This window comes from Schistocerca piceifrons, chromosome 6 (genome assembly GCF_021461385.2).
Source record: "Schistocerca piceifrons isolate TAMUIC-IGC-003096 chromosome 6, iqSchPice1.1, whole genome shotgun sequence".
Classification (NCBI taxonomy): domain Eukaryota; kingdom Metazoa; phylum Arthropoda; class Insecta; order Orthoptera; family Acrididae; genus Schistocerca; species Schistocerca piceifrons.
The window spans coordinates 352295803-352367891 of NC_060143.1; the positions used below are offsets into that span (position 1 = coordinate 352295803).

The following is a 72089-nucleotide window of genomic DNA, read 5'->3' on the forward strand; positions in this document are numbered from 1 at the left end:
GGACACTGAATAGTGCACGGTACATCCAAACCGTCATCGAACCCATCGTTCTACCATTCCTAGACCGGCAAGGGAACTTGCTGCTCCAACAGGACAATGCACGTCCGCATGTATCCCGTGCCACCCAACGTGCTCTAGAAGGTGTAAGTCAACTACCCTGGCCAGCAAGATCTCCGGATCTGTCCCCCATTGAGCATGTTTGGGACTGGATGAAGCGTCGTCTCACGCGGTCTGCACGTCCAGCACGAACGCTGGTCCAACTGAGGCGCCAGGTGGAAATGGCATGGCAGGCCGTTCCACAGGACTACATCCAGCATCTCTATGATCGTCTCCATGGGAGAATAGCAGCCTGCATTGCTGCGAAAGGTGGATATACACTGTACTAGTGCCGACATTGTGCATGCTCTGTTGCCTGTGTCTATGTGCATGTGGTTCTGTCAGTGTGATCATGTGATGTATCTGACCCCAGGAATGTGTCAATAAAGTTTCCCCTTCCTAGGACAATGAATTCACGGTGTTCTTATTTCAATTTCCAGGAGTGTATATTCTTCATTACCATGAACGTGAAAACCTCTTACTACTCCGTGTTTTACAGTTTTCCATTAAAGTAGAATTCGAGTATGATCTCCATGCTGGCGACGTTGTATCTCATAAATACATTTACTGCAGTATATTTCTAAATAAAGAGTTACTCTACTATTACGACTCTAAAAGGAATCCTAGTATACGAGGCCATGTCTGTACAATTTGTAACAGCAAAATAGTTTAATTTCAGTTCAAGGAATTTGAGGAGGCAGTTTATGATAATTCGAATGAGGCATGTGCAATATGAAATACACAGTAGACAGGATGAATTACAAAATAAATATAATACAGGACCAGAATTGAACAGAAGGTGGAAAGAAAAAAACGTCAGTCAACAGATCACACACAACAGAACACACACACACACACAGAAAATATGTTATGTTGATGCCATTCATAGATATGACAAGGAATGCAACATATGCATGAAATACATGAATGGCATGAATGCTAGATTGCTTAAGCAGAAACGTTTCAGTAACGAAAAACAGACTTTCATTAATAACTTCTTCGATCGTAAGCTCTACTTAAATAATCTGTCCTCCAAGGCGACTAGTACCAAATACTTCTGCACAGTTTGAATCTCCTTCCTAAATCGAGACCTGGTAGGGAAACAGTCTAAACATGTGCATTCCCAAAATTTCTTATCTCATGTAAAATGCCTACTCATCAAGTTCCCACCAGTTTCTATTACTGTTGTGACTGGTAAAAAATGTTACAGGTCCTCTTCCTGGCACGATATGGAACTAGGATAATCTCCCTCTTTCTCAACAATCATGGCAATGATTGCTCAGCTTTGTGCTGTATGTATTGTATTCAAAGACAATTATTCTAAATTCACAGTGCAACAACTTGAGAGGTCTGTGTCACGCCTGGCAGAAGGATATCTGACAAAATAGTTACTACCCGCCTTCCTCATGGAACACGCCTATCTCACTGCTGACTACTAGTGTTAGACACATACGGTTACTATCAACAAGCATAGGCCTGAAGATGAGGTTGTAACAACATCGAAACTAGTTGCAAATAAAATCAACAACTTAATACAGCTGGAGGAATTACGTATTTTTTTACACATATTATACCAGCTGACGTCCCAAGTCGTCAGTTTTAATTATGGATATACGAATAGTGGAAGGTATAGCACGAGTATTTCACATAAATCCTTCAAAAACTATTCAAAATTTTGGCTTACAGAATTCAGCTCTTCTGTCCAAACTTTAATTAGAATATCATGTAAAAGTCTCAAAAAAATCGGTCAACATCTTATACCAGATTTTTTTGGTTACAACGTTAAACAACTACTTGTTTTTAGGCAGTGGTATGGAAGGTTACTTAGTGTCAAAGCTGGTAATGATGAACTTCAGTCTCCTGGGAGACTTCGGTCTTCTTCTTCTTTTCTGCTGCTCGACAGGGGCAACTAGGTTGGAAGCGCTTGCAGGTTCTCTCCTGCTTGTTCAATTGATACTACACGACAGCTGGTTGCAGATTGTCTGTTACTTAATCAGAGGCACTAGACCACATGTGCCTGCAGATTGTCTGTTTCTCTGTCGAGTACTAGGCAATGGCAGCCGCTTGCATTTTGTGTAATACTGAGTGAAAAACAGGACTGAGATACATAAAATAGGTTTATTTGAAAGGGTTCATATATATGACAAGTAATGTAACATGCTCAAGAAGCTCAAGAATGCTATACTGCGTGAGCAGAAACGCTTCACTAAGGAAAGGAAGATTTAAATCAATAACTTCATCGATTGGATGCCCTGTACAAATAACCTGTACTCAAAGCCAAATCGTTACGAATTCTTTTATACAGTTCGAACCTTTCTCCTAAATCAAAATGTAGATGGTGGGAAACAATCTGCAGTTATCAAAGTTACTTATTTTCTCCAATGTGCAAACAAGTGCCTGCTAACACAGTTTTTCACGAACAGCTGCTGCTCAGTAGGACATTTGCAGCCATCGGTTGCTGCCTCCAGGCCCATCACATCTGACAGGATAGTATTGCGCATCACGTTTCAGTGAGAAGAGGGTTAAAGCACATATGTTCTGGACTACAGACCAATATTAGCGATATGCGTTTCGTGCAGGATAATAGAGTACATTATACACTGAAAGAAGAAAAATCGTTAACACGAAAAATTAATAACTGTAAAGTAGCAAAATTTGAGGAATACATTTATCTAGATAACATATTTAAGTGATTAACATTGCAAGACCACAGGTTACAGTAAGTGCGAGATAAGCAATTGCAGATGTGAAATGTCGTACATTAATAACCGGTGTAACCGTCAGAATGTTGAATGCAAACATGCAACTGTGAATGCATTCTGTTGGACAGATGCCGAATGTCATACAGTTGCTCAATACAAGGATGATTAATGCTGTTTGTGGGTGACACTGGGGCTGTTGTCCGATGATGTCCATTATGTGCTCAACTGGAGACAGACCTACTGATCGAGCATGCCAAGGCCATGTTGACACTCTGCAGAGCTCGTTGGGTTCCAAAAGAAGTTTGTGGGTAAGCATTATCCTATTGGAAAACACCCTCTGAATGCACTTCATGAATGGTAGCACAACATGTTAAAAAGTCAGAGTGACGTGCAGACGTGCAGTCAGGGTGCATGGGATAATGACGAGAGTGCTTCCGCTGTCATTTCAAATCGCACGTGAGACCATACCTCCGGGTGTAGGTCCAGTGTGTCTGTCACTGAGACAGGTTGGTACCAGGCCCTCAACTGTCGTCCTTTTGAAGAACACACGGCCATCAATGACACCAGGGCAGAAAAATCATTTATTAGCCAATACAAGAGGCCTCCATCGTACCTTCCAATCATCTCTCGCTTGTCCTCACAGATATCAAGGCCGTGGTTTGGGTTCTATGAAATGCACGCCACACGGCGTCTGTCGTGGAGCGGTCCTTGATGTAACCGACTAACATTTCGTTGTCTCACTGTGGTGGCAACTGCTGCTCAAATTGCTGATCAGGTGCGGTACGATACACCAGAGTCATACTCCAAACATTAAAGCCTTCCCTCTCGATAGTGCCACGAGGCCGACCGAAACCCTGTCTTCTTGCGACCGTACTGAATCGTGACCACCACTGCCAGTAGTTATATGCAGTGGCTGCATTCCTGCAGGTCTTTCAGAAGTTTCGCACAAGTAACATCCAGTTTCTCGTGGCCCTATTACACGACCTCCTTCAAACTCAGTGAGGAGTTCATAAAGGTGTCTTTGTCGCCTTAAAGACTTCCTTGGCAGCATCAGCTCACCACGTCCAATCTCAAAAGTAACTAACCATCAGGACGGTTACAGAGTGTGGGCCAGTTTCAAGCAAACCTGACCTACATCTTCATAGTGGCGCTACCCAGCGTCACTGTTATGCGACTGGCGCGCAATCTGAAGTGACCTCACCTGTCAGAGGTAGAAACAAGCCTAACGACTTAGTTTACGTCGCACAACTCAATTTTTTCCGTCAATATTGATCCAAAGTTACGACCTTCCTGGAGGACATCAATGAAAAATCACAGCCTATGTTGTACAGCGTGTTTTTTGAGTATCTTGAAAATAGACTACTGGCCATTACAATTGCTACACTACGAAGATGACGTGCTACAGACGCGAAATTTAACCGTCGGGATGAACATGCTATGATATACAAATGATTAGCTTTTCAGAGCATTCACACAAGGTTGGCGCCGGTGGCGACGTCTACAATGTGCTGACATGAGGAAAGTTTCCAACCGATTTCTCATACACAAACAGCAGTTGACCGGCGTTGCCTGGTGAAACGTTGTTGTGATGCCTCGTGTAAGGAGGAGAAGTGCGTACCATCACGTTTCCGACATTGATAAAGGTCGGATTGTAGCCTATCGCGATTGTCATTATCGTATCGCGACATTGCCGCTCGCGTTGATCGAGGTCCAATGACTGTTAGCAGAATATGGAATCTATGGGTTCTGGAGGGTAATACGGAACGCCGTGCTGGATCCCAACGGCCTCGTATCACTAGCAGCCGAGATGACAGGCATGTTATCGGCGAGGCTGTAACGGATCGTGCAGCCACGTTTCGATCCCTGAGTCAACAGATGGGGACGCTTGCAAGACAAAAACCATCTGCATTATCAGTTCGACGATGTTTGCAGCAGCATGGACTATCAACTCGGAGACCATGGCTGCGGTTATCCTTGACGCTGCATCACAGACAGGAGCGCCTGCGATGGTGTACTCAACGACGAACCTGGGTGCACGAATGGCAAAACGTCATTTTTTCGGATGAATCCAGGTTCTGTTTACTGCATCATTAAGGTCACATCCATGTTTGGCGACATCGCGGTGAACGCACATTGGAAGCGTGTATTAGCGATCGCCATACTGGCGTATCACCTAGCGTGGTGGTATGGGGTGCCATTGGTTACACGTATCGGTCACTTCTTGTTCGCATTGACGGCACTTTGAACAGTGGACGCTACATTTCAGATGTGTTACGACCCATGACCAGGCGTATCAAGGCCTGATTTCTCAGGATCTATGCACCCAAATTGCCTGAAAATGTAATCACATGTCAGTTCCAGTACAATATATTTGTCCAATGAATGCCCGTTTATCATCTGCATTTCTTCTTGGTGTAGCAGTTTTAATGGGCAGTAGTGTATGTTGAAAGAGGCATTACCAGCATAATTCCTCTCTCAGGCAGGATGACTCTGAGCACACAGCAGGAGAACACAAAACTTGTGCGTAAGAACCAATTGCTTGTCTTCCTAAACGCGAAACAGTAGCAGCGAGAGATCAACTTCCCCGGTTCCAGTGACACAGTTCGCTGAAGGTTGAGGGAAGATGGACAGTGTGGACGAGGATCCAGCGAAAAATTGGAACTCGGGAGAAAATGTGTAATACTGTCAGACATTCGCAGAGCTCCATCTGAATGCTGCGTGGAAAACGTAATTTTCAGAGATCGGAAGGTGTTTCCCATGAGCAGCGACAGCCCAATAATGATTTACGGGCCACGAGGGACAAGACATCGGGAAGAATGTACAGCGGAGTCAAGAAGAATTGGTCGGTGAATTTCTGTGAGAGGAGCAGAATGCTCCATAGAAATGAGCGAACCCTTGATACCAAACAGTACGCCCATACACTGAAGAACATGAAGCTGTCTTCGCTGCGAATGCTATATAGTGAAGGAGAATTCACTGTACAGGAAGACTATTCATCCGTGCAGAAGCAGCAGCTGTCCAGCATAGACATTAACGTCATGGACTGGCCGCCAGGGGCTGCTGATACCAACCCAATGGAAAATACGTGGGCGGAGGTAGAATGAACACTGTCAGACTGGCCACGAAACCAACCGGCTACAGCTGACGACCTTTGGGGCTGCGTTCTTGAAGCTTGGAAGGAAGTGCCTCTTTTGGCAATTACGTCTAGCGGTATGACGCAAAACTGAAGTCAGTAACAATGGGGGGGGGGGGGGGGGTCCTTTTACTCAATTTTCAGCCAGTGGAATTACTTGCAGACGTAAAAGTATCGGACAAGAGATAAGAAAATATGAGTTAGTTTTCCGTTACTTTACCCATTTAACAGAAACAAATTTCTTCTATTTTGACATACTGAATATTATGTTATCTGTACTTGATCTCTGCCTTCATAAGTAAAGAGGAAGAAATTAAGAGAACGTTTTTAGGCTATTTTTCGTCGTTTCAAATTCATCTCTGTCTTCCCCTCTTCTGGTACTCGCTGGATCTTCCAAAAAATACGGAAAACATTTCTTCTAATATTTATTCATCTCAGTCTCCCTGCCACCCCCCACCCACCGGTCTCTCTCTCTCTCTCTCTCCCTCTCTCTCTCTCTCTCTCTCTCTCTCTCTCTCTCTCTCTCTCTCTCTCTCTCTGTTTCACTCTTGACTGAATTGCCTTTTACTCCATCCCTCCAACTATTATAAACAGGTCAAGCAGTTTTCACTGAAATAATATTTTTTCTTTTAATGTCTCCAACAAGCTCACCACTTTCTTGCTTCCTCTTCTATTATTACTCCACTTAAATACCCTATTTCATTACCCACCGTACGAACTGAAAATATCCCTCAATTATAGATTTTCCCTCCCCACGACAATTTAAGGAACTGTGAAATACTTTTCTATATGGACATCTTATCTTTCCTTCTACCCACCTACATGTTATATGCTCCCATCCCCCTTCCTACAACCTCTCTCTCTCTCTTTGTCTCTCTTTCCCTCCCTCTGTCGCATTCACACGTTTCGCTTACGCACTGACACACACACACAAACACACACACACACACACACACACACACACACACACACACAGAGAGAGAGAGAGAGAGAGAGAGAGAGAGAGAGAGAGAGAGAGAGAAAGAGAGAGAGAGGTCTTAATATCCAGAGTGCCACAGGACACTGCGACTAACTTCAGCAGCAAAGCATTTTCTCGAACCGGCTATTTCGAATCTGCGCAAATTGGACAAGCTACATGTGGGGTGCGGAAGGACTGAATTGAGTCTCATGTCCCTGTGCCCAATCACAAAAGATCATCAGCTCTCTCCGACTTCTGATGGCTTGTTTTGATTAAGTTGAGAGGTACGAGACACTAATGCAGTAGCTGTCAATAGTGACGGCTAGTTGGTAGTTTTTTAATTCAAAGACGTAGAAAGTAGAGACGTAGAAGAAACTTGTGTTATTAATCGAAGCTGGTGTTGTTAATCGAAGACTTCGCTGTATTCCAGTTCAGAATTAAGTTGGAGACCGGCAGCTATGCGTGTTTCCAGTTTAGTGGCAGGAATTTAGAACGTAACGTAACGTGATCAGGCTACTACAGAGCTCAAATTCGTATATTGGTGCTAACGTTTTCATCCTCGTCTCCTGGGTAAAGGAAAGGCTCTTGACGCTTGTCTGAACTGTTTTGGTAAAAATCAAATAGTGAAGTTTATCTGTGTCCTTTGATAAATTTTCCTAGTAACGGTATAATTGCCTCCAGGAGTGACTGCACAACTTACCGGACCAGGACGCTGGCCACCATGGCCGCAAGCTGCGAAAACAAAGCATTTTCGACGCGTGCCAGGGAGAAATAGACATCGAAAATATAACAGAAGCAGTGATGTTCTTTTGGTTCCTAAATGTTTACTCTGTTCCACTCTCATAGCTGTTGTTTTAGCGGCTTTTTATGCCTTAATGATTTTGTCAATTTCTTCCATGTCGATTCCCACTGCGGGCTTTCTATCCATCTGCCATTTCCTTATGTTATATTAATGCGATCCATGTGAAAGATTCCGGATTTAAAACTTCCCCTTCATTCGGACCTCCGTGGGGGGGGAGGGGGGACCACATTGAGAATAGACATATTTGAAAGGAAGGAAGGACAGTGAAGAAAGGAGAGATAAGGATTGGAACATGGAATGTGAGGAAACTGCTGCAAGCAGAAAAGCAAGAGAATGGAAAACAGGGAATGAAAACAAACAGATTAGATGCCTTTGGTTTGTGTGAAATGAGATGGGGACGGAATGGGGAGATAGAAAGTGTAGCTTATATGCTCTTTTACTCAGGGGAAATGAAGAGTGGTGAAAACGGAGTAGGAATATTGAAAGGACAAAAGCTGAAAAATAAGGTAATGAAAGTACATTATGTTGAGAGAAGACTGATGATGATATGACTGAAGGGTAGTTCAAAAGATTTGGTGTTGATGCATGTATATATGCCAACCAGCCAGCATAGAGATGAGGAAGTGGAAGAATATTATGAGAAAATACAAGAATTCACCGAGAAAGGAAATAGAAATGCCTGCATTATCATCATGGTACTGAAATGCAGTGGTGGGTGAAGGAAGAGATGAAGATAGAAAAAAATGGTTCAAATGGCTCTGAGCACTATGGGACTCAACTGCTGAGGTCATTAGTCCCCTAGAACTTAGAACTAGTTAAATCTAACTAACCTAAGGACATCACAAACATCCATGCCCGAGGCAGGATTCGAACCTGCGACCGTAGCGGTTTTGCGGTTCCAGACTGAAGCGCCTTTAACCGCACGGCCACTTCGGCCGGCCGATGAAGATAGAGTAGGAACATTTTGATTAGGGATAAGAAATGAGAGAGGTGAACGACTGATTAGCTTTTGTTAAGAAAATTCATTAGGTGTGGGTAACACATTATTTGAACACAACAAAAAGAGACGTTACACGTGGATATCAAAATTGAAAGGGAAAGATATCAGTTGGACTATATCCTCATACAAAAAAGGTTTAGAAACTGCTTGAAGAATGCCAAAGCTCATCCAAGAGCGGATATAAATTCAGACCACGACCTAGTAGTGGGAGAAATACAACTGAAGTTGAAAAAAGTCTGTAGAGGTAAAGCAAAAAAAGACTAAACATAGAAAGACTGCAAGAGGTAGGAAAGGCATCAGATTTGGAAAACAGATTTATGGAAAAATGTGAAAGAGGTAGTGTCAATGAAAGTGTTAATAAAAAATGGATAAAAATGAGGGAAGGACTCATGGACTCTGCCAAAGAAGTAGTAGGAGTTAGAGTATCCCAAAGTACCAGGAAAGAATGTATAACAGAAAACAAGCTGCAAAAGATGGAAGAGCGGAGAAAGTGGAAGAATGTAGAAAATGAAGAAGGCAAAAAGAGGTACAGCAAACTGAATAATGAATTAAGAAGAGAAACTGAAGAAGCAAAGGAAAAATGGATGAAACAGAAATGCGACGAAATAGAGAAAATGGAGAAGGAGGCAAAGTATGAAATGATACATAAACTGGCTAATGAGATAGTTTTTGAAAGTAAAACAAAGAGGAATAACATGCAAATAGAAAGAGCGGATAGTACTCTACCAGAAGAACAACAGGAGGTTTTGAATAGATGACAAGAATATATTGAATATCTGTATAAGTCTGATGAAATACAAAGCGAAATCAAGGTTGAAGCGGAGCAATATGTGCCGGAAGATGGAAAGGGATTCAGCACCTTAGAAGAAGATGTAGAAGAGGCGCTGAAGGAGATGAAGAATAGGAAGACATGTGGAATTGATGAGTTGCCTTCAGAACTGTTGAAGAGTCTGGGAAACAAGACAAGAAAAAAATAGTGTACCTCTGTAACGAGATATATGACAAAGGTTTATGGCCCGAGGACTTACTTGCAACAGTTATGATACCAATAGAGAAAAAGAGACACACTAAAAAATGTGAAGAGCATAGGATCATCAGTCTAATTTCTCATGCAGCTTAAGTTTGGCTAATCTGTTAAATACAAGGCTATACGATAAGCTAGATAGAGGGATTGCAGAGAGGATACCCTTTATGTGGAATATTAGATAAAGGTTGAGGAAAAGGCATGGCAAATATTTGTCTGGAGTGTGGGTTTATACGGGGAAGAAACATGGACACTGAGACGAGATGATGAAAAAACGTTAGGAGCATTTGAGACGTGGATGTGGAGGAGAATGGAGACAATAAGCTGGATGAAAGAGTGAGTAATGAAAGAGTATTGGAAACGGTTGGTGAGAGAAGGAATCAGCTGAAGGTTGTAAAAGAAAGGAAGAAGGACTGGTTGGGACATTCGTTGAGAAGGGAGTGCTTGCTAGCAGATGCTTTGGAAGGATTGGTTTGTGGGAGAATACTGAGAGGAAGAAGGAGATACAAGATGACAGACGACATAAAGGGAAGACGAAATTCTGCAGTCTTGAAGAGGATGGCAGAAGACCGGACAGTTCGAAGAACTACTATGTGAAAACCTACCTTTTGGCGGAACACTGATGATGATGAGGGGAAGGAGTGACTGCACATCTTACTGGACCAGGACGCTCGCCACCATGGCCGCGAGCTGCGAAAACAAAGCACGACTCGCATTAGGGAGAAATAGACATTGAAAATGTAACAGAAGTAGTGATGTTCCTTTGGTGCCTAAATGTTTGCTCTGTTCCACTCTCATATCACTTAAAGCTGTTGATTTAGCGGCTTTCTATGTCTGAATGATTTTGTCAATTTCTTCCATATCGATTCCCACTGTTGGGTTTCTGTCCTCGATATCTGCCATTTCCTTATATTATATTATTGCGATCCACAATTTTATCTAAGCAATAGCTGACGGGCAACAGTATGAAACAGGCTGATGCTCCCAGAGTCCATCTCGATGGCATTGATCAACATTTACATTGGCCTCGAAGCGTTTTGACTGGTTTAAGGCACACCGTGCACAAAGTGGGTTCATATAGGTTCAAATGAATCCATTTTCTCTTTCTTGCGATAAGCAAGTCAGTCAGAGGCTTTAACTGTAACGGAGAACGATATTTACATAACACGACGTAAGATGATGCCCAGATACATAATTTACGTGCGATGCAGCCGCTGTCGGTTCTAGGTGAGGAGGTCGTGAGAAAGTATCGTCTATCGTTTCCGTGACAAGGTTTCCGTCTGCTACAGGCAACATTAAGCTGTCGACCAGTTCAATAAATTCTTCAGTGCCACTCAGTATTTAGTTAAATCACGTATTCATTAAAAAATTGAAATTTTGTGGCTTGCGGAGAAAAATGGCGGTATTAACTAGTGTGTAATTCAGGAAACTCATGCAGTATTCAGCTTCAGATCTGAAAGGTGCTGAATCAAAGTTATGAGAAGCTACACGATGTTTTAAGATTTCCTTGTCCACTTTTGTGCTGTCTGTTTAAAGAGGAGCAAATACGCTGTTATAGTGTAGTCGTCCACCAATCAGCTTGGAGCCTCCAGTTTCTGCAGCCGTTGCTCAGCTGGCAGTCACATTACCACTGATCTGGGTGAGGAGCCGCTGCTGTGTTTTGTGCTCTCACATTGTCATAGTTGTGGCTTACATAGTTAATTTGCGACGTAAAAGCTAAGAGTAGTATTGTCCCCATGCAAAAAACTTCCTGGAGTCATATTCACAAATCTGATTATCGGTATCCCACATAACATGAAAATCAAGCAGAATATTTAACGAAGACGAAATTAAATTTTATTTTAACTAATCAGGATAGTTTTGTGCGACGTCAGGAAGTAACCTTACGACCATGGAGTTGTCAAACGTATTAGACAATGATGTCAAGTGTAGTAGCCACAGGAATAACGTGTCTGCATGGCCGATGGTTTACAAGAGCGGAGTTCGACGTGGGGAGTATAGCTCGTATCTCAGACATACAGTGCCGAGTTAACCCAGGACAAAAATATCAAAGGGATAAGCCAGATACTTTTGCTCTCATTTTTATACCTAGGCTTAGGGACCAGATTGCATATATCAGTAGTATTCAGATGCAGCAACTGCAGGCTCGATATAAAAAATTAAAAGCGGTCACTATTATTGTTTTCCTTTCTTAAGCCTACTGCAGACCTGAAAGGCACATTCACCCGACGTGATTTACTTTCTTGTAGTGTCTAGAGTGATTGTAGTGTAAGCATTATGCATAATGACACATCGTTTGATGTTTTTAGGCTGTAAAAGGGTATTTAAGTCATTGGCACTACCCCCCCCCCCCCAAACAGAGAAACAAAAGTGAGAAGATACAAAAGAACATTGATTGCAAATTCTGGACACCTACAGAGAAATTCTGTTAGCTACACGTACTATACAGTGTCGAATCATTCAAGCCAGCTGTGTAAGAAAACAGTGCGCTATTACCAGAATAGTATGCTTAAGAAACGTAAAGAAATGAAAGCAGGGAATGTAAAATAATTCCGGTACCCTGAAAGTACTGTCTTTAATATGTCATTCTAATGTCCATAATAATCAGATCAGTGCAAAACAGCTTCACCCCTAAAATAATTACAAAGAAATCATTTCTGATGCTTGTTCATAAAAGCGAAAATCTTCAGATGAATAAGCTAATCAGTTTTCACTAAACTTATAACAGTAAGGGAGATGGAAAAAGCAATAGGAGTTTCATCTAGCAGAGCATGGGGCCACAGCTGCGAAGCAGCACTTTTCAGTTCTTCCTTGAATTACTGCCTGATGGTTTCATATTAACAACTCCCAGGACGTGGCTTATACGTGACTTATGGAGGTGTAATTGACAGAACAGACTACTGAATTAAGTGACAATTTGCTAAGGAAGGTCGCGGTCGTTGTTCGATCTGAGCTGTTGAATCATTCAACACATCCCATAACAGTACACTAAAGTATGGTTTTAATAACACCTTCAAGATAGCTCTTCAGCACGATTACTGCCTGTAGATATTAACATTCACCATGCCTCTTTTAAGTGAAAGAATTGGGTAGGAAACTAGTGCAAAATCAGAACGAGCAATGGACATAAAAACTAGCAACCTTCTGGATGACATCATCATGGACAAACACGGAAAAGTCACTACGAAAGCTCGGCTCACGGCATTCGTGCTCATAACGTACATTATTCAGGGTCACCATCCAAACACTCGACAGGATAGTTGGAATTTGAGTTTAGGCACACAATTTTCTTTTTTAGTCAGACTGGTTTGTTGATGTCCTTCATCTTCTTCTAATAACCTTTTCGTCCCTATGCAATTACGACAGTTAAACTATAATATGTTTTGGATTATCACGTCATTGCCTCCTACTTATGTTTTTTCGCTTCTTCGCTCCTTCCAGTGCCAAGCTAATTATTTCTCAATACCTTATCGGTCATCCCATGAATACAGAGTAACTGGATAGTTCAGGTGACTGTTATTAGTGAACGACCCAGGTTCGTGTGTAGATCGCAAGCAAGTCGTAATATCTCACATGTAATCAGAACAGGATATTTTCTGACAAAGGTACAGTAATGTAAACCATACTTTGGTAATATAATTCCACATATATTTTTTATAATCCATTCTTCACTAGTCTGCTGCAGTTCATATTATATCCCATACGAAACTTTTAACATTCTTCGATAGTACCACATTTCGAACAATTTTAGTTTTTCTTTTGTTTTGCGAATTTATAATGTCACATGGTCCATCAAATCAACGCTTTCGGTAACTTACCACTCATCCGCTTACGAATTACACGTCCTGGATTTTCAAGACTGGATCAATCCGATCAGAGGAACGAATCTTGAATCAAATTTGGAAGCCATTTGAAAGCTTTTATAGAGAGTTCAATGAAGAAAGATTGTGTGTCAGTTTCAAGCACAGTTACAAAAAGACACTGATGATCAAAACAGATGAATGTCTAACAAAATTACAAAAGATTTCCATCCTCATTTTTATTCTTTATTTATTGTTCAGTGTACAACTTAACCCCCTCAAACATCATAGTGAGCAACTTAATATAAGTCATATTGTTTTCCTCTGTCTACGAGTGAATCTTCTTGCCTCGACTGTGGCTTGACGACGTCTGTTGGGCCTTCCCAGCTCGGCCTATGTGTAAAAGGCCTCCTCCTAGAATATCCCCAAGTAAATCTCCCACACCGTCAACGGTGTCTCCTAGGCCGATATCTATCGCTGCCGATCTCTGCGTCGTGGTCGTTGTTGTACTGGCGGTCGTGCTCGAGCTGTCCTGGGCGTCCACTGGGCCCGTCAGCAGCAGTATACCAATCAGCACTAGCACTGACAGCGCCAGAGTCTACAAAGAGAAAATAGTGAGAAATGAATGAGTGTCATTTATGAAGAAGCTGCATATCCTACATTGTCATATATAGTGGGGAAAAGAAGGATGAACAGCAGTGACCGTGGAGAATTTGGAACATTTGATCTCATACTATGTCAATTGGTCCTTTTTAAAAGGAGTAATGCAACGTTTGGGAGAAGATATCTATCGATTAAAAACACCCGTGATGAAAAACGAGAAGACACTGATAATTTAAATTACCAGTTGCAGTTCACAAAAACTAAAGAACAGGAATATATTCACTTCCCGTCAGAAATACAACAACCTAGTTTGATACGAAACTGAAGGTATATTTTAGACGAGCTAGTAAGACATACTGTATTTATAACTGTGGAAACTGAGTAAAGAATGGATCTGATACAAACTGGTCAGCATCTATAATAGAGAGTAATCACAATCTCATGACCTGAAAGTAGTAGTTTGTGTTGTTGATGTAAGTGACATATAGTCATACGTCGAATTATCGAGAGTCAGTGAATGCCGTTCTAGACTATGAAGTGAAAGGTAAAAAATACTTCTACAACAGCAGAGGTGACAACACAGGAACCATTGCAACAGTTATACTCGTTAGAGAAGGTGCTACGCTCCATTTGTTGAGACTCAGATCTACCTAGGAGGATTCATAAGATAGCAACAGGAACGCCAGTACGATCTTGTACGTTATGATAGTCTTCTTAAAGAACTATTAGGTATGTGGGTCTAGGCTCTGAGCAGTATGGGACTTAACATCTATGGTCAGCAGTCCCCTAGAACGTAGAACTACTTAAACCTAACTAACCTAAGGACATCACACAACACCCAGTCATCTATGTGGGTCTAAAAAGTATCAATGGCAATAGTAGACGTAACTAAGACGTGCAACTCTACCGAAACAGGTATAGATAGATAAAAGAAACTATTTTACCTGCGCTAACAGCTTTTGTCCAGTCATTGCTGTTTTCTGTAGGTATGATTTGCAAAGCTTGAAACTCCTGTATATATAGAAGACTTTATCTCTGTGTGTTTAATGAGTCAACACTCCGCTTGTACACACAGCAGGCGGGTAAGTTGATAATGATTCGAAAGAAAAAAGCAATCACCGTTAAGCTTTGCTAATTGTGTCCGGTACTCGTCAATGCGTCAGCAAATATCTGTAAGGGGAACCAACTTCCTACAGCACTTTTTCCAAATAGCTTACCTAATCTCAGAGCAGTCTACGTGTTAAAATCCCCCTTCTAAAGCTAATAATTATTTTGTCGTTTTCATTTAATATCTTTCTAGACGTAGGTTAATTATTCTTTGGAAGGATGAACGTACTTTAAGTGATAGCTGATCATTTCATATTGCAATACGTTATCCGTTTCTTTCTTGGTTCCCTGTCTGTTGCTGCCGTCATGCACCATTTCTTGTTCGATACTGCAGTACCTGTTATACGTGGTGTTTCACTCCCGCGTAATTTGGCATTGCACCGTGGAGTGGGCACATAAATTTCTGTTAACATAAACCAAACATTTTGTTTGTAATGAGAATGAACCTGTCGTTTTTAGAATATGTTGGTCATCACATGAATGGGATTGATGTTGGAGACCCAGTGACTTAGCCTACATTACGTATCAAAATTTGTCTCACATCACCTGACATGAAAAATTGAATGAGCGAAGCTTCACAGACACTCCCAGATATAGTTCGGAGTACTCAAAGAATACCAATTTTGGTACAACAATGCTTTAAATGGGGTAGAAACATGTTTGACCATCCGCTACCATAAACCGAAACAGAATAAAACCATACTTTTCATTATTTTGCTGTTAATGCAAAAATTGTAGTTGTACATAGTCTCATCTTAGCTAAAAGTTTGGGCCTAAGTGACAGTCTCACTGCAACATTTGAAACACACGAAATGCCATAAAAACATTTTATTTGTTTCCTTGATGTTGCTAAGACCGTCAACGGCAGTTTCACAAGGCTGCACAAGGCTGCTCACAGTAGCCTACACACATTCCTATTATTTTATTCGTTATTCGGCTTACTCCTGCATTATCCGTATTTGATATGGTGTTGATAGTTCTGTACTCACCTGACCAGAACTTCTGTTATTCCTGCTACCACATTTCACAAATTCCTGCGCTATCTACTTTCAACATGGAAACATCCCCCAGGTTGTGGCTAAGCCTTGTCTCCGCAATATTCTTTCTTGCAGGAGTGCTAGTTCTGCAAGGTATGCAGGAGGGCTTCTGCGAAGTTTGGAAGGTAGGAGACGAGGTACTGGCGGAATTTAGGCTGTGAGGACGTGTCGTGATTTGTGCTTGGGTAGCTCAGCTGGTAGAGCACTTGCCCGCCAAAGGCAAAGGTCCGAGTTCGAGTCTTTGTCCGACACACAGTTTCAATCTGCCAGGAAGTTTCATATCAGCGCACACTCCGCTGCAGAGTGAAAATTTCATTCTGGAAGTTATGAACCATTCTAACATTTTAAATTTCGTTTAATTTCAATAAATATGAAACGCCCAAATGTCCCACAACTTGCAATATTAAGAAAAAGTTTAATAAAATAGATCGTATTATACAAACAGAGACTCTGATATTTGGCTGATAAAGTGTAAAAAGATGCCAGAGGCTCTTACCATCATTCGATTTATTGCAACAAAGTCGTCCACTATATTTTCATGTACGATTGCAGATTCATATTGAGTTCCTACGAGGGAGCTCAGCAGCATCTTAAACTATCCAGAGCTTACTAGGAAACAAGCATTAATCTCGTATGGATCGTTTAAGTCATAGTAGAAAGTCAATATATTCCCTTTTTGACATCAATGTTTCTCCTTTATAGCTACATTATGGGATTTTACAGCTATAAATCAAATAATACACCCCGCCGTCATGCACATAATTACTTGTCTTTGAAGAGCCGTCGTAACTGAAAAATGTCTCTAAAAACTGATAGGATCATATAGTTAATAGGGGTATTTGTCGGAAGAAAGAAGCAGAAGGTAATAATTTTTCTCAGCTTTTCATTATCTTTAAGAAGCAGCAATATTTTATTCAGAATTGCTATTGTGTCACAACTTTGCTAATGCGTAATACTTCATTCGAAATAATTAGGCGAACTCCGAAACTTACTGTGTGTGCTACTGAGCCGTACAAGGAAGAAGGAAGGCAATGGTTTAACGCCCGTCGTGTGAGATACCAGAAAAATCTCGGTAACGCTCTAGAGCAGATATAATCTGCCCACTGTTGTAAACACTAAGCTCAATTTACCCTCTGTTCCATTGACCATTCGAGTACGTTTACTGGTGAAGTGTCATACTGCTAAGGTACTCCTTAGACTTAATGCATTACGACTTATTACTATGAGAGAAAAATCAAAAGCGTTGAAGTATGTCGTTCTTATTTTATAAACAAACAACACATGTTCTTGTATATTACGTGCAGTTTAACCAAAACGTTACATAATAGCATTTCCAATCTGGAACCGCAAAAAGATTTTCTAACTGGCAATTGGGTTCCACTCAAGGGTTTGAAAACAATTAACATTTGTGTTCGAATCAAATATACTTGCCAAAGTAACTAATTAAGTTAGCATTTACAGCTCAACAAATACAGCTCATTTTATCCTTACCCTCAGTTTTGAAATCGACAAAATACTATTTCGGAATGTATCCTTTTCTTGCATATCGTATGTGAAGTTGTTTTCGAGTTTTCATATATTCCTGTGCTGTACGCAAACCGAGCTATTGATTTTTTACGTAAAATTTAGCGTTGTAATTTCATCTGTTGCTCATGCCTGGTGTCGTGACTCATTATATTGTTAGTGTTATCACAATCTTTGTGTTACATAATGTTACAGTATGATGTAATTCGACTCCATTTACAAGTTCAAAATTGGTTAACATGGCTCTGAGCACTATGGGACTTAACTTCTGAGGTCATCAGTCCCATAGAACTTAGAACTACTAAAACGTAATTAATCTAAGGACATCACACACATCCATGCCCGAGGCAGGATTCGAACCTGCGACCGTAGCGGTCACGCGGTTCCAGACTGTAGCGCCTAGAACCGCTCCGCCACAACGGCAGGCTCCACTTACAAGTCAAAGTATCTAAAATGTATTTTTAGATAGTGTATTTGTTGATATATACTTAGCTTCAGCATTTTACATTTCTGACATTTATTCATTCTTTATTCCTCATTACCACGAACATGCAAGTCTGCTACTACTCTGTGTTTTACCATTTTTCATTAAAGTAGAATTCGAGTATAATCTCCACGCTGGAGACATTATAGCCGGCCGAAGTGGCCGTGCGGTTAAAGGCGCTGCAGTCTGGAACCCCAAGACCGCTACGGTCGCAGGTTCGAACCCTGCCTCGGGCATGGATGTTTGTGATGTCCTTCGGTTAGTTAGGTTCAACTAGTTCTAAGTTCTTGGGGACTAATGTCCTCAGCAGTTGAGTCCCATAGTGCTCAGAGCCATTTGAACCATTTTTTGGAGACATTGTATCCCGTATACACATTTACTACAGCTTATTTCTAAATAAATAAATAGTCTAATATTACGACTCTTACAGAAAACCTATAATACGTGGCCGTGTCAGCACAATTTGTAGCAGAAAAATAGTTTAGTTACAGTTCCAAGGAATTTGAGGACACAGTTTATGATACTTCGGATGAGGCACGAACCTTATGAAACACGCAGGGTAGACAGCATGAATTATAAAAGAAATATAATACAGAACAAAAATTGAACAGAACATGGTAAGGAAGTACGTCAATCATCAGTTCACATACGAAGAAATGACACACACAGACACACACACACACACACACACAGACACACACACACAGAGAGAGAGAGAGAGAGAGAGAGAGAGGGGGGGGGGGAGTGTATTCACACAGCCAACACCACACAAAAAATGGGGGCAGTACACAATGAAACAAACATATTACTTATCAAATAAGTTTTCGAAATAAGCATGCTTTGCGGTGTACAGAACAACAAACAAGCTCAAAACACACTTAACCAACTATCCGTTCAAGAAAGCAGATTCCAAATACTCGGAGGTGACAAAGCATTTCTGCAGGGGACTCGGGGAGAAGATGTCACTCTGGGAAGAAAGACGTCCGACACAATATTGGAAGGTGATGACTGATTGAAGTAAATCGGTCAAGTACTGTTCAAGATTCTTGCTTACGGTCTATCCTTCGTCAACCCAAACGTCTATTAGAGCATCGTTTCAAATTCTCTAGGAAATTGATCAAGAACTTTCCCTGATTCTTAGGTAACAACAGAAAACAACGACTTGTTTTTATGCACTAGTATAGAAAGTTACTAAGTTACTATTGGAGCCGATAATCATGACGTTCAGTCTCTAGAGAGCCTTCGGCATTCTAGTTCTTTCTGCTGCTCGACAGGAGTCTTCTAGGTTGCAGCTGATTACAGATTATCTGCAGGCTGATCGGGGTGTACTGTGCCACAGAAGCTTGCAGATTTTCTACTGCTTGATCATGGAGTACTAGGTGGCAGCTGTTTGGAGATTTTCAACTGTTTGATCAGAGTGTACCAGGCGATAACTGATTGTAGATTGTCTGTTGCTTGGTCAGAGGTGCACTAGACTACAGCTGAATGCAAATTACCTATTCCTTGATCAGAGGTACTAGGCAATAGCTGCTTGCAGATTCTTTGCTGTTTCGTCAGATATTAGACGATAGACGATTGCAGATTCTCTTTTACTTAATGAGGGGTACTAGTCCATAGGTGCCTACAGACTGTCTGTTGCCCGATCGAGTACTACCCGATGGCAGCTGCTTGCATATTGTGTAACGCTAAGAGAAAATCAAGTCCCTGTTACAGAGAATTTGCTAGCATTCATAGATACTACAAAGAATGCGAAGTGTACAACAAATTCATAAATGGCATGAATGCCAGATTGCTTAAGCAGAAACGTATCAGTAAGGAAAATACGATTTACATCAATAACTTCTTCGATTGAAAGGTCTGCTAATATAACCTGTCCTACAAGACGAATAATTCCCTATACGTCTGCATAGTTTGAAACTCCCTGCTAAATCACGAAGTGGTGTGATGGAAACAGTCTGCACATATGCATTCCCAAAATTTCTTATCTCATGTAAAATGCCTACTCATCAAGTTTCCACCAATTTCTACGAATGTTCTGACAGGTAAAAATTGTTAGAGGTCCTCTTCCTGGCAAGACACGCAACACCTTAATCTTCTGCATTTCCAACTATCGTGGCGTTGCTTGCTCAACCTTGTGCTGTATGCATCATGTTGGAAGACAATAATTCTAAATTTACAGTGAAACGACTTGAGGGGTATACGTCACGCCTGGTGAAAGGATGTCTGAGAGAATAGTGGAAGATATCCTATCACTATATGAAGGAAATCCTTCAAAAGCTGTTCCAGATTTTTGCTTGCAGGATTTAGATGTTCTTTTCAAGTTTTTACTAGTATATCGTGTAAAAGTTTCGAGGAAATCGGTGAATATCTTTTCCCGATTTTTTGGTAAACAACGACTTGTTTTCATGCAGTGGTATAGACGACTACTAAATTAGTGTCAAAGCTGGTGATGATGAAGTTCAGTCTCCTGACAGGCTTCGGTCTTCTTTTTCTTTTCTGCTGGTGGACGGAGGGGGGGAGAGGGACTATTGTGCAACCACTTGCAGATTATCTGCTGCTTGATAATCTTGTACTATGATACAGCAGCTTGCAGATCCTAAACTGCTTGATCGGGGGATAATAGACGACGGCTGCTTGCAGCTTGTCTGCTACTCAATCAGGGACACTAGACCACATGTGCCTGCCGACTGTCTGTTGCTCGATCGATTACTAAACAATGGCAGCCGCTTGCATTTTGTGTAATACTGAGGAAACAACATGGCTGAGTTACATAAAATAAGTGTATTTGATTGCATTCATAGATATGACGATGAATGTAACATGTACAACAAATGCATGAGTGCTAGACTGCGTGAGCAGAAACGTTTCACTAAGTAAAATAAGACTTACATCTATAACTTCTTCGATCGAATCCCTGCTTAAATAACCTGACCTCAAAGCCGAATAGATCCAAACACTTCTACGCTCTTCGAACCTCCCTAGTACATCAAAATGTAGTGGGAGGAAAACAATCTGCACATGTGCATTCCCAATTTATTTTATCTCATATAAAATGTCTACTCTTCACGTTCTGACCAGTGTCTATGAATGTTTTGAAAGCTAAAGAAGTTTATGGTCTTTCTTTTGGCAAGATGCACATCATCTTTCTCTTCCTCATCTCCTAGAATCGTGGCTTTACCTCATCAACTTTATGCTGCATGCACTATTTTGAATGATAATAGTTGTAATTTCAACTGCGCAGATAAGTTAGTCGCTTATTTTCTCCAATGTGTAAAAACAAGTGTCTGTTAACACAGTTTTTCTCGAACAGCTGCTGCCGAATAGGACAGCTGTCGGTTGCTGCCTCTAGCGCCCTCATATCAGACAGGATAATATTGCGCAACACGTTTCTTTCAGAAGAGGTTAAAGCACACATGTTCTGGATTACAGACAAATATTAGCAACATGCATCTGATTCAGGATCATAGAGTACATTATACACCAAAAATGTAAAATAGTAAAATTTCAGGAATGCATTTGTCTAGGTAACACATTTTAAGTGATTAACGATGCAAGACAAACAGTTGCAAATGTGAAATGCTTTTAAATTAGTAAACTGTGTAACCGCCAGAATGGTGAATGCAAACATGCAAACGTGAATGCGTTGTTTGGGACAGGTGCGGAATGTGAGTTTGTGCGATGAAGTTCCATGCACGTTGCACTTGGTTTGTCAATACAAGGACGGTTAACGTTGTTTATCGTCCGATTATGTCTCGTATGTGCTCTATTGGAGACAGATCCAGTGATCGAGCAGGCCGGGACGACATGTCGACACTCTGCAGAGCATGTTGAGTTACAACAGAAGTATCAGGGCAAGTATTATCCTGTTGGGACACACCCTCTGGAATGTCGCTGATGAAAGGCAGCACAACAAGTCGAATCGTCAGACTGACGAACAAATTTAAGTCATGGTGCATGGGATAATCACGAGAGTGCTCCTGCTGTCAGGCAAAGTCGCAGCTGAGACCATACCTCCAGGTGTAGGTCGAGTGTGTGTGGTACTGTGACAGATTGGTAGCAGGCCCTCATGTGGCCTCCTAACGACCACATGGCCATCAATGGCACCAAGGCACAACCATCTTTTATCAGACAACACGACAGACCTCCATCTAGCCTTCCAATGATCTCTCGCTTGAACCCATCAAAATCGCAAATACCGGTGGTTTGGGGTCGTTGGAATGAACGCCACACGCCACCCATCGTGGATCTGTCCTTGAAGTAACCGACATATAACATTTGGTTTTGTAACTGTGGTGCCAACTGCTACTCAAACGGCTGGTCAGTTGCGGTAATGTGCACCAAAGCCATACGCCGAATACAATAGCCGTCCCCCTCGATAGTGCTACGAGACCGACCGGAGCACAGTCTTTATCCGATCATACCGTATCGTGAACACCGCGGCCAGTATTCATGTGCAGTGGCAACATTCCCAAAAGTCTTTCTGCAATATCGCACAAGTAACATCCAGCTTCTCATAGCCGTATTACTTGATCTCCTTCAAACTCAGTGAGGTGTCGATAACGGTGTCTTTGTCGCGTGAAAGGCATTCTTGAGAGCTTCAGCTCACCATGCCATATCTGAGAGATAACTAACGCTGAGGACGGTTACAGAGTGTCGCCCATTTCAAGCAAACCTGTCTTGCGTCTTCACTGTAGCGCTTCTAATGTCACTGTCACACTACTGGGGCGAAGTCTGGAAAGACATCATCTGTCAGAAGTAGAAACAAGCCTATCGACTTTCGTTTACGACGCACAGCTCCTTCTTGGTGTTGGGATTTTTTCCGTCAATGTAGATCCAAAATTACTACCTTCCTGGAAGGATTTCCCGTCTATCGATAGCGGCCGGCTTACAATTTGGCTATCCGACCACGACACACCGCCGGATCCGAACTTCCATATATCGTCCACAATGCGTCTACAAACTGTACTTGCACGTCCATTATTATATATCCCCGCACAGGTGACATATTTTACTCAAAGTCACTTACCACGTATCTGCAAATAAATACGATATTGCAGTGCCTTTGTTATTCAGAATAGGATGCAAAGTGCCTTTGGTCATGCAAAATGATTTGGTCGAGCGGCATGCGTTATTCAATGCAGTAATGACATGGAAAGTTAGCTAAGAGGGGAACGAATGGGACAAAGTACGTCAGAACCTCACAGACTAATATAAATATGTTCCTTACCACGCAAGTAAGGCGATGCTAGACAGGTCAAATGACGGAAGAGGTAAGTGTGGACAATACCTGAAGATGGGACTTTAAAATCTCGAAACCGTTTGGAGTTTAAATAAATATTAGTACAACTCAAGCGGATATCTGTAAGTTAATTAATCCACTAATTTGTTGACGAGGTCTTCCCAGAACTTCTTGGTCTGCTGCGTTTACGTCGGGCAGGTAGTTTCAGTATTCTGCCTATTGTACCCTATTCTGGCTGACGTAAATTATGTTGTGTTGCATTTGATTTGGTCGGCAGCTCTCAGTGGACCCCAGATACCACTTTTGGAGAAAAAAGTATTACATCTTGAATTCCCCAACTCTCCCTTACTGTACGCCTTCCACCAGAAGAAATATTACCTTGCACCTATAAAGATCATAAATATTACGGCGTCCGCACTATTTCGAAGATGATGATATTAACATTCTTCAAAATGAAGAAAGAATATAATTTTTAACTCAAGAAGGGATGTTTTAAAGCATAGATTGCTATGACATTACGTAAACAATTTCGGAAAATTGGTAGAGGAAGTTGGTGGCATGTACAGATACCTGCTGACGCATTGACGAATGACGGTCACAATTAGCCAAGCGTAATGAGGATTGCTTATTTTCTTGGGGCTCATTATCAACGTGCCCACATGCTGTGACCACAACCGGACTGGTTACTTGATCAAAAGTAGAGATAGAATCCTCTACATATATTCCTGATTCGAGCTTTGTAACTCACAGTTACAGAGCACGCAGCAATGGTCGGACAAAAGACGTTCGCACAGGTAAAGTAGTTTTAGTTGTCTAATTATGTATGTTTCGGTACGTCTGTATGCCTTCGTAACATGGGGTATAGTCTTAGACGTATTCTGAGTCTCAATCAGTTCGTTAAGAAGACCCATCTCTCATGGGGGTTAACCATTTTACGTCAGTTCATTCCCTAATACAGTTTTCACAGTGATGAAACTACTATTTACAATTCCCGCGCCCACAATATTTCCTTAATTTTCATCTCAAACGAGCTGTTACTTCTAGTGGCAAGTGGATATATTCCGCTTATTTATTTTTGCTAATTCTAACTGGTAGAGTATTTAAATTACCACTGTCCTCTCATATCTCGTCATCGATGTTTTTAATCCTTAAATGCTTTCCCTCAGTCCTCGAATTACCCTTTCTATAAGGGGCAAATGACTTAAGATGTAATCTAATGCTTCAAATACTACTCGATCACTGTAGACCCTACTCATTATTCTCCTACCCATACCATGTAAGAATGTAGTATACATATAAAAAACAGAAATGTTACATATTCACGACACACAATTCTCTCGTAATAGACTTCGGCAGTGTCAGCACTGGTACTGGTAGTTGTGCTGGTGATGATCGGAACAGCGGACGCCCAGGACAGCTCGACCACGACCACCAGTACGACAACGACCACAACGCGGAGGTCGGCTGCCATAGATATCGGTCTGGGAGACACCATTGGCGGTGTGGGAGACTTACTAGGAGGACTTCTGGGAGGAGGCGTTCTGCACGTGAGCCGAGCTGGCAAGGCCCAAAAAGAATCATCAGCCCAGAGCAGTAGCAAGAAGGTTCACTCGTAGGCAAAGAAAATTAACATGACTTACATTAAGTTAGCCACTTTGATGTCTGAGAGTGGTAATTTGTACATTGAACAATAAATAAGGAATAAAAAATGGGTATTGAATTCTTTTAACCGTGTTAGAAAATCTATTTCGAAATATTTGTTTTTCAGCTGTTCGTAGCGCTGACACTCAAACTTTCACTACTTACAGTTTCTTTATTGAACTATCCATACAAGCTTTCCAAAAGCCACCAAATCTGATTCTTGATTCGTTGCTCTGATCGGATTGGTCCAATCTCGAAAATTCAGCGTATGTAATTCGTCAGGGTGTGAGTGATAAATTACTAAAAGTGTAGATCTGATAATCTGGATTATGGGAGTTAGCCATGCGTCTGTGTAAATTAGCAAAAGAAAACGGAATCTGAAATTGTTTGAAATATGGTCCTATCGAAGTATATTTAAAGTTTCGTGATCAAATAGAGTATGAAATGCAGTAGAAATGAAGGTATTGTGGATTAATTAACCTGCCACTGGAAAAGGAAAAAAATCGGAAATCTGTAGCAGGAGCAAAGACTTGATATATAAGAACATATTATTAATTAAGTTGGCTGTAGTTGCTACGTAGAGGCGAAAGGATTATTAGAAGATGATGGACAGCAACAAACCAGTCGAAGCTTAAAGATGTGGGGCAGCGCATAACTTTACTTATCCTTTGTATATAGTTCTCAGTAACATATGTGTTGTCCCGGAATGTTGAACTTGTGAGTCCATTTGCCCTCTCTGTTCCGTGTACGAGTGTAACAACATTAGATGAATCTTTGTGAGTTCGGGGAAACAGCTCGAAGTGGGAACGTGAAAAGCAATGACAACGCTCCTCGTCGTAGTTCAGCGTCACTACAGCAATCTTCGACATCGTTCTGTTAGGGTCAAAATGACCTGCCTACCTGAAATTTATTGAACCCTCTGCCAGATACTTTATTGTGAGTAGCAGAGTAATTTACGTAGATGTAGAATTGGGTTTGTCATTCCGTACTATTTCTACGTGTGAAGTGCATGTTGCACCGAAAGTAATTCGTTTGCGAAACCAATGAAGCAGAAGAAGGTTGTATTCTTCGGCAGGTGGTTGCTCCACAATGCAGTGCGAGCTCAGTGAGATATTGCATGTATCTCAGACATACAGCTAAGAAATTGACACAGAAAGTGCGTAATTCTGAACATTGATGTGCAGGCGCTACAAAAATTTAAGGTCGTGTGGTGTACGTACAATACTGGCAAATTAAATTGCTACACCAATATGAAATGCAGACGATAAACGAGTATTCATTGGACAAATGTATTATACTAGAACTGACATGTGATTACATTTTCACGCAATTTGGGTGCATAGAACCTGAGAAATCGGTACCCAGAGCAACCACCTCTGGCCGTAATAACGGCCTTGATACGCCTGGGCAGTGAGTCAAACAGAGCTTGGATGACGTGTACGGGTACAGCTGCCCATGCAGCTTCAACACTATTCCACAGATCATCAAGAGTAGTGACTGACGTATTGTGACGAGCCAGTTGCTCAACCAGCATTGACCAGACGTTTTCAATTGGTGAGAGATCTGGAGAATGTGCTGGCCAGGGCAGCAGTCGAACATTTTCTGTATCCAGAAAGGCCTGTACGGGACCGGCAACATGCGGTCGTGCATTATCCTGCTGAAATGTAGGGTTTCGCAGGGATCGGATGAAGGGTAGAGCTACGGGTCGTATCACATCTGAAATGTAACGTCCACTGTTCAAAGTGCCGTCAATGCGAACAAGAAGTGACCTAAACGTGTAACCAGTGGCACCCCATACCACCACGCCGGATGATACGCCAGTATAGCGATGACAAATACACGCTTCCAACGTGCGTTCACTGCGATGTCGCCAAACACGAAAGCGACCATCATGATGCCGTAAACAGAACCTGGATTCATCCGAAAAAATGACGTTTTGCCATTCGTGCACACAGGTTCGTCGTTTAGTACACCATCGAGGGCGCTCCTGTCTGTGATGCAGCGTCAAGGGTAACCGCAGCCATGGTCTCCGAGCTGATAGTCCATGCTGCTGCAAACGTCGTCGAATTGTTCGTGCAGATGGTTGTTGTCTTGCAAATGTCCCCATTTGTTGACTCAGGGATCGAGACGTGGCTGCACGATCCGTTACAGCCATGCGGATAAGATGCCTGTCACATCGACTGCTAGTGATACGAGGCAGTTGGGATCCAACACGGCGTTCCGTATTACCCTCCTGAAACCACCGATTCCTTATTCTGCTAACAGTCATAGGATCTCGACCAACGCGAACAGCAATGTTGCGATATGATAAACCGCAATCGCGATAGGTTACAATCCGACCTTCATCAAAGTCGGAAACGTGATGGTACGCATTTCTCCTCCTTATATGAGGCATCACAACAACGTTTCACCAGGATACGCCGGTCAACTGCTGTTTGTGTATGAGAAATCGGTTGGAAACTTTCCTCCTGTCAGCGCGTTGTAGGTGTCGCCACCGGCTCCAACCTTGTGTGAATGTTGTGAAAAGCTGAAACTTCCTGGCAGATTAAAACTGTGTGCCCGACCGAGACTCGAACTCGGGACCTTTGCCTTTCGCGGGCAAGTGCTCACCAACTGAGCTACCGAAGCACGACTCACGCCCGGTACTCACAGCTTTACTTCTGCCAGTACCTCGTCTCCTACCTTCCAAACTTTACAGAAGCTCTCCTGCGAATCTTGCAGAACTAGCACTCCTGAAAGAAAGGATATTGCGGAGACATGGCTTAGCCACAGCCTGGGGGATGTTTCCAGAATGAGATTTTCACTCTGCAGCGGAGTGTGCGCTGATATGAAACTTCCTGGCAGATTAAAACTGTGTGCCCGACCGAGACACGAACTTGCCCGCGAAAGGCAAAGGTCCCGAGTTCGAGTCTCGGTCGGGCACACAGTTTTAATCTGCCAGGAAGTTTCATATCAGCGCACACTCCGCTGCAGAGTGAAAATCTCATTCTGGAAACATCCCCCAGGCTGTGGCTAAGCCATGTCTCCGCAATATCCTTTCTTTCAGGAGTGCTAGTTCTGCAAGGTTCGCAGGAGAGCTTCTGTAAAGTTTGGAAGGTAGGAGACGAGGTACTGGCAGAAGTAAAGCTGTGAGTACCGGGCGTGAGTCGTGCTTCGGTAGCTCAGTTGGTAGAGCACTTGCCCGCGAAAGGCAATGGTCCCGAGTTCGAGTCTCGGTCGAGCACACAGTTTTAATCTGCCAGGAAGTTTCATATCAGCGCACACTCCGCTGCAGAGTGAAAATCTCATTCTGGTTGTGAAAAGCTAATCATTCGCATATCACCGCATCTTCTTCCTGCGGTTAAATTTCGCGTCTGTTGCACGTCATCTTCGTGGTGTAGCAATTTTAATGGCCAGCAGTGTATTTTAATATTATGCTCAGGTAGTGAACACTATTTTAATATTTTAAGGTCTACCAGACGGTGGCGTAACGTCGATGCCAGTTGTAGAGCAAAAGAGATCTTTGCAGCTATGCTGCGATTACATTGCCTAAAGCGGTGCAACACATCTTTGAGAAAGAATGCAAGTAATAATAGTCATTTGTTGTGAGTGCACGACTCGTAATGTGGAAACATTAGTACTGTTATTTGATATAGTAAACGATCATTATATCGCAAATTATTGTCCAGTTTCGTAGAACTTAATTGTGTTTACTGGCAGTAGCAGGATTTGTGAATATTCTAGAGGTATATTCTTGTTAGTAAAAATTTGCTAGACGTGCTCCTCTTGGACGTTGTTTTTCTCTATCTTCATCTTAATTTTGAGCTGCTTTACAGAGACAGTTACCCAGAAGCACCCGGACATACATGAGCCAACGTCATGTATGTAATTTATACGTATGCAGATCACAGACAAAGAGGGTAGAGCCTGTACATCATAGAATGAACCGTAGGACCACCTGAATACTGATCTGTCATTCACACACTTATCCTCGGAGGCACACGTCTTTAATGGGTGCCGAATACAGTTTGCTGTCTCACTGTTAATACGATTAGAAGTCTCGTTTCCTGCAATTATCTTGAGCTGTTGAAAAATAAATTTCATTTACCTAAAAATAAAATATAGCAAGCTTAAATTGTTGTTGGGTGATCAGCTGAAAGTTAACATCGTCTTGTCGTCATCTTGTCGCAACGTTTCACTGATTTTCGTTCCAATCATCGTCAGGCAAACATGATGGGTACGAACCTCACGGAAAGGTTGTAACAAGACGAAGTCACTACGGAGCTGATCACTTGAGATGATTTTGTTATTGGAATACACCGAGAGAGCTTGAAATCAGATATATAATGAACTTTATTGACATGACAAGAAATATGTAGCTTTCTACTGTTGCACAGAGGGAACAACTAAGTGCTGAAAGAATATAAACATTAGCAAGCCATCGACTAGTTTCATAGCACACCTCGATACAATTTTGGTACGTTGAATCTGGAATAAAACTAAAGGAAAATCTGTAGCTATATAGGGAGTTTACCCATATTCCGAAACTCAGACCCGCAATTTATGTATGATCTTACGTGTTCATTTTTTGTGGAAGGTGTGAAAGTGCATAAAAGGTTTTGTTATCTAATTTCTTTTAAGAAGGCTGCTTGAAGTTGATACTTACTTTGCGTTATTTTTCACCGTTATCACATTAGTAATTGTCTACGCGTTTGCCAATTTCCAGTAACTATTTGTTTTCCTGAATGGTTCAAATGGCTCTGAGCACTGTGGAACTTAACTTCTAAAGTCATCAGTGCCCTAGAACGTAGAACTTCTTAAACCTAACTAACCTGAGGACATCACACACATCCATACCAGAGGCAGGGTTCGAACCTGCGACCGTAGCGGTTTGGCGGTTCCAAATTGTAACGCCTAGAACCACTGGGCCACTTCGTCTGGCTTTCCTGAATGAAATAAACTCAGTTCTCGTAGAGAAAGGTTACTGTAACCACTATTCTCTACGAAAGGTTCAAGGACGGTTCAATAATCTATTCCGGAACATAAAGTAAATGTAATTTTACCTGTAAATCAAGCTTTTACACATTATTTTACATCCGTGCATTTAGCCGGAAACGAGTTACAGAATTCTGGATGGCCGTGCGCTGAGTGAACTATAATTTTATGATTATGATTTGGTTTTCCATTACATTTTCTTTAAGGTTTAACTAGAATATTTGTCGATAATGTTACTGAGGAAATGGCAGAATAATTCAAATGAGATCGGTTGAGGCAAAAGAACGGCACCTTAGACCATCATACCTCGTTGTCCGGCCGTGTGATGGGCGACAGTCAAGTTAGTATCCCATTACTGTTAGGGACGTCTCCAGACAAGTCTTCGGCCTGGAATGTAATTGTTTTTCATAGAGTTGTTTTCGGCGATGAGTCTCACTTCCAAATAAGCCCCGATGACCACTCAAAACACGTCAGGTAACACCCCGGACCACGGTGGGGTATCAAAATTACCACCTCCCGCCATACGGCCCGCAAATCAGGAGTGATAACCTGGAGTGCAATTTCTTTACGTAGCAGGACCATTTGGATGTCATCTACGGCACCCTTAGAGCAGAACGGTACGTCGACGATATTCTACGCCCTGGTTTATTGCCCTTCATGGCACCCCATCCTGGGTTTGCATTTCAGCGAGGTAATGCCAGCCCACACACGCCGAAACTTTTCACTGCTTGTTTTCGTGCTTGCCATACCCTACCTTCGCCAGCAAGGTCGCCAGATATCGTTGTAACTGAGAACGTTTGGAGGATTATGGGCAGGGTCTTCCAACCACCTTGGGATTCTGAAGATCTAACGCGCCAACTGTACATAACTGGGTACGATATTCCTTAGGAGCACATCCAACAATACTCTCATTGCGAAGCAGAGTAACTGCTTGTATGAGCACTAGAAATGGACCAACCAGTTGTTGACTTGCTCAATTTTGTGAAGCTCTTTCTCTTGAACGTATTAACCAATTTTTCTGAATTTGTAATCATTTATTTGTCTATACAAGTACATCACATCTACCGATTTCAGTCCCATTCAGATAACTGCTCCGTTGCGTGTGGTATATTCCTGGCTAGAATGCATAGCTAGTTAATGATTAGAAAGTGGAATGATAACTACGAATCCCTTCTCTGTTAGCACGACCAAGAATGACTACCGTAAAAAGAAGGATGATAAATGATATGTAGTGACATTTACACGAGATAGAATAAGCCAGAAAACAAGAAACAGACTCAAGCAAATTTTCGTACAAGGTGAAGTTACTTGTTGACGTACTTTAAGATACTTTTCTGCTTAAGCACGTCTCAGTATGAAAAGTAAGTTCTGTTAGGAAATAATGAGACAAATATCCAAATACAAAAAATATATTTTATCTGGTCACACTGTTTTGACCAGTCATTGATTCGCTTCCGTTGTTCGGAAATCTCATGTTTGAAACTTAAGTGTATATGCGTAACGTTATCTGTGCTTGTTGGAGGACGTCACTATTCCGCTTATAGACCCAGCGGGTTGGTACCTAGATAGTGATTCCAAAGGAAAAGGCGCTTTTAATTAAGCTTTACTAATAGTTCCGAGATTCACGAACACGTAAGAGGTTGTCAATTTCCTGTAAGGTTCATCCTTTACCATAAGCCTTTAGGACTGTTTGGAATGCTCTGACTACAAAGTATTTTTTGATAATTCCTTTCAAATGTATTGAAGTAGTAGTTTTCATTTAAAAGACGGACAAAGTTTTATTTAAATTTTTGTAAAAATATGACACTTTTTTTTTGCTATTTAGGGATCAAAGATATCTCTGTATATAAAAGACAGTGACCCAAGTGACTGACTCATTCATTGACTCATCGTCGGCCGCCCCAACCGCTAAGGATATGAACTTGAAATTACCAGAGGGTGTAGATTTGTAATGTAGGTGTCGTTTAAGAAAGGAATCGAAGGTTGTTTTGAAAATATTGTGCTATTAAGGCAATTTTGGCGCTAGACCTGCGAAAATGTGTATTTGATTTCTCCATCAGGTATAAACACATGTTTCAGCAGTTTTGGGAATTCGATCGCTATGCTGGTGAAATAATGAGAGAATTTCTTTGAAAATAAGTTACTGTTAGAGAACTATAAAGCATTTTTAAAGCTGCATCAATCAAAATAAAAATTCATTTGTCAGTGTTTCTGGAAATTCAACCCCTAAGAGAGTGAAATAGGTGGTGAAATACTGTACGAAAATACTTCACTGTGAATGCATGTATAAAACTCAGTCTTCGGAAAACTGCACTTGGTTTCTCAGTTGGAAAGAAAAAATTATACATTTCAATGTTCTTTCAAGTCAACTCCTAAGAGGGTGAAACGGAGGGTGAAATGTTTCATAAAAATATTTCATTGTGTAAGTAGTTTTGGTGGTAGATGTGTGAAAACTCGAATTTGGCTACAAAATGAAGAAATTCGCGTTTCACTGGTTTTGAACTTTCAACCACTAAGGTGGTCACATAGACGATGAAAACTTTTAAGAAAATATTTCGTTACATTAAAAATATTTGAAGCTAAATCAATGAAATCATTTTTTTTCTTTCCCAGATGTATAGCAATAAATGTGCGTTAGGGGATGAAAGTTTCCACGGAAATACCACAACACAAAAGCAAAAGGCCTGATTAAGAAAATTCTTGAACTGGAGCAACAAGGATCGCTTTTTGGCCAGAGGTACATTCGGAAAAAACCATGCTCCTATGGCCCAATTAGCGCCAAACGTGTAGGAGGTTGCAATTTGTAACAAGAAAAAAAAAAAAAACAGAATAACAGTCAGTGGTAATTAAGATACAATACTTTCTTATAAAGTTTAGTGTGCGCTTGAGGGGCATACTTTGTGTTTAAAGGGTTGGGACGTTCAAGATTTTCTAGAATTTATATATTATGACATCTTTCATTTTCATCACGTTGAAACACTGAATTAATCCTGTTTCTAAATGTCCATTACAGCCGTTGAATAAGTGAATTACTGCCTTTCAGTGAGTAAGTGAGTAACGCCCGCCGTGTTCATGTCATTCGATAAGCGACACACGCCTCTTAAATCACACCAGATGGATTGGCTGGGTAGTGGTTTGGTGCATCAGGGTCTCATCAGCTGGTGATGGTGAGCGTAGTCAGTCCACTGTAGTCGTATGCTGTGGGCGTGCTTCAGCGACCACTGTGCGGTACGGTGACCTAACGTATTTTGTTATAGGGAACGGGGATCTTGAGTTGACAGCCCGGATCGCGAGGGTAATACAAGCCCCTGTAAAGAAAATCTCGGTCTTAAGGCGTATTAATTGTCGATGACTGTTGAGGACCACTCGCTAGCAGATAACCTCTAGGGAACCTGTCACACTTGAGTTGTATAAGACTTTTCCCAAGCAAGCGGAACTCTGTTTGGGTAATTTTGTACGCTTAACTGCTCGTGGGAACACCATGACGGATTCAGCACATAGGAAACCACTCACAACGGGAGAAGCGTATTGTCTGCGAGTGATGAGACCCACTCAGCATATAGAGCTTCACATACGATGAGATTGAGGTCAGGAAAAAAATATCATTTAGCAGGAAGTCAAATCATTCTCATGGTTCTAATACAAACAGATAGTGTGTGAGTAATGTGTAATGCGTACAGCAGTCGATGCTGAAAGATGAGTAAACAATTTGGCAATGTCGCTTTATACGTAGATCAACTTACGTAAATAAACACATTAAAAAAAGTTTTGCATAACCTCGGTTCCCGAGAGTTCCGGAACCAGTACAGAATATAGGAGTAGAGACCAACATAAACATCATTTCCGCCTTTTTCGTTGCTCATCAAAACCACACCCTGCATGTTGTAGGACCATACAGCGAGACCTTCAGAGGTGGTGGACCAGATTACTGTACGCCCCGGTACCTCTAATGCCCAGTTGTACGTCCTATATCAGTGATGCATGCCTGTATTCATCGTGGCATACTATCCACATGTTCATCAAGGCACTGTTGGTCCAGATTGTCCCACTCCTCAACAGCGATTTGGCGTAGATCCCTCGGAGTTGTTGATGGGTCACGTCGTCTCTAAGCAGCCCTTTTCGATCCATCCCAGGCATGTCTGAAAGGGTTCATGTCTGGAGAACATTCTGGCCACTCTAGTCGAGCGATGTCGTGATCCTGAAGGAAGTCATTCACAAGATGTCCACGACGGGGGCGCGATTTGTCGTCCATGAAGACGAATGCCTCGCCGATATGCTGCCGATACTGTCGCACTACCGGTCGGAGGATGGCATTCACTTCTCGTACAGCCGTTACGGCGCCTTCTATGACGAACAGCGGCGTACGTCGGCCCCACATAATGCCACCCAAAAACAGCAAGCAACCTCCAACTTGCTTCACTCGCTGGACAGTCTGTCCAAGACGTTCAGGCTGACATGGTTGTCTCCAAACACGTCTCCGTCAATTGTCTGGTTGAATGCATATGCGTTACTCATAGGTAAAGAGAACGTGATGCCAATCCTGAGTGGTCCATTCAGCATGTTGTTGGGCCATCTGTACTGGGCTGCATGGTGCCGTGGTTTCAAAGATGGATATCGCCATGGATGCCGGTACTGAGGTTGCGCATCATGCAGCCTATTGCGCAAAGTTTGAGTCACAACACGACGTCCTGTGGTTGCACGAAAAGCATTATTCAACAGGGTGTTGTTGCTGTCAGGTTTCCTCTGAGCCATAATCCATAGGTAGCGGTCATCCACTTCAGTTGTAGCCCTTGGGCGGCCTGACCTAGGCATGCCATCAACAGTTTCTGTCTTTCTGTACCTCCTTCATGACGGAACAATATCACTTTGGTTCACTCCGAGACGCCTGTATCCTTCCTGGCACAAAGTAACAATCTGGACACGATCGAACCGCGGTATTAACCTCTAGGCATGGCTGAACTACAGACAACACGAGCCGTGTACCTCCTTCCTGGTGCAATGACTGGAAATAATCGGCTGTCGGAATCCCTCCGTCTAATAGGCGCTGGTCATGCATGGTTGTTTACATCTTTGTGCGGGTTTAGTGACATCTATGGACAGTCAAAAAGACTGTGGTTGTGATACAATTTCCACAGCCAACGTCCATCACCACACAGTCAACGTTTATCTTCAGAAGTTCTGGGAACCGGGCTAATGCACAACTTGTTTGAATGTGTGTATTATGAAACACCGTCCTTCGAAAAGTAAGTGCACAATGAGTTTAAATTAGGTGAAATTAAAAGAAATTCGGCAGCATTAAAAGGAAAATGTTAATTCCAGTGTTAAAACGCAGAAGAGAGAGTGAAGAAGTGCAAACAGAATACTGAATACCTTTACGACTGGCTGGTTGGTGACGTTAGGATTGCCTGTTGTGATTCAGGAACAAATGGGAGTCGATGTGCAAACGTAGCGGATACATTATTAGACTCTGTTTAACAAAGCTTTGGAAAACCTGTTGTGAAATAAGGCAGAAGCGTTGGATAACATTCGTTCAGAATCAGCCACATGTCTGTTCAAGTCGATGTGTAGGATCTATGAGAGTGGAGATATATCATCAGACTTTTGGAAAAATATCATCGACACGGTTATGAAGACAACAAGCACAAATAATATCGAGAACTGTTGTAGAATCAGCTTAACAGCTCTTGCATCCAAGTTGCTGATAAATGTAACACACAGAAGAATGGAAAATTAAACTGTTAATCGGTTGGACGGTTATCAACTTCGCTTTCGGAAAGGGAAAGGTTCAGGTAGTCTGTTGTGACGTCATGATTGATAAGGGAGAAAGACTGAAGAAAAACAGAGATATGTTACTAGGATTTCGACAACGCTCGAGGGAAGTTCAATAAGGAATGCAACACTCTTTTTTCTCGGCAAATTTTGGTCTAAAATGTAGAATTTGTTGTAAGACGTCGTGGAATATTCCCACTTCAGATCCTATAGTTTCATGATGTTCCGATAGATGACGGCGCTATACGTAGCGATCAAAATGGCGTTTATAACAGAGTTGCGATAAAAGTAGAGAGCTGTCATCGGGTTTCTTTTGGTGAAAACCACATCACGGCAGCTATTCATAGGCTGTTGCAGAATGCGTACAGTGACCTGGCAGTGAACAAAAGCACAGTGAATCGTTGGACAAGGCGCCACTCATCACAAGTTCGCGCTAACGTGTCTGACCTCCCGTGTGCCGACCGGTCACAGACACACCTGTCACTCCAGCTACGTTGGAGCGTGCGATCAATATCATTTGAAGTGAGTTATAGATCACGTTCAAACACCTCGCTGCTCAACAGGATGTCTCTTCTGGCACTGCTGACACAATCGTCCACCAGTTAGGGTATTCAAAGGTGTGTGCCCACCGATTTCCTTGCCAGCTAACAGAATACTAAAACGGGCATCTGTCTGGCCCAGTGAAGGATCCGTTCCGCGGGAAACAGTACGTAGGTGATGCCGAGGTTATTGTTACACCAAGATGTTGGTACTGACGTCGACCAGCAGAGTGGTACCATGCGAGCGTGCAAAGCCTCCCAGTAAGGTTGCGTAATGTTATCGGATGTACTGAAAAATAGGGTTTAGTGTGGAATAATATGGCGACTTGTAATCTTGAATAAAATGCGGAAGTGTTGCATTAGCTACTGAACGCCCTTTGTAAAACAGTGTTAGATATTAGACATTCCGTAAAAAATGGGACCAGAACCAAGACGGTGCTTTAGGAGTGAGAGATACAGATACAAATGCTCGATTTAAGAAGGGCGTAAGACAGAGGGGCAGCCTTTCTCCACTGTTGTTCAACCTATACATCGAGAAGTAATGGTGAAAACAAAATAAGAATTCGAGAGTGGGGTTAAATTTAATGGCGACATGATGTCAATTATAGAATACGCTGAAGAAGGACGAACATCATGCAGATTAGGAGATATCAGGTCAGGAATAGATTTTAGAGATTCTGAGAAAAATGGGATTAAGCTGTAATGTTTGACGGGTAATACACAACATGTATAAGAAGCAAGAGGGAACAATAGAAGTGGGAGTGAAAGAACCAAGTGCTCGAACTAAGAAGGCTGTAAGACAGTGATGCAACATTTCTTCACCACTTGTCAATCGTAGAAGCAATGACGGAAATGAAAGAGAGGTTGTAGTGTGGTAGGATATTAGAGATAAGATTCTCTGGTAACATTGCTTTGCTCATTAAAGTTGTGGAACGACTAAATAACCCGATAAATTAAATAAAAGATGTAACTGGCATGCACTTTGGATTGAGAGTAAACAGAAAGAATGTTTTCTTGGTCTCTGCTACTCTGCTTTTTATGTCTTCCAAGATTTGTCTGTCAAGAGCTGTTTTCCTTCCATTGTATCAGAATTCCAATACTACTTAGAAGAAGATTTTGTTCCCACACCTATACTTAACTGTTGCCGACTATCTTCTACAGGTAGCGTGATATTTACTTGATCATACCTGTTTTTATCAAAGAAAATATTTGCATCCATCTTCAGTTTATATTTGACATACAGCTTTATGACAAACACTCTTACCTGACACGTAACTGACAAAACTTTTTAAACTTTCTTACCATATCTTCAGATAATTTCTAGAAAGAGTGATTAATTGATTTTTCCTTTAAATTGGCAGAAATTCCATGATTCTTACCTCATATTAGATGTAGCAGAATGCATAACTCACCCTGAACACGGGACAGAAAGCCAAAGTGTACATGAAGATTACTTTGTATCTCTTGTCTTGTGACTCTGTACGTCAAAGTGTTCCTGAAGCTGTTTTTGTGGGCTGCAAGGAAAGTTATTGAGGAGTATATGTATTGGGGAGTATGTGAAGAATTTCAAGGGTTTTAAAAAGCATTCTGTATAGTTTATACTTACCTGCTTTACACAATAATTTTGCAGTTCCCTTTTGTGGAAAATATATTTGACTCATCTTAAGTACTCTGCTTCAGAGGATAATTCATTATTAGGTGGCCAGCCTCTTTTTAACAGGATCATTAGCAGTTTCATATAAACGCATTAACTTCTTTAGGATCTGCTGCGGTCTATATGGTGTGCGTTAGAAAAAGAGACTGCTGTCTTTTCTGGTAATCTGTCAGGGATAATGGTTTTTGGTGACTAAGACTTTGCTCTTCCTGGCCTGGTGCCTAAACGTTTAACAGATTCCTTAGGAGGGTAATGAACACAACAGAAAAATGAAAGAACTGTTGGTGATAATACAATAACTTAATTTACCAATGTTGGTGTCCCAGAAAAACAGCATTTATCAAAACGTGTATTCCAGACCTGTGAAAATTTGTTACTGTATCACTTAACACAAGCAGTTTCAGAATCAAATTTATTTAATCCAATTTTTGCTGCTGTGGAAACACTGTATGAGGGGCAAGAAAGAAAACTAGTTGAGTCATCTTAAAAATTAAGATAATAACACAGTTTTAAGGCATAGAAATTTAAAACAAGTATAAGGTTTTAAATCCTCACTAGTCAGCAACAGAGCTTCAGAAAAGTACAGAGAAAGTTTACAGAAGGGCTTTCACCATTTCATCTGTAGGTGACTTGACTTCTGGAGCTGTAGGTACCACGACATATGCACGTAATTCTATTTTATAGAGAAACGTAAGATCACAGGTTATTAAACAAAACTATTTTTGTGTGCAAAGTTCTAACCAGAGCCTTATTTTAAAATACTCAATGAGTACAGCTTTTTTCAGTTGATAAATGAGATTATCAGGGGGAGGACAGTTTCATACATGTTTATGTTTACTCAGCTGAAGCAACAAAAGAAAGAGAAAAAATAAAAATGGATTGTTCGTAATTTCGTGAAAAATCTGAGTTAAATAATTTGTTCAAAGGATTTTTCACACTAAAAATGGACATTTGTGTAATACTTTCTGGTCCATTTTGCACAGGTAAACATGATCATTGGATGTAATACACAAGCCACCTCTTCATTTTGTTTTCAAGATACCAGTATTTGAAACTATAGAACATAGTAACATTTGACAGTAGTACCATTCCAGCTTTCAGTCAAATAAAAAGTATAAGGAACTGGTTGACGCATGTAATCGGACGTTATTTATGACAATTTCAGAGCAATTAGCACTAGTAGATGTACCTAATGTCTCTTGAAAGTAGCTGGACTGATATTCAGCTCCTCCAAATCCTGTTAGAGCACTAATGAACATTTCCAGCAGGTCTTGAGTCAGTTTATATCCCACTAGGAAAGTCCTTTGTGGTGCAAACCTATCTCTGACAGTGTCATACACAATTAAATATGAATGTAGACTGCTAATTATACTACAAAGCCAGTTATTGTTGAGTGAACCAGTTAAGTTTCCTCAGTAGATTGTTTTAACAAAAGCTGCTAATCATTTGCTTGCTTTAGCATACCTGCATAATTACACTCCTGGAAATTGAAATAAGAACACCGTGAATTCATTGTCCCAGGAAGGGGAAACTTTATTGACACAATCCTGGGGTCAGATACATCACATGATCACACTGACAGAACCACAGGCACATAGACACAGGCAACAGAGCATGCACAATGTCGGCACTAGTACAGTGTATATCCACCTTTCGCAGCAATGCAGGCTGCTATTCTCCCATGGAGACGATCGTAGAGATGCTGGATGTAGTCCTGTGGAACGGCTTGCCATGCCATTTCCACCTGGCGCCTCAGTTGGACCAGCGTTAGTGCTGGACGTGCAGACCGTGTGAGACGACGCTTCATCCAGTCCCAAACATGCTCAATGGGGGACAGATCCGGAGATCTTGCTGACCAGGGTAGTTGACTTACACCTTCTAGAGCACGTTGGGTGGCACGGGATACATGTGGACGTGCATTGTCCTGTTGGAACAGCAAGTTCCCTTGCCGGTCTAGGAATGGTAGAACGATGGGTTCGATGACGGTTTGGATGTACCGTGCACTATTCAGTGTCCCCTCGACGATCACCAGTGGTGTACGGCCAGTGTAGGAGATCGCTCCCCACACCATGATGCCGGGTGTTGGCCCTGTGTGCCTCAGTCGTATGCAGTCCTGATTGTGGCGCTCACCTGCACGGCGCCAAACACGCATACGACCATCATTGGCACCAAGGCAGAAGCGACTCTCATCGCTGAAGACGACACGTCTCCATTCGTCCCTCCATTCACGCCTGTCGTGACACCACTGGAGGCGGGCTGCACGATGTTGGGGCGTGAGCGGAAGACGGCCTAACGGTGTGCGGGACCGTAGCCCAGCTTCATGGAGACGGTTGCGAATGGTCCTCGCCGATACCCCAGGAGCAACAGTGTCCCTAATTTGCTGGGAAGTGGCGGTGCGGTCCCCTACGGCACTGCGTAGGATCCTACGGTCTAGGCGTGCATCCGTGCGTCGCTGCGGTCCGGTCCCAGGTCGACGGGCACGTGCACCTTCCGCCGACCACTGGCGACAACATCGATGTACTGTGGAGACCCCACGCCCCACGTGTTGAGCAATTCGGCGGTACGTCCACCCGGCCTCCCGCATGCCCACTATACGCCCTCGCTCAAAGTCCGTCAACTGCACATACGGTTTACGTCCACGCTGTCGCGGCGTGCTACCAGTGTTAAAGACTGCGATGGAGCTCCGTATGCCACGGCAAACTGGCTGACACTGACGGAGGCGGTGCACAATTGCTGCGCAGCTAGCGCCATTCGACGGCCAACACCGCGGTTCCTGGTGTGTCCGCTGTGCCGTGCGTGTGATCATTGCTTGTACAGCCCTCTCGCAGTGTCCGGAGCAAGTATGGTGGGTCTGACACACCGGTGTCAATGTGTTCTTTTTTCCATTTCCAGGAGTGTATATTGTGGCAAACGTCATAAAAGGTAAACGCTTATTTTGCCTAAAAACCGGACATTATGGATATAAACGGATTTCATTTCTTAAAAAAAACACAAGAAAACATTTCAAACTTTTTGTTGAGGAATCGTCAGAAAACAAACGCTGCCTACCCAAGTCTCATTTTATCTAGCACGTCTGTGAAAGCGGTGGACTAAAAGATTCACACTGCAACAGAACAAGTATTCTCTGAGAACTGTAATTTCGTTGCTTGTAAACAGAACTGTCAGTACGTTTCAACAGGCCACTAGTAAAAATGATAAACGTCGCATCAATACTATGAACTTCGGATAAACAAGATAAACCATACTACCACTACATGGGTCATAGAAATAAGATAAATTATTTTATTGTTAAAAGCAGTGCTTGATTTTAGCTGTAAATAAGAAAAACTGTAACTATCAACTCCACTCCACACAGCGCGTAATAACAGAAACTCGGCTTCCTGTCTCCAATCACGAGACTTATATAATAATTTTAGTCTAATGACGTCGCAAGCAGTCATTATTATCTATGGTCTATGCATTATACACTTCCACTGTTCATTGTTTTAAAGCCAGATTGGGCGATTTCTGCCGTCGCCTTAGATAGCCCGAAACATTACCGGAATACTGTTTACGATTCTTTCTTGTTCATTATTTCTGTCGTGCGCATGCAACAGCTGTTTTAAATATTAAAAAATGGTTCAAATGGCTCTGATCACTATGTGACTTAACATCGGAGGTCATCAGTGCCCTAGAACTTAGCACTACTTAAACCTAACTAACCTAAGGACATCACACACATCCATGCCCGAGACAGGATTCGAACCTGCGACCGTAGCAGGCGCACGGTTCCGGACTGAAGCACCTAGAACCTCTCGGCTACTGCGGCCAGCTTACATGAACAGCACAGTATCAGGAGGCCAATATCGGACGTTTTTCTGTACATAATTGCGTATTTGCTCTAGTAACAAGACGCATTTTCTCTCGTTCACGAAACTTATTTTCTGTTGGTATATTTCAAATACACAGGAAGAGAAGAAAGTAATGTGAAAAGTATGCTTCCGTCACCCATTTAATTCCATTTTTACTGTATTTGTATCAATAGTAAATGAAGCTGGAACTTCGAAACCAATGTTTGTTTACTTGTTGGTACTGCTTCTTGTTCATTAGAATTTCAGTTTTTGGGGCGTATCTCCATGCAGAATAGAGTTGTTCTTGTTTTATTATATTGTCAGTGCATCAGTTTCACTGTAGTTTACACATCACCTCATTTTGAAATCATACCTTCGATACATCATTCAGTGACCAACAATAACAATTTGCAGGATTAAGAAACGAATAATTTTTAAGCATGTTACAGCCTTGTGCAATTCTATAAATGTGATTAAGGGAATTGTCTCAAAAGCATAAACCTCGTAAAATCGATATTTCTCTCTAACATAAATATCTTTCCTACGGTAGCCAGTTTGCTTTTTTTCCCGGAATATTTCTCGCTACTGATTCTTCTTAGTTTTTCAGGAATAACCAAACATATCACAACTGGCAGACACAGATACGTTGACCAACTCTTTCGTTTTACTTTTCAATAACATGTTTTGTGATATACCTATATTTTGTTTGTTTCATGTTTCACATATCATTTGTACGATATAGCTTAATCATGTGGAACGAGTCATTTTATACTAAACGTAATTTTTTGTAAATATGCCTCCATGCTGATCATTTATTACTTTTTTGCTTTTTAATAGAAGACAGACAGCTAATCAGACACCACCAATAATCGATAGATTTCTTTATACTCCGTATAAGATCTCTGCTGACGTTGTACGCTAATGTATCTGCACAGTCAAGATCTTTGGTTATGTATAGATGTAATAATGACATTAACTGTTGTATTTTTGATGAAACAACTAGATATCTACATAATGAAAGCACCAAATACTATTGGGGATAAGGCCACAAAAGTCGATAGATATCCGCGACGGTAAAAGATGAGCGTGGGCTCGTTAGAGTAACATCACGGTGAAGTATCAATGAAGCGTACTATGGGGGTATAAATGTGGTGGACCTAATGTTAAGGGCTAAATAAGATGGTCGACGATGGCTTTAAGTTTGTGACGTCATGACAACTGCCTTTTTACCTCCATGTGTTTTGTGTGATTTGAGTTCAATGGTTTCAATAAAGTGTCTATTTTAGGGCAATTTGTTGATTGAGGATTATATGAGTATAATCTCTTGTGTGTAAATATATCAGAATTTCCCCCCAATATATTCATCACTGGTTGTTTTGGTGTTACATGTAAAGCATCAACAACACTTTCCAATAAGTCTATCGTCCATCGTTCATTTTTAATGTGGTGAAAAATGTAGATGAGTTGTTGTCACTTAATCTAAAGTGTTCTTGATATCTTGTGGCGCTGTATCTGTCCCTGGAAGACACTTGCTACGCAGCAGGCCCAGAGGACTGCAAATTACTTACAGTAATGGTAATAATAATAATCATAATAATGCTAACGACATTATGGACTGTCTACATTTTGTTCGTGAAAATAAATAAGGCAACATCTATTACACATACACTTAAGATTTGATGTACTGATCAAATTTTAAGTGTATGTGTAATACATGTTGTCTTATTTTTCTAGATACGCTTATAGTCCCTTACGGTGAGCTGTACGGGATTCTGCAGCCACTGGAGCAGATGATTTCCTTATTGCTGTACAGCACTTCAACAAATGTTTGCAACATAAAAAAAATTGAATGTGTTAGATATTCCACTCATGCTTTAAAAAAAAATAAAGAAATGTGGTACTATTTTGCTAGGTACCGGGGCGCATGAAAATGGAGAGAAAGTTGTAAGTTGATATGGCGACCAAGAAGGCCCTATTTGATCAAATGAAGGAGCTTCACAAACTGAACAAATCAATAACGCTTTGGTCCGCCTCTGGTCTTGTCACTGAGTGACAACACTGCTAGATGTCATCCACAGGGATATCGTGCCAGATTCTGTCCAAGTGGGAAATTAGATTGTCAAAATCCTTGGTGAAAGTCGTGTCCATAATGCTGCAAGCGTTTTAAATTGGGGTAAGATCCCGCGACTGTGCTGCCCAAGGTAGTCCGGCAAGCACAAAGACAAGCATTAGAAATTGACACAATGTGCAGGCGGGTGTTATTTTACTGAAATATCTTCGGCGTACCACTGTGCAGCAAGGGTGCCGCAGCGAGTAACTAAAGGGGTTTGACATGAAATGAGACCATCACTCCTGGTTGTGCCAGACGCTCAAGATGGTGTTAGTCGCCAACACGTCTTCGCTGGTCGTCTGAGCTCCATTGGGAGCTTGACGCACCACCGCAGACAATTCTTCTCAGACCGGAAGACGTGTGCTTGTCATCCGCGGCACTCTAACACCACAGCGGTACTTAGACGCTATTATATTCCCCGTTTCGTTGCCCTTCACTAAAAGCCATCCTGGGATTACCAGCAAGATAATGCGCTTCCACACACGGTGAGAGTTTCTATGATTGTCTTTGTGCTTATCAAATTCTACCTTGTCCAGTAAGGACGCCGGATCTCCGAAAATTGTATACATGCCTTCCAACCAGTTAGACATTTTGATGATCTGTCGCGCCAGTTGGACAGACTTTGGCTCGATACACGTGAGGAGGACATCGGACACCTCTGTCGTATAATGCGAGGTCGACCTGCTGCTTGCATAAGGACCAGAGGCGGACCAACGCGTTATTGACTTGCTCAGTATGTGTAGCTCTTTCTCTTGACTAAATCACCCAATTTTACTGAAACTGTAATTATCTAATTCTCTGTACAAGTACAATCGTGGACAAAACGAGAGAGACCCCTCTCCTTTTCGTTATGCTGATCCGCACAGCGTTAAAGTCTGCTACAAAGCATAACAGGCGAGGCAACGAAGTGCTACCAACATACTATGCACAGGCGTGAAATTGAAAAACTATCCGAACTTTGTCAGACTGTTTTCAATCATGTGTAAGACGATATTAATGCTGATTAGTGTATTAAACAGAACACCTAAATATAAGATATAAATGAAAGAAGAAACACTAATTAGTATGCACTGTACCGATAAAAATGAATTTCAGATTATCCAGATAATATAACTGTTTTAGTAAGACAAAGTATCCCATATCGTTACCCATTAGCAAAATAGAGCATTCGGCCGCGAAACGGTCTGTGTCAAAGTTCAGACCAGTCATACTGGTCTGGTTTCCCTGTACTGACTTACCATGAAAGTGTGCAAATTTACCAGTGCGTGAAGATTCATAACGAAATTCAGTTAAAAATCATTCAGTACCACACTTAAGTCAATTCAATTATTGACAGAAGCGGAAAAAGTAGGCAGTAACAAATATGAAATTCTACAAGAGTTTCATATTGACATCCACAGGGCGCCAGTACAGAATAAAGGTAGCAATAAAACGTATTGGGGTAGCGAGAATTTCTTAAGATTGCTTTACTGATACTCTATCTGCCTCCATCCAGATTAGAACCGGAAACAAAACCAGACCTCCCTTTCAGTAGCAAACACCTTCCACTACGCTAGCAGAAAACCCAGGCAAACGGCCCTCTATTATTACCCCAGACATGAATAAGCCGGCAATTTCGCAATGAAAATGGCAAAATGATCTGCAGCTTCTGTTGCATAGAGCTTTCTGGACTCAACAACATGAATTTTCTACCTTTATGTCACCGCTTATGTGACAATCATTCGGGATGTTTATCGAAATAACAAAATATTACTAGCGAGTAGGTTTAGCATGATAATTCTGCACCACCCCAGGAAATAAATTGCTACATAACTGCCAAATGTATTCTCCAATGTTTAGAATTCTCCATTAGAGTCGCCACAGCCAGAAAACATTCATTAGCCGAAGTGTTTCTTAAGATAGCTAGCAGTGGCAATGCTCGCACTTCTAAAACGCGGTGACTTTAATACTGGGATCTGAATTACAAAGTGTATAGGGAAATCTATTTTATTTGCATTTCTGTAAACGTGATTTGGATCGAAAGTGTAGCTACCATTAGTATGCTGATGCATCGACTGCAACTATAACATTTAGAATAGAGAGTAGGGGGCATTATTTATGCGGCCCTCTTCTTCAGTAACTGTCGCAGCTATTTTCATTGTTAGGATTTCGTCACCTAAATCGGTAAAAATGGAACCCTACTAGTCTTACATTCTTGACCGTCTTTCTATCTACCCAACCCTTAAAACCCGTTTACCTCTAGTACGGGTAAAGAAAAGATTTAAGTGGTCCTTTTTCTCGCACGCTGTTAAAGAGTGGGGCGGTAGAGAAAATAGTCCGAAGGTGGTACGATGAATATAGTCTTACACATGATTGAAAAGAGTCTGACAAAGTTCGGATAGTTTTTCAATCTCACGCCTGTGCATAATATGTTGGTAGCACTTCGTCGCCTCGCCTGTTATGCTGTGTAGCAGACTTTAACGCTGTGCGGATCAGCATAACGGAAAGGCGAGGGGTCTTGCTCGTTTTGTCCACGACTGTACATCAAATCTATCGACTTCCGCCCCATTCGGATAATTCCTTCGTTGTGCGTCGTTTTCTTTCTTTGTTTCTTTTTAGTCTAAAAACGTACTGTTTTACGTCTGGGACTATGACTTCCCCGTTATAGCTGGTTATTTTCGAATTCATATTTGTACTGATTTTACTGTGTGCGTGCGTGTGCCTGGGTGTGTGTGTTGTGCGTGTATGTGTATGTGTGTGTGTGTGTGTGTGTGCAAGTGAGAGAGAGAGAGAGAGAGAGAGAGAGAGAGAACGTTGTCTTCACTAATAAAAGGACGGGTTTTCCGTGTTCGACAAATGTCACAGATAATCACATCTGCTGTAAACGCTCTTATGGTGCCGAGGGACTAAAACACAAATACACACACACACACACACACACACACACACACACACACTTACACCACGGGTTTCATATTTTTACAGCAATAAATCACACAGTAATCTCGTCCGTCAAGCTCGTAATTAGTGGAGTTGGTGAACTGTCATAATTGTTTAAGAAGCATGGGGTTATCAGTAGACGGAAATAAGGAAAAGCAAACTGCAGATACTGACAACTTTAGCGGATTTCTGATAGAGTGGTTATCTTTAAAATGAGTCAGTATTTTGCGCAACAATAACTCGTCCATTCCAATGTTAGTGATGCCAGTGACTTCAGTGAAACTAGTTGCTGACACTGAGTCACCTACTGTGTGTTAATGGGACCTTTGAAGATAAAGAATGGTCGGAACTTCGTCCTCTAGCGTTCTTGGGCAACAATCTTCCGGTTTCAAGCATGTATCTAGAGAACTCTGCTAAATGCCACAACTGAAAAAATATGCACAAAGCGATCCTTGAAACTATTAATATTAACACTGTTTGTCTTGCTACAGAATTCTACCTTTTTAGGTTCCTTTATTATATTTCTAAAGTGTTCATTAGGTTGCTTTCATAGGAGACATAATGTCACTGGCATCACGCTACCCCTATATTCGACGGCGCTATTGAGATGCTACCCCATCAATCAAAATGTATTATCTGCAGAAAATAAGCAGCCGAGGATTATCTGTTGCTGGCGGCTGTATTATATGACAAGATGACGGAACTTTTATTACCAGCAACGTGGCATTTACTCGCGACACATTTATATTGTGCATGATTTTTCTCCCCTGCAAATGCATATTGGATGAAGGAAAGAGATCGATTAAACAATCTGAAACTTTGCAACCTTACAATCTCATATTGTAGCTTTGTCCTACGGCATAAAGCGCCAATCGTTTTATTACGAGGCAGGGAAGCGAGCAGAGCCACATTAAATCATCACGACTAATAAGCGCCCTTGGGTCTTGTATGCTTCTACCGGCCAGCCTGACTGGACGTTTAGGTGGCTTTCCATGTTCGTTTAGGCAAATGCAATGCTGGTATCCAACCTCTGACTCAGAGAATACGACATATACATTTATATACGACCATACAAAAATCAAAGTTTATATATTTTCCATACGAGTGGCGCTTACGGTTTTCCTCCGTTAGGTGACTGACAAGTGCGGTGAGAGAAATGTCATTCAGCCATAAAGTCTAAATAAAAATAAATTTTACCAATCTATATCCACATGCACGCTGTTAACCCGAATTCATGCAAGTTTTCTTAGTATTTTGTCATAATGGACCCCTGCCATCTGAGAGCTCATTGCAGATCAAAAATGTGCACATGATCACAGTTTCTCACCCCTATTATCTTTCGTGCTGCAATAATGCTTCTTTATCAGTGAGCAACCCTGTTGTATAAATCAATTTAAAACCTAGGGATTCGGTTTCTCGTAGGTGGCTACAAACATTACAAAAAGTCTATAAAGTCGTGCCATCGCTGAAGTAAAAGCTCAGCATAGTGACGTTGCGTTGCACTCAAGCTTGTGGCAAAAGAGCAAAGTGAGGATTTTTGTTGTCAGTGAAGGACTCACAAGACACGTGGTGCACAGAGCAGACATTTACGCTGATAGCAACTATTTTCGGTGTCACTGAGATACAAAGATATTGGAGTAAGAAGTCAAGCAAAATGCAGTTAGAGTACTAATGAGCTATGGGAGCCCACGAGTGTATCTACTCAGAAAAAGTCTCTGAAGAACGTTCGAAATTTTGCCTATGTTGTTGTGTTCTTTCTATATATGCTGGAAACCACTGTACAGTGCATAAAGGAGGGTACAATCGATTTGTCTGTTGCAGTACCTTACAACATCGAGGACGAAATGACTGCCGGCACTTGAACGTGCCCTGTCATCATATTCTTAATATCCTAAAGTAAGGTATACATCGCAGCATATGGTAGCACAGACATCTTCAGATATGGCGTCTCTAAATCTATCCAACAGAATTTCACGGAAAATACATTTTCTATCTTCTAATAATTCACAATTAAATTTCCCCATTGTATATGTTTCACTATAGTACGGACAATGTAACGTAGCAATACGGTACAGTACATAGTGAACACATAAATACCAAACGTGTCGGACCTTGCGATATTACTATGTGATGTTTACAAGATATTATATACATGCAAGACTGTCAGTTGCTTTGTCGCACACTTGCAATTCTTATTAAAATTGATTAGCTTACTATGAATTTTGGTGCAAATATATTTACCTTATATAAATAATGCCCTGTAAATTCCAACTATGTAAGATCTAATGTAAACAAACACTGAGATTAGTATTTGTCACTACAGCTTACGGAAAGGCACTAATAATAAGCACAGACACTTAAGCTATGTTAGTATCAGGAGTTATAAAGGGATAACAAAGTAATTAAAGAATGTAAATATTTTACTGCTTACAGTACTTATCGTTGAAATTTCGATGTTCAAACCGATTTATTTTAATCTACTGATCACTTAAAATTGTTACCGCTATTTGTCAAACCATATTCTTTACCCAGTTTAAAAATGTAAATTTAATTATGTACAACCCACACGACACACAGAAAGGCTTCGTAATTTTTTGATGTGATGTAATAAACGTATCTTAATAGCATTGTTTTGCGTTTTCGATTGTGGTAATTTTGTTGTTGGAAACGTCGCACGATGTCGGTCAGTGCATAATATCTGAGCCCATTGATAGTTTAATTATAGGAACTATACTGGAACTGCGTTACGCACCCAGCATCTCTTAATCAGCAAAACGTAAGTAACTGAACTGTAACAAAAAACTCTGATTATGTCTTAGAATGGTGGGGTACCTGAGGTCGCTGAAAATATCAGGATGGACATGATAACCTACCTTTAGAGTTTCATGTACTTGTGTCTCAAAAAAAAAATTATGGGTATATTACAGCAGCATTATTGGACAAAAACGAAACAACATGAATGGACAAATAATGTGTTAAAGTGAATGACGTATAAACTGTGTCTGTCATCGTCATCATGGACATCGAAAAAGTTAGATACTTTAATCTTCAGATTTTTCTGTACAGTAGTGAAAGACAGTGATTAGGGCATTTGAAACACTTTTTTTTAGTAATGTTGTGTTAATTTGCATTAGTTAGAAAACGAAAAACCATGAAGAAGCAGTCAACAACGAACCAGTTTTAAATGACGATATGGAACTCGATCAAAGTCTTAGTGAGGTGGAAGTAATTGTAAACAATAATGCTGAACTTAATCAAAGTCGTGAACAGGAAGCAGTGCCCAGGAATTCTATTAGTGTTTAAGTTTGAAGGTTTTGACCATATAAAACTTTTTCGATGTAACAACGCTCTATTTGAATATAGTTATCAGTATAAGGACCGGCGTGTTGGGATTGACGTTACAAATAACGAGCTGAAAGAGCTGAAGAGGGAAATTGAAATAATAGCGTTCAATTATTGGGAAGAAGGGAAGATCTCACTAAATGCCAATTAGTTGTAGAGTCACAGCACAAACAAATCGAAGCATATAATGTGAGATAACTAAAGTCAAATCAAATTTTACTGGCACAGTTAAAAATATAAGCAAATGTTTGATGTAATGTGCGAGGTAGCAAGATGCGAAAGTGATGATTAAAATCTTTGATATACGATTAATGTATTAGACTAAAACTGACAATCAGATTTTGACAGTTGTCAGCAAAGCTGTTCAAGTAGAAAAAGTTGTAACTACCAACATGAATGCATGTAATGGTAATATTGTTAGTAGCTTTAGAAAACTTACTCAATTAGAAGAAAGTTTTGCCACTAAGTTTTTCAATAGTAACTGTATTGGCATGTGGGCGAATGTACCTATTAAAAGTTTTTCAGGACATAACAAAGTTCATCCAGCTGATTTTCTACACCTTTGTCATGATGACGTTGTTAGTAGTATGACTGAGTTGCTTAAGATGAAGTTTTTAAGGGGTTTTTGGGAAGGGACAACACTCTCTTGGACTAACCAACATATCGATGCTGACATGAATTACAGCATTTTTTTAAACACAGTTTTCAGAATTTATTCTGCTCAGACAATAAACAAACTAGGATCAAAAGTGAACTGTTGATGGAACAACATTATAGAGAAGAGAATGGTATCGTTTAAAAGTTTTGTAAGAAGCAACGAAGGCGATTAAGCTACCCAAATAATCCTTTTGATGAGCTTATACAAACTAATGCATTGAAGAAGTGATTGACAGTGACAGTATGCTCCAGACGATAGTGCTGAATAATTTTTGATGGATGGAAATAAAGTAGACAGAGCGGTAGAGAGAAGGGGTAGGTAAAGGTTTAGTCAAAAAGGAAGTGTGGTTAAGCATGGAGGTTCGAACCAAAATTGCAATTCTGTAGGAAGCTGGCAAAAGAGAGAAGGAGCGAATTGTGGAAATTAGAGAAGTAGTAGGAGAGAAACACAGTCGAATGACAGAAATAGTAGTATGTGTAGAGTATATAAAATATAAATAGATCAGTGGAAGAAAATTACAGACCATTCAGTAACAATAGATAAGAGAATAGGTGCAATGATCAGGTAAATTAGGGATCGTTCCGTTGGAAGCCCCTCAGTTTTGGATGAGAACAAATGGACGAAACCAGGCTAAATATTGCGCAATAGATTACGAGAGAAGTAGAAATTTTCTGTCGAACAGGAACAAAACAGAGATAAATATGAGATCAATAGCTTATATTTTAATAAGATATTTCTGTAGGGGAAAATAAGAAGACGATTACTCGCAGTTTGGCAGTATAACCAGATGCAAAATCATTAATCTCTCTGTACAGCATAAAAAATAATAAAGTTTTAGTAGAATAACAGGTAAATAAAGAAAATTTGATGAATTAGGGGTACATAAGTAGAGAACAACAAGTAGATGATTTAGGACATTGGAGGTGCAGTGGCGCATCTACTACTTAAAGCATTGAAGATGGTGAATTTGGCAATCATGTAAATGGGGAAGGGGGGAGGGAACTATGATCGAGTGAAGAGGATATCTTTGATGATTACAGTGAGAGTGTTGAAAATGATAAGAATGTCTATAGTAGTGAAAATATTAAAGATATTGTTGAAGATATTACTGAGAGGAGATTCACCTTTACGAAAAATTAGATTGCATGAATTATGTGGAACTGAAAGACGAAGTCGGCCGATGTGGCCGTGCGGTTCTAAGCGCTTCAGTTTGGAACCGCGCGACCGCTACAGTCGCAGGTTCGAATCCTGCCTCGGGCATGGATGTGTGTGATGTCTTTAGGTTAGTTAGGTTTAAGTAGTTCTAAGTTCTAGGGGACTGATAACCTCCGTAGTTCAGTCCCATAATGTTCAGAGCCATTTGAACCATATTCCCCACTCCTTAGGCTACAAAACATTGTTTTTCGACATAATCTCCGTTCATTGCGGCATACTTACGCCACCTTACTGAGAGGGCCTGTATGGCTGTATGGTACCATTTCGCTGGTCGATATCAGAGCGTACGTCTTGCTGCAACAATAACTTCCCTGTTATCCATGAGCTACTACTTGCGGAGTGCATTCTTCATCGGGCCAAATAGTTGGAAATATGAAGGTGCGAGATCCGGACTGTAGGGTGGATGAGGAAGAACAGTCAATGAAGTTTGATGAGTTACCCGACGAGGGAGAAGTTTGTTTGCATTTTTGTGGCGACGAACGCGCTGAAATCGTTTCTTCAGATTCATGAGGCTGTGTGCGGCCGGCCGCCAAGCGGGACATCGGGCAGGTTTGAGCGAGCTTGTTGCAGTGGTGACGGTTGTCTCTGCCCACGACACACTGTGCCTGTGTTTACTGACGCCGTAAATATTCTGCAAGCGTTTACAAATATGTCTGATTCTCTGGTTTCCCACCAAACGAAACTCAATGGCAGCTTTCTACTTAGGGACACGTCCTTTACAAACGCCATTTTGTAGACTACTTTCACTGAGGTGACAAGTCATCGGATAGTTCCCAACATCGTGCTGGACCCCCTTTATTTCTGCGAAGTGCAGCAGCTCCACGTGACATGGACTCAACAGGTTATTGGAAGCCCCCTGCAGAAATATAGTGCAATTCTGCCTCTATAGTCGTCCATCATAATGGAAATGTTCTCGATGCGGGATTTTGTGCGCGAACTGACCTCTAGATTAATTACGCCAAGCAAAATGTAGTGTGAGGAGGGCTATGCGAGAGGTGTTCAATGAATTCGAAAGTAAAGTTTTGTGTACTGACTTGGCAGAAAATCCTAAGAAATTTTAGTCTTATGTCAAAGCGGTAGATGGATCAAAACAAAATGTCCAAACACTCTTGACCAAAATGGTACTGAAACAGAGGTTGACAGACTGAAGACCGAAACACTAAATGTCTTTTTCCAAAGCTGTTTCACAGAGGAAGACTGCACTGTAGTTCCCTCCCTAGATTGTCGCACAGATGACAAAATAGTAGATATCGAAATAGACGACAGAGGGATAGAGAAACAACAAAAATCGCTCAAAAGAGGAAAGGCCGCTGGACCTGATGGGATACCAGTTCGATATTACGCACAGTACGCGAAGGAAATTGTCCCCTTTCTCGCAACGGTGTACCGTAGGACTCTAGAAGAGCTTACCGTTCCAAAGGATTGGAAAAGGGCACAGGTCATCCCCGTTTTCAAGAAGGGACGTCCAACAGGTGTGCAGAACTATACACCTATATCTCTAACGTCGATCAGTTGTAGAATTTTGGCACACGTATTATGTTCGAGTATAATGACTTTTCTGGACACTAGAAATCTACTCTGTAGGAATCAGCATGGGTTTCGAAAAAGACGATCGTGTGAAACCTAGCTCGCGCTATTCGTCCACGAGACTCAGAGGGCCATAGACACGGGTTCCCAGGTCGATGCCGTGTTTCTTGACTTCCGCAAGGCGTTCGATACAGTTCCCCACAGTCGTTTAATGAACAAACTACGAGCATATGGAGCATCAGACCAATTGTGTGATTGAATTAAAGAGTTTCTAGATAACAGAACGCAGCATGTCATTTTGAATGGAGAGAAGTCTTCCGAAGTAAGAGTGATTTCAGGTGTGCCGCAGGGGAGTGTCGTAGGACCTACTTGTCTCCCTCCCATGTGGCGGGAGACAAGGTGTAAGCCGACTGTAGCAGTCAATGCGCGTCGCCCTCTCCTTGACACTGGCCTGGGGCAGGGTTTGAGGCACAACCCATGCACTTGCTGGTATCCAGCTCACAGAAGAGGACTGAAGTGATGCAATGAATGGAGTCGACCAAGGTATGCCTCACCACCTAATTTGTGCACTCGGCTTATTGCACTCCACTTGCGGAAACCACACATCATCATGTGTCACAGACGACAGCTGATTACTGTTCCACGATGTATCACCACCAAAGAGCCGCCCTATAGCTACCAGACGAGTCTTCATGCTTGACGCATGGATAGCTTTAGGATGCACCCCAGTGTGTGGTACATGTGACTCCATGCCATCGCCAGTCTCCTTTCCCTCTCTCTCTTCAAATACTGGGATAGGTCCGTTGTAAGGGCATGGCCGACTTACTTCTCCATCCGATGGGAACGATGACCTCACTGTTTAGTGCCCTCCCCCAAACCAACCAACAAACCAATCCTCTCTCACAACACCCTCCAAATGACATTGCCTACCATGCTACACCCAACACACTCCGTGTGACAAATGTTCTGTGTTGAGGTATGCGTGTGGAGTTTTCTTTACATTACAGACATTAAACCAGGCATTTCATTATTGGGATCACTAACACACAACTCAAATTCAACTAATATATATTTTCACACATTTTCACAAATCCTAATGGCACATTTTATTGTATTATAGTGTCTTGTATGTCTTTCAATATTCCGTTCAACGTATCGCTTCTGCCAATAAGACAGTCTTCGTGTGCATTTTCTCTCGTTCTGTTTGTACTTAATTAAAACGTTTATAAGGCATATGTGGTAGCGTCAGTTAGATTAAGTAGTGTGTAAGGCTAGGGACCGATGACCTCACCAGTCTTGTCTCATAGTACCTTACCACAAGTTTAGAATTTAACAATTTGATGGGTAAACAAAATTCTACACTGGCTGTTTTTTAACTCATTCGTTCCAGTAATTTGTTGTCAGTTACAGACAGTTTACTGATTAGTTATGAAATATTTTTATTTGGTCATTTTCTACTTCTTTCATTCACGTAACGTTTAATCCTGTTTTCCTTCTGCACATTCTTCCTGAAATTCACAGATACTTGAAGTTTTTATCACTACGATAATCTTCGCAGTTAATGTTATACTTTCGTACTTGACATTCATTTTTGTGATAGTCTAATTGTCTGTGTACATTATCCTGTGTTCACTTTGAGCTTAGTCGATTTCCAGCTTTATGCAGATTATTATGTTACAGTGTTCTCTTGATCTAAACATGTTTTTTGAATGATTAACCACGACTGGACATCAGGTGAACTTTAGATAATTAGGCACTAAAAATCTGTTCACCTGGGACACACATCTCTGTGTCGTACTTTCATTAGAGATAGAACTGGACTGTGTGTTGGTCTCCATTTCTTTTTCCTTGTGGACATCTGTGGTATTTTCGTACTGGTACAAGTAGACGTTAGGATTATTATAATTTGTTATTTCTGCATATTAACTGTAATTACCTCTGCACAATCTGGCACGTTCACTTCCAATATCTTGAGCAGTAGCCTTGTGTCCAGTTCTCCGAATGTGTGTGAATAACTGCTTGAATAAGTGTGATGTCACAGAGTATGTCTCTGTGCCATCTGCTTCAATTGTGGTGAATGGGTAGAGGGTTGGAAATTCTTAAACTCTGTTTCTTTATTGAACACATTACTTCCTTCAGTCATGTTCTGAAACGTCCGAGCTATGAGTGAGTCTTGTTGCTGTTGTGTCACGGTATCCACATTTCTGAAGTGACACACACACCCTGCATAAAAATCTAGCGTGAGCGGGAGGAGGAGGGGGGGGGGGAATAATGCAAGACAGCAGGCCCTCTGACCTCTTCATATATTCACGAAGGGCCATCGAACCAGCTTATCTTGCATATATGAAATCTCAGTTTGCATACGCGCAAATGAATGTCTGTTTGCTGCTGTATTACAGTGTCATACAAGTTAGAAAATCGGATGATTTTTACCTGCTCGTACAAGATATGGAGTGGATGCTTACATTTCATTAATCTGCTCATCTCACGCAGGACAAGAGTACGATCTTTTGGGGTGTGAGGAGGCCAGCTGCTCACAATAGCAGGAGTTGAAGGGTCATCTGGTCACTGGGAATTGTGGTCGATGTCCTGACTCCAGGCTGGCAGCTCTCTGTTTTGATGCCGGGACTCTGGGGCTAGAGCGACGGATGCTCATTATCTTTACTATGGCTGGGTACAGTTTTCTCGTGAAAAGTGCATGTTTTGTTCAGGAACGTGCTAGCTGAGCGCCATCACTGTGCTTTTTTTTTGGGACTTTTCGGAGAAATGGTCGCCGAGCTCCACGGGATATCCGACATAACAGCGGCACGTGTAATACCCCAAGTATCATATTCCGTTGGCGCTCCTCACAGAGAACATTCTCACGCAAATTCCAGGCGGAGGCTCTGACAGGGTGCTCGATTGTTGTGCAAATGTCCATTTACTGTTACGATTGGGAATTCGTGGGAAAGATTGGTATTGGCGCGAAGGTTGACAGACTACGGTATCGGGATTCTAGAAAGATTTGTTGTAAGGCCGTAATTTTTGAAAGCTTTTTTTATTGGTGACGACTGTGTGAGCTTTGCCACAGTGGTACATTCACTCTCTGTGTACAGGGCGGAAGAAAACTTTAAGATGAATTGGCTCTTGGCCGTCACAAGAATCGGGAACATACTTTGCTGCCCATGCCACAGAGTAATTTCATTCGCAGCTTTCACTTGTCCAGCTATCCGAACAAACACGTGGATTTTTGCGCTCCAGCTTCGATTGGTCTCCGAGACGTAGCCCATCTCCGCGCAGCCGAGCCAACCACGTGTTCCAGCCATCATCAGCACGCAGCCTTACGCCATATTATCCGTAATATAAGCAGGTCCGGCCTGTACGGTTGCAGTAGATTTTGCAGTACCTTAAAATTCGAATTTGGGTTTCTCAAGAATGGCATCTCTAGAACCACTTTGCCTCTTTAGGTGATATACCGGTACTGCATCCGATTATCAACTTGTTTATCGATATTATATATTCCACTAGTCTCTTTGCTCCTCCTCCTCCTCGTACTACAGAAGTACACTAGATTCTACACAGTGTCGTTTGCTAGGTTCCCCTTCATTGTTTCTTATAGAAATTCCTGATCTCTTTTGTGTCCCATTTGAAGAAAATAAACGTAACTGTACTGTTTTTGGAATGGCACTTATCTGTTAAACAGTCACACTCACCAAAATTCTTTCCCATCAACATTTTTGGATTGGACCTTTGATTAATGAATTAATTTAATGAATTAAGTATATGAGAGGGTAGCCACCAAACATAGGATTTATCACAGGACCATTATAAGGCTTCCTTCCAAACCTTGTGCGGCTTAAACTTAATCCCACTTATGTGTGATTTCCTCAACATCGTAATTCCACACCCTAGGGTGCATATCAGTTATGGGTACCACGGTAATAAACACACGCCTTGTTCCCTAGTCTAATGTTTGCGACATATTCTTCGCTTTGTGTTTAATAGAAGGCAGCGGAATCAACTCTCTACGTCTGTATTGTGTGTGGAGCGAATGATTTTGTGCAAAACACGTTGCAAAAAGATTTTCTTGATCCACGAAAGAGGAAGTACGTGCCACACTCAAGATGACTTGATACCTGACAGACATGAAGAATTACTGCCGTTTAAGCGTAGTGCAATATTTGCATTGAATAGGCATTAAGAATTACGAATTACGAGGGCTGCATGTTGCAATTGAAAGCCAAAAAGAATCGAGGCAGTGATTATTACTGAGTTTTGGCTTGAAAATTATCAGTTCGTTCAATGACAATTCCTCTGCAATATTGTTACAGATGGCGAGTTATGATGCCTTTATGTTAACTTCTTAGGAAAAAAATTTATGGCTGAGTACCAACAAAATACAAACACGAGCAAAAGGCAAAGAGTACATAGTATTTGGCATTTGGTGATTCAAAAAGGTTATTGTGCGTTACGATTTTCTCACGAGCGGTTTATCCTTGGCGACTGGTATTTGTGACCAACATTTTGAAACATTTCTTGGTCGCATTGTTAGAAAAACGGCCGACAAATCTACATCACATATCGATACTATACAATACCGCAATCTGCTAATCATCTGTCACACACTTATTCTTTTCGTCTTACACTCTCAAACGGCTTCCTTTCCAGTTCTCAACGGAAAACAGACTACAAAACTCCTTTCTGGACGAGAGTGCACTTTCAACTTGGTTTTATGATATCTTCAACTTAGATCCAGTATGTTTCTACAGGCGCGAAAATAGTGAACCATTTGAGGATTGCCAGACAGTTTTAGTTAATGTAAGAGAATATGTTAGTGTCGATGATTTCTCTCTGATGTTTACTGTTGTATTCAAGACATTAATGGAAAACGTTACTAAAATAAGCACTGTACAAATACAAACCATAAACGACGTCACACAAGAACCTTATTAGGACAATCTATTTTCATGAAAGAATTATATATCTCTAACTAGAAAGTGCCTATATAGTCACAAATTGCTCGTAGTAAGATATTACTCTCTCTTGACTTCGAATGTATCTCGTGGACTTGCTGTTCTCGATCACTCCCAAGCATCAAGGAAATGTGACATTCCGTAAACAAATAAATGAGTTTCCTCTACGGATTTTCGATTTGCCTGCCCGCAACTCTGTCAAAAAAAAAAAAAAAATAACGACATCCAGGGGGACCGAAACCGCAAGCCCAAGTAGGCTTGATTTCACAGGCGATCACATTACCTCAGAGCTGTCGAGGCATTACATATTTCCTTTTCCTTTTTGGCCAGGTGGTGACTAGGACAGCTAAATCGCGATATAAAAGACAATGTAGTTGCAATTTTCGCGTTGAATGACTTCCTGGACTGTAAACCTTAATGGGATAAACTTATTTCATACCTTATGTGAAAATCACTCATTATTCAATGGGAAACACACAAATCTATGAAGAAAATTTAGCAGAATAATTATGTGCCACCCCGGTAGAAACTCGTTTGTCGCAGAATTGCCACATGCCCTCTGCATTGTTGCCAAGATTCTGTCATTCTACTAGGAGGAGTAGTACAACCTGATGTGTTCCTGGAACAATGTGGCAAGTGACCACAGCTGGTGTCTCGACGACACAGCTGGCGAGAGCCGCAATATCCAAACGATACGTAAGTGACCCTTAACGGCATTTTAGTAAGTAGGCTTAGGTACCAGAGCGTGGTTGCTAATAACAATCAGTTGCACCGACTGCAAACGTAGTGTCATCAGTCAATAACTGTCACAGTTCTTTTCGTTTTTCTGTCTTAAGCCTGCTGAAAAGTAAAACGGCAATTCACCAGATGCGATGCAGATTTTCGGAGCATCTGTAATGGCTGTACTGTAAACATGAGCAGGCAGCGCATCTTTATTATAATAATGGACTCAGGAAATATGTTTCTTTTGAGATTGATATCATGGACATTATCTTCAAAAGAGAACCACAATAATAAAGACGCAACAACGCAGAGCTTATTGCAAAACATGAGCACACACAGGGAAACTTCGTAAGCTAGGAGCAACTTAAAGTTTCAAATGAAGAGAGGCTTTTGTAGAGTAAACCATATGCAATGACAGAAAATGTGGTCACAAAAAACAGTTGAAAATGAAACCAGTAAAAGTATGCAGTCCACGTTCTTTTTCAGCTTCTGCTAACGCGAAAGGTGAAGCAGCTGTAATCAGAATGTGGCACAAACCACTGATGGTAATGCATAGAACAAGTCATCCTCAAGCAAAACTGTCATCCAGTCCATAAACAGGTATCACCCCCCTTCATGACCACAACAACTCCTCTATCATATATAAATAAAGATAGATACGGAACCTGTATACCAATAAATGTATTATATTATATTCTTTCTATTTAATCTGTCTTTTCACTAACAATAAAGAAAGATTAAATAATATAATAAATATATTTAATACAATTATGTAATTTAATGTGATATGTTATTAATATAAAATTAACTTTATATTAAGTTAACTCAAATATTATTTAGTTAAATAATCTAAGTATTAATAATTAAATGATTATATTATTATAAGTAATATAAATAAATCTATTAAAATAATATTAATTATTATATAAGATAGAATGTATTTATTATATCCAATTATAATAACATATAATATTTAATTATATATTATTATATAATTTATAATACGACAATTTATTTTAAGCTAAAAACATAAGTAGCTATAATCTTTGGTAAATAAATGTATTAAAATAATTCTTTAATAATAATAATAAAATAAACCTATAGGTATATATATTTAATTACATGTAATGATGAAATGTCAATAAAAGCGAAAAACACCCATGTTTAAGAACTTTTCAATATGCAGTATGCTTGGCAGAAGAAAATGAGAAATAGCAACTTGATCACCATGCTGAGAGTGGTACTGAGATTATAAGCAGCACCTGCGCAGAATGTTATTAATTTAACCCTTGACGTTTCATATGAACGATGCCTCTAGCGTACTACAGAATTCGTATGGGAATTATCGAGTAGTACACGGATGAGTATACAGTTCTATAATTTGCAGTAACTTGATATGTTCCATATCTCACCCTTGCTGAGACTGTATGGACAATTTGTCAGGTCATACGGTGCGAGCGGCATTATCGAGGCGCTTCTTAAACTAAACGCAAGCACAGAGTGGGGGGACTCTGATAGCAGCAGACTGGACGGCTGGTGTGTAGCGGCCGGGTTGGACGCCGGACGAGATCTCCCCTGGGCCAGCGCGGCGCGAGGCAGAGGTACGTGCCGGCGAGCGGCAGTACTAATGTCGCCGTGAACGAAGACGTGCACTGCAGAACGCAGCTACCAGAGCCTGAGCGGGGAAGGGCGAGGTGCAGGGCGTGATCACCCCCATAGAGCTGAGGGCCGTGACCCTAACAGCAGTTCTGCTGATCTGGTGAGCATCTGCCTCAGTTGTTTACTTCCTGCAAGGACAGCGCTGTCTTCGGCTGTGACTTTGATTGCTAATATCGTACTTTCCAAGTGCTGTTGTAGCCACTGTGTAGAACGTTTGTGTAGGATCCGCACTCGGCTGTGGTGTCACTCAAGTTATACCCTCCAAAGAAAAGTAAAAATTCAGCTTACATCCGTAAGTTTCGCCTCCATTGATCGTAGGGACAGTTATTGCTCCCTCCATATGATCTAGTATTAAACTGTGCACTGTTGTTTTTCATACTAGCTAAAAGTAAATCAGTTTGCTTATTTATGTACCAGTTCTTGTGAGGCACGTTAGAGGAAGATTTTAATCTCCATGGTTTGCTTCAATATTAAATCGCTCACTATTACCTTGCTACGTGTGATAAAAGTAAATCACCTTGTTATTGATGCGCTATTTCGAGACACGTCAGAGAAAGTTTTAATGTACTCGATTTGCTCCAGTATTAATCTGTGCGCTATTACCTTTTGGGTCCGTTAAAATAAATCATTATGAGATTTCATATCCCAATTCATGTGAGGCCCGACAGAGGAAGACTTCGTTGTTTACGATCGATTTATCATGCCATGTAACCTTACTGTGCATTGTAAGCCGCCCCAGAACCAGTGTGCGGCTGACGAGCACGTTTTGCTTGCTTGCTCGCACTCCACCTTCACGAGCAATTGCAGCCGCTACGTATCCTTAATTAAAGACTGTTACACTAACGTTGTGTTTCTAAGTTTTGTATCTTGATCTGGCTACAGAACTACAGTCTTAGCAGAACATTTCGGGGAGTGCCATAGTTAAATTGGCAGTTGCACTCTAATGACTTAGACAATTTACACACCTTTCGAATTTTAAAATTTTTTGTTGCAATTGTCTGTTGCATTAAAGAATTCAGTCAACCCAGATGCAAACTGACCTTCTTACTGGTCGTCGTCAAATTTCCAGTTCTTAGACAGAAATATCTTTTATTTAATTAATTAACTCTAATTGTATTAACTGGGCAAATATGTGTTAAATGCATACCACTCTTATGTTTCTTTCTTCTTTGATAATCGGCTTCCTCTTACTGATTGCTATGGTTAGTGAAAAAGAATATAATGAAAGAATATAAATGACTGGTGTTTTATAATTCCAGTCAAGTTAATTATTACACAATGGATAACGCACCCTGATCATGTCAACAACCAGCACAATCAGCGTAGGGGAGGGTAAATGTTTGTAATTTGCCCATTATGTTTACTCGTAGGTTTAGATTGCATTCTAATTTGATGTTATTTACTTTTCAATTAAATGGTTTGACTGAAATAGAATCGGTTCTTAGGAATTTACCTCGACAAGGAATATGGCGCTTAATTCTGTAACAAGATCAATGTTTACGTAATTTGGTATGCAGATATTAGCTATTTGGCAAAGACAAGCCCACAGTCTCAGTTACTGTTATGCTCAACACACCAATATAAATCTCACTTTTCTCCAAACAAACCCCGCAGTTTCAGTTATTATCAATCGCAAAAACAAAATACTTAGTTGCGTTGCCCATTTAGCATCTTGCGCTAGTAATTCTCAGCTGGGATTTGCTTGGACCCAGATAATTAATGGCGTCACTCCGACAGGTGGTTAGGGGATGTGTGTAACTGTATGAATATGAGTCCACGACACATACAGTTCAATGCCATTCAAAACATTCTGTATCTAGCTTTGATAAAATAAACATCAAAAGAGAACGATAAGACGTAGAAAGTGAAATCAGCAAAGCACTGATTATCTGACCGAAAAATAACGTAGCTCACAATCAGCCAGAGAAGGCTACAATGGCTCTTGTTAGCACGAATAAACGAAAATTTACCTAAATTGTCCTGTTAAGTACAACATGCAAATATGGTCTAGCTATTCGCTGTCTCCGTCTCAATTCCGCAAACTATAAACTGAAATGTGGAATAGACACAAGCGTTACAGAAAACTACCCCACATGGAAAATAAATGAAATTCCAGCACTTCTAAACTTCAGAACTGACAGGAATAATACGAGTATGTAAGTGGCCAGTATTGAACTGTTACTTGGCTATGCGATCTGTCACTAGGTTAACTCTAATCAAATTCAATCTACTGTAAACTATTACACATACATGTTACTGCGATCATAAAAAAATAAAATAAAAAAATATGCTGGGTTGCCCAGGCTGAAGTCCGTTAGTGAGGGCTTTTACTCCACATCTGGTCAGATATTGAAACTTGCAGGTAAAATGTGCTGCAAACTCTGCATTTGCAATTTTATTTGGCCCACAAGACTTTTGACAGAGAAAGGCATTGCCTTGAAATTATAGTTATGATGTTATATTTTAATGCTTACAGATTATGTGCTAGAATATGGGAAAGAGACTTTGTATTTTAAGTTTTTTCCCTGAAAGAAGTTTGAGTTTTGTAATCATACGGCCAACTTGCGTGTGTGTAAAGTTCAGCCCAGTAGGTCGGGATTCGATGTAGGGCATTTGGACGAATCTGAGCACGCCCAGCTTTCGGAATTACTGTAACAGTTTTCTGAAGTGTTGACAGAGGAGTTGGGGGTTACTGATAAAATGAAATACGAGATTAAGTTACCAGATCAGGTGCCAGTGAGGCAGGCTCCCTACCGTCTCTCGCACTGTAAGATCAGGGAGCTCAGAAATTTAGTAAACTGCTTACCTCAAGATCGAATCATAAAGTCATCAGTTTCTCCGTACGTCAGGCCTTTCTTCCTTGTGCCGAAACCAATCACCACAGGAGTTAGTTGCCACTGACCACCTTTTGTAAAGCCTGCAACCTGTTGGGCTGTCCGTCGGTGTGGTTGTCTCACTTTGACTTCTGGTTCTGTACTGAATGACTTGCAGTTAAAGTGCGTATGTAACTATCTGGACGATGTAGTCATCTACAGTGCGAACTTTGAAGAACATCTTGAGATTCTCAAGCAGGTTATGGGGTGCATCAGAGAAGCTGCTTTAACTCTCAAACCCATGTCTCCTTAACTGTTGACAGATGGGTTGGGGGTTGCTGACAAACCAATGGCATGTTGGTCTGCTCACACATATCGTTTCTGGGGCATACTTTTCCCGCTAAAGAGGCGGCAGCCAAGGAACACCCGCGAGCCCTTTATATCCATAAGATTCCAGTGCTATGTAATAAGGACATTGATAGATCCGTAGCCACGGTAAATGTTTTTAGATAATTCTTGCCGAATTCTGCCCAGCTCTCTGCGACTCTAAATCGACTACGGCGAAAAGAAGTTTAAGTGGGGCGACACCTAGTAAATAGGTATTGAAGCAATAAAGAGTGCGCTCAGCAACACACCAGTGCTGGGGACCCGTGATTTTAACATTCCATTCGTGGTCCAGACCGTTGCCTCCAACTCCGAAATATTGGCGATCTTGCTCTTAGAGCAGGAGGGTGAATTTCGCTCCCTGGCGTGTGCACCGAGGGCTCTGTTTGGCCCCAAAGTTAACTATTGAGCATATGAGTTTGAGGACCTCCAGGAGTTCAGTTTGTACCTTGAACACAGACGCTTCAAATTGGCAACCGTCAATGAGGCTCTGAACTGCGTATCGGCAAGGCCACGCAAAACCGGCCACATGATATGCTGTCAGAATTTTCGCATTCCAATTTGATACAGTAGATACAATGGGATCACAGAATGAGAGGGCAGATGTGCATAGCCGTGTTTTCAGAGAGGAATAGGGAAACGTGGCGCGAAAGGAACAGATGGTGTCGGTTTCTGTGGGGGGGGGAGGGGGGGGGGAGGGGGCAGAGGCCACCCTTGCAGGTGGCCGCCGCCGGCTTGACAGAGATTCTAGCGCTGTTTAACTATCCTGTAGAAGAGTAGAAAAGCGATAACGATTTGGGGGTTATCTTAAAGCAGATGGAGGGCTGAAGGTCTGTCTGAGCTCACAACAAGCAGTCTTCAGTTATTTCCATCAGCACCTGTGCGGCGGGCACTTAGGACTTCAGAAAACTAAGACGTAAATCCGCAAACATCTAATCTGGAAGGGCACTGGGGCAGAGATACAGGGACTTGTTAGAAGATGACAAGAGTGTAAATTATAGAAGCCAAAGATGGTGATAGATGGGCATTTTGAATCCACCAGGGAGTTCCGATCTATCGACAAGCATGTTTTGGACTATTTAGGGCCCTTCCTTGTATCGGACGGAATATCGCTTTGTCTTTATCGTTATTGGCGCGTTTACTAGATTCGTGCGACTATCCGAAGTAGGGGTACCACAAGTGTCTTATTCAACATCTGTTGACTATCTTCTCTAGTTTCGGACCTCCAAGAGTATTGATCAGTGATAATGCGGCCGCATTTGCATCACATGATTATTGGAAATGTTTCAACGATGGAATTAGAAATGTTACTACTACCACCTACCACCCCAACAATCATTCACTCTCCGTACAAACGGAAACTTAAAATCGGCCCTTACAGTCTACCACTCAGGGTCTCAGGAAAGGAGGGATGAATCTAATTGGCTTTGCGTTTATCCCATGTTTGTCATGACTACTTAAAACCACTACTGTTAAATACGTGTTTTCATTTGCTATTAACTCTCATTTAAGCAATCTCTGGTCGTTAAGGGATCTGTTGCCGGCCGTAGTGGCCGTGCGGTTCTAGGCGCTGAAGTCTGGATCCGCGAGACCGCTACGGTCCCAGGTTCGAATCCTGCCTCGGGCATGGATGTGTGTGATGTCCTTAGGTTAGTTAGGTTTAACTAGTTCTAAGTTCTAGGGGACTAATGACCTGAGAAGTTGAGTCCCATAGTGCTCAGAGCCATTTGAACCATTTGAAGGGATCTGTTGCCGCAGCGTGTGAACCTGGAGGAACTGAAGTCCAAATGGGGGGCTGCAAGGAGATGCATCATGCTTGCTCATCAGCGAGAAACTCAGGGGTATAATGTATGGTGACATGCAGTGTCGGTAATGGTGGGTGACATTGTATGAAATATGCGGAATCAAAGCAATAGTACCTAAGGGATTACTGGTAAAACACTGCACGCTTTGTGGGTCCCTACACAGTCGTTAAGGTTCTAACTACCGTCAGTGTCCTGGTCCAAAATACGAATACACACAGAAAGATCTGAGCTCATCTAACTCACTTTAAATCGGACAGTGTTGAGATGGATGTCTAGGAGTAAGGGGATAAGGTAAAGCTGCTGCCTCCTCCCAGTCCAAGTTTGGCTTTTAGGGGAGGAGGTTGAACTATCGTTAGTTTTGGTAAGGTTCTTGAACGTCCTGCCGTTGCGAGAGGGCGCGTGAGGCAGTATGGAGGCCCTTCTTAAGCCGTGCACAAGCCTGGAGTGGAGGATTCAGATAGCTGGAGACTGGACAGAGCTAGCGGTGGTGCCGGTGTGTGGTGGAAGACTTGGACTACGGATGTGATCTTCCCTGGGACAGTGCTGCGTGATCCAGAGGCACCAGCCGAAGAGGGCACCAGTACTGTTGTCGCCTTGAACACCGCAGCCCAAAGCGACCTGCATTTTGACGACGATGGGCGTGGCGTGGGGGCTTGGTAACCACATTAAACCGAGGGCCATGATCCTAACAGCCCTTTTGCTGATCTGTAACTGGTGAGTATCTGGAGAATTTTTTATTCCTGCGGAAACAACGTCGCCTCTGCTTGTGACTTCGACTGTTAACATAGGCAAATTAAAGTGTCTCTTTGGAGACTTTGTCTAGAACGTTACTGCAACACGCGTGGTCAGCTGTGGTGTCACTCAAGTTCATATTCTCCTAACCAAAATAAAAATTTAACTTACGTCCGCAATGTTCCATTCTATTGACAGATCGCCTGTCTCGTGGTACTTACGGCCAGTTATTGGCCCAGTGTTTAGGTTCAGTATTAAACTATGCCCTATTTTTTTCCTTCATCAGCTAAAACTAAATCAAATGTGTTAATTGTGAGGCGCGGTAGAAGAAGATTTCGGTGTATATGAATGCTTTGTATTGACGGCTAGGCTTACTGTGTTTTTTCCGTTATAGAGATTTATTTCTGTATAGTGTATCGTAAGGTGTCCCGGCACTGGTTGTGGCTCACGAGTATGTCTTACTTGCGTACTGATTGCAAAGGTTGGCTTCAACCTGATATACCACCTTCACGTGCAACTGACATCACTACGTTTTCCTTAAAGATTATTACAGTAACGCCGTGTCTATAAATATTGTATCTTGGTATGGCCAGATTACTTATATTATACCAAATCATTTTTGGCAGTGCCGTAGTTAAACTGTAAGCTGTAGTTTCATGTTCCCAGACAATTTAATTTCGCAGTCTTTCTGCAGAATCGCAGAAGGAACATCCAGCTCCTCGTAGCCGTTTTACACGACATTGTTGGACCTCAATGAGATGTCGGTAACGGCGTCTTCGTTGCCTTACAGGCTTTCAACTCACCACGTCCAGTCTCAGACGTTACTAACTCTCATACCGGTACAGCATCCATTTGAAACAAACCTGATTGGCAGCCTGATAATGGTGCCCCTCTTATGCTGCCGGCGCGAAATTTTAACATACATCATCTGTCAGATATAGTATCACGCTTACCAACTTTGATTAACTTCACACAACTCGTTCGTGGTGTTACTGTTTTTCCGTCAGTACGTATTCGGTGAACATAAATCTATGACGAGTAACAATAACAAATTTTATATAAAAATGGAGACTGAACTGCTTCTGAGAGGTTTTTGACAGACGATTTTTTACCTAATCTAGAATGGAAGAGAAAAATGAGAGGTAAATTAATAATTTCTCTGTTTGCTTCTCACTACCGAAGAAGGAATACCATGCTAACATCCCCTTCGATTGTCTTCTGGGAAAAATGTAGGACGTAGTTGTATGGTATTTTTTTAATCAAACACCCTTCTGACAAACAATACGTAGTGTCCTACCTCAGTGTAAAGTGTAGTTACCTCAGTGGAAATTACGCCTTTGCATTTGATATGCAGTATTATTTTTCCCAATATTTCGAGACAAAATTTAAGTTAGGTAACTGTGGAGAATTTTCTCGTGGCTGTGCATAGCTTTTTTGTTCTGATCGAGTTATTTTCTAACATAAAACAGGCAAGTTCTTTGCCACTTTGCTAGTAAAAAAAATCCGTAGGCCGCGCGGGATTAGCCGAGCGGTCTCAGGCGCTGTAGTCATGGACTATGCGGCTGGTCCCGGCGGAGGTTCGAGTCCTCCCTCGGGCATGGGTGTGTGTGTTTGTCCGTAGGATAATTTAAGTTAAGTAGTGTGTAAGCTCAGGGACTGATGACCTTAGCAGCTAAGTCCCATAAACTTTTACACATATTTGAACATTTTTTTGAAATCCGCAGTTGCTAGGAAAAAATAATTTTACTGTAAACCATTTTCTCCTCGTGTAGCTTCTCGAAAAAATTAACCAGAGCTGAAATTCACTATTTCTTTTTACTGTAGTTCAAATGTTCAAATGTGTGTGAATTCCTATGGGACCAAACTGCTGAAGTCATCGGTCCCTAGTCTTACACACTACTTAACCTAAGTTATACTAAGGACAAACACACACACCCATGCCCGAGGGAGGTCTGGAACCTCCGCCGGAACCAGCCGCATAGTCCCTGACTGCAGCGCCTCAGACCGCGCGGTCACTCCGCGCGGCTTTTACTGTAGTATTACGCGCACGACGCTGTTGCCTGCAGCCATGGATAAAATCTAAAATCCCAGACTACCGTCTGAGAGAATAGAACATACTTCCACTTTCAGAGAAAATACAGGAGACGTCAAGTTTTAGGACAGTAAATCAGCGCTGCCATTGCGAGTAGTCAAAGAGGGACTCGCCACCTGCGGCAGAGAGAAAAATTTTCGTCGGGCCATAATGCATTACAACTTACATATGGTACACTTCTCGGCTTTATAAATGATTTACGTGCCATTCAGTACAATTTTTGGGAATTTTAGTCCTTGTTAATCGAACAGCTACTCGACGTTACAAATGTCTAACGGAAAGTATCTACCAAGATATACTTAATTCATCTGAAGCTTCGTCAAAGATCGTTACAGTACATCGAATGCAATGCAGAATACATGAAGCCTAATTGTGACTGGAAGATGTTCTCTGTTTGTGCGCGTAGGAACAAGAGTAATTTTGTTTATTACTTGACTCATTTTGGAAAATATAATAATATTCAGGACTGCACACATTTCAGTGGCACAGCACTTGGCGGCCGAATTTCCCCGAATGAAGCCTCCCGTCCAACGATGGCATACGCTCATTTCATTTCCACGGGCATTTTATGGTAAGTACATAGGAAATATTCATGAATTTTGTTGTATTCAGTAACATTTTATCTGATGTATGACTAAGTCATCTTGTGGTTGTGTAGAACATAATTAGGCTTACCTTTACGCCGGTAGCTGATCTTTGTCACATATTCGAAAACACATTTTGAAATATGTATAAATTTAACTGAATCTTCCGTTAGTGTTTGGTAGAACATAATAATACTGAAAAGGAAATCATTTCCTAACTTCCTGCAGAGTTATGTTTATTTTGACACGAACGGGCTTTCGGATTCTCAGGCCATCTTCAGGTGACAACTGAAGACGGCCTGAGAAACCAGAAGCCAGGTCTTTACAAAATAAATATAATTTAACAGAAGGTTAGGAAGTGTTTCTCTTTTTATAATACGTAGAAAGTGTTACTTTGTGTAAAGATTGCTTCTCACCGAGTCTGAGAGACCGAGTATTGAACTCCGAACTACCCAGTTGAAAGTTAAAACTCCAAATAATGTGACGCAATTAATATTATCTGTGACAGCAAGAGTTACAGGAAAATATAGCGACGACTTTGCTTTTGTATATCCGAGCGAGGTAATAAATTCGGAAGAAAAACCTTTGTTCGTAAGTAGAACTGCCCTTGACCTCGTTACACGTGTTAGTTCCTAGTCTCTTGACAGCTAACACAATTAGCAAAGCACAAAGAACATTCGTTAAAGTGTCAGTTTCCTTTGACTTACTATCGTCAAAGTCTCTCGCTGCGACACGTGTTCTGGTGATTTGATGGACTAGTGACTGATAAAGGTTCGTGTAAAACATAGCTGTCATTCGTTCCCAGGCAGCACGTGTCGCAAACAAGGAGTATGTCTCATTATGTTTACTAAAATTCGTAAAAAACAGAGTGTTTATGCATTTCATATAATGGTTTCCTTTGTCTCTTGAAACATGGCTTATGTCTTAAAGACGTTTTGTCATTTATTGTATGGTTTCTTGTAGCCTACGTTTTACGTAACATATTGTTCTTGAACGTCCATTACAAGGTGATTTCCATCCAAAGTCTATTTCGATAGAATTTCAGGATGCTTCGTTCCGCCGGCCGGAATGGCCGAGGGGTTCTAGGTGCTACAGTCTGTAACCGCGCGACCGCTACGGTCTGGGCTTCCAGTCCTGCCTCGGGCATGGATGTGTGTGATGTCCTTAGGTTAGTTAAGTTTAAGTATTTCTAAGTTCTAGGGGACTGATGGCCTCAGCAGTTAAGTTCCATAGTGCTCAGAGCCATTTGAACCATTTCGTTCCGTATCCTATTACTTAAACACAATAGCGACTTCAGACTGAATATTGGCTGTGGATCTGACGTCATGCAGGTAAAAAGTTTCTAGCATCTGAATACTAACGATAATGAGGCACTAACTCTCACGGTACGTTTGTTACGTATGATTTTTTAGGTTATACTAGTTATGGATACGTCTGAATTTGACTATGGTGTCATTAAAGCGTGACGCCTCCAATCCCTCTTCTGGTTAGACGTAGCACTTCACGATTTCTGGAAATGTGCAGACCTCTTCGTCACAATCAATACATGCCAGTACCTTTCTATTGTGGAAATTAGTCCCTTATGTCTTAACAGATATCCTATCGTTATTTCCCTTTCATTATTTGTTAAATCAATTTCTTCCCTCTCCGATTCAGTGGAGAACTTCCACACATCTTATTTTATCAGTTGTGATGTTTACGATTATTGGAGTTTGATCCCCGATTCAATCCTGCCACAAATCCCACTTGTGGATTTGATTAATCTAATATCAAAAAATAAATGACGGCAGTCAGTTCCAGGTCTCTGGTCACGATTTTCACTTTCGCTCTCAGGTTTTGTAGCTATATGCAGTGTAATGTTGGCAAAACATGTTTCCATATCACAATATTAATTTGTAACTAACTTACGAAGAAAGCTCACAGTCACAGTTGACATCGGAGATGCGTTTGCACTATATCCAACATACATTTGGCTGGCTTTCACAAAAATTTATGTAGTTTAGGGCCACACGACATAACCACAACATCAATTGACTCTGAAATGGCGTCTCTCTAAAATACATTCGCTTTCAAAACTGAAGGACAAGAATAACCATTGCTTGGCGTGACATACCCAAGTAACACAGCTTGATAAAACGTGGATCATACACAGAAAGAACTGACGTAGGATATTACATGAGATAACTGTAAGTAAAACGCAAAGAGGCTAACATAACTCAGTTTCATTCAAAGAAATTTATTACACTGAAGTCACCGCGATTTATGGTTGTCCCCTGGTTATTACATTGCTTTTCAAGGGGTATGTCTCCATGCTGTTCACAAGGTTGTTACGGTGTTCTTGTAGTAGGGCGTTGTGTACCACCACCAGCGAGGTTAACAACTGCTGGATGATCTTTGGTGCACATATACGTGCAGTAATACGTCTCCTCAACGCACCCCACATGTAAAATATGGTTCAAATGGCTCTGAGCACTATGGGAGTTAACATCTGAGGTCATCAGTCCGCTAGACTTAGAACTGCTTAAACCTAACTAACCTAAGGGTATCACAAACATCCATGCCCGAGGCAGGATTCGAACCTGCAACCGTAGCGGTCGCACGGTTCCAGACTGAAGCGCCTAGAACCGCTCTGCCACAGCGAACGGCCCTCTCACACAT

At 41.5% G+C, this 72089-nt stretch overlaps 1 long non-coding RNA gene across 1 annotated transcript; it reads left to right on the plus strand.

The window, feature by feature from the left end:
• Positions 1 to 24256: 24256 nt before the first annotated feature.
• LOC124803040 lies at positions 24257 to 25238 on the plus strand. The gene is made up of 2 exons (XR_007017184.1): positions 24257 to 24303; positions 24856 to 25238. It is a non-coding gene; the product is annotated as an uncharacterized LOC124803040 (long non-coding RNA).
• Positions 25239 to 72089: the final 46851 nt, after the last annotated feature.